Source organism: Benincasa hispida, chromosome 9, assembly GCF_027475165.1.
Source record: "Benincasa hispida cultivar pf3 chromosome 9, pf3_genome.v1.1, whole genome shotgun sequence".
In the NCBI taxonomy this organism is placed as follows: domain Eukaryota; kingdom Viridiplantae; phylum Streptophyta; class Magnoliopsida; order Cucurbitales; family Cucurbitaceae; genus Benincasa; species Benincasa hispida.
In genome coordinates, this window is record NC_143486.1 from 86823472 (window position 1) to 86884419 (window position 60948).

General features: G+C 35.1%; 6 protein-coding genes and 1 pseudogene across 15 annotated transcripts in view; 4 read left to right on the plus strand and 3 right to left on the minus strand.

Annotated features, from left to right (window-relative positions):
* Positions 1–2623, minus strand: part of LOC120086355 (Nitrilase/cyanide hydratase and apolipoprotein N-acyltransferase family protein) — a 4609-nt gene extending 1986 nt beyond the window's left edge. The window contains exons 1-5 of the mRNA XM_039042970.2: positions 2257–2623; positions 2052–2168; positions 1701–1925; positions 1030–1123; positions 820–894 (exon numbers count right to left, since the gene is read on the minus strand). Coding sequence (XP_038898898.1) covers positions 820–894; positions 1030–1123; positions 1701–1925; positions 2052–2168; positions 2257–2514 — 769 coding nt within the window. The 5' untranslated portion in view covers positions 2515–2623. The remainder of the gene's footprint in view (positions 1–819; positions 895–1029; positions 1124–1700; positions 1926–2051; positions 2169–2256) is intronic.
* Positions 2624–22843: 20220 nt separating this feature from the next.
* On the minus strand, positions 22844–29288 carry LOC120085701 (uncharacterized). Of its 4 annotated transcripts, XM_090317634.1 has the most exons (7): positions 27271–28993; positions 25945–25968; positions 25662–25858; positions 23998–24630; positions 23572–23873; positions 23192–23469; positions 22844–23102 (listed from the first exon to the last, which is right to left on the minus strand). In XM_090317634.1, the coding sequence occupies exon 1, from the start codon at positions 28416–28418 to the stop codon at positions 27366–27368; it is 1053 nt and encodes a 350-aa protein (XP_090173760.1). In that variant the 5' UTR covers positions 28419–28993; the 3' UTR covers positions 22844–23102; positions 23192–23469; positions 23572–23873; positions 23998–24630; positions 25662–25858; positions 25945–25968; positions 27271–27365. The 4 variants fall into 4 exon arrangements, with proteins under 4 accessions (XP_090173760.1, XP_090173759.1, XP_038897774.1 ...); XM_090317633.1 differs by having other exon boundaries at positions 22844–23469; positions 23572–24067; positions 24402–24630; positions 27271–28931; XM_039041846.2 differs by having other exon boundaries at positions 23572–24630; positions 25662–25968; positions 27271–29288.
* LOC120084924 (uncharacterized) lies at positions 23110–24768 on the plus strand (annotated as a pseudogene).
* A 1511-nt stretch (positions 29289–30799) lies between the features above and the next one.
* On the plus strand, positions 30800–31656 carry LOC120085703 (17.9 kDa class II heat shock protein-like). The gene has a single exon (XM_039041854.2). It carries the CDS (start codon positions 30881–30883, stop codon positions 31352–31354), a length of 474 nt encoding a protein of 157 aa, XP_038897782.1. The 5' UTR covers positions 30800–30880; the 3' UTR covers positions 31355–31656.
* Positions 31657–32481: 825 nt separating this feature from the next.
* LOC120085929 (17.9 kDa class II heat shock protein-like) lies at positions 32482–33681 on the plus strand. The gene has a single exon (XM_039042254.2). It carries the CDS (start codon positions 32987–32989, stop codon positions 33455–33457), a length of 471 nt encoding a protein of 156 aa, XP_038898182.1. The 5' UTR covers positions 32482–32986; the 3' UTR covers positions 33458–33681.
* Positions 33682–33960: 279 nt separating this feature from the next.
* Positions 33961–38545, minus strand: LOC120085928 (25S rRNA (cytosine-C(5))-methyltransferase NSUN5-like). 3 transcript variants are annotated; one of them, XM_039042253.2, is made up of 13 exons: positions 38184–38545; positions 37769–37827; positions 37549–37599; positions 36843–36978; positions 36667–36752; positions 36294–36392; positions 36131–36184; positions 35841–35985; positions 35531–35592; positions 35082–35169; positions 34894–34974; positions 34408–34569; positions 33961–34303 (listed from the first exon to the last, which is right to left on the minus strand). In XM_039042253.2, exons 1-13 carry the CDS (start codon positions 38428–38430, stop codon positions 34047–34049), a joined length of 1527 nt encoding a protein of 508 aa, XP_038898181.1. In that variant the 5' UTR covers positions 38431–38545; the 3' UTR covers positions 33961–34046. The 3 variants fall into 3 exon arrangements, with proteins under 3 accessions (XP_038898181.1, XP_038898177.1, XP_038898178.1); XM_039042249.2 differs by having other exon boundaries at positions 35531–35586; positions 38184–38534; XM_039042250.2 differs by lacking the exon at positions 37549–37599 and having other exon boundaries at positions 38184–38519.
* A 16376-nt stretch (positions 38546–54921) lies between these two features.
* LOC120085910 ((S)-coclaurine N-methyltransferase-like) lies at positions 54922–59123 on the plus strand. Of its 5 annotated transcripts, none has more exons than XM_090317635.1 (9): positions 54922–55120; positions 55203–55518; positions 55703–55811; positions 56305–56529; positions 56843–56942; positions 57026–57136; positions 57326–57409; positions 58094–58152; positions 58677–59123. In XM_090317635.1, exons 2-9 carry the CDS (start codon positions 55329–55331, stop codon positions 58867–58869), a joined length of 1071 nt encoding a protein of 356 aa, XP_090173761.1. In that variant the 5' UTR covers positions 54922–55120; positions 55203–55328; the 3' UTR covers positions 58870–59123. The 5 variants fall into 5 exon arrangements, with proteins under 5 accessions (XP_090173761.1, XP_038898146.1, XP_090173764.1 ...); XM_039042218.2 differs by having other exon boundaries at positions 54980–55126; XM_090317638.1 differs by having other exon boundaries at positions 54980–55126; positions 58799–59123.
* Positions 59124–60948: the final 1825 nt, after the last annotated feature.

The window sequence follows — 60948 nt, forward strand, 5'->3', positions numbered from 1 at the left end:
TGTAAGGTCAGGCAGAACCGTTGTTGCCAGATGGGAACTTCCCCCATATTGCTATCAACATGTCGCACGACCTCTTAACATTACACACTGAACTAAAGAGCTCCCAAGGCCACCTGATTCGGAGTAGAACACTCCTTTTTACACTTCGGTTTCACCCCGGACAATTCCACAGCGTAGAGCTTCAATCAATAGGCCATTTCAGTCTTCTTTTATCCTCAGCAATGCCCAAAGACTCCCGTGCCTTTCTTGGTTGGACCAACCCAACTGGCGATTTCCGACAAGTTTTTCTTCATTTTTCGAACAAGAAGCGGAACTACAGGGATGAAATGAAAAGTGTCTCTTACGATTACAGCCTACCCCCCATATTTATAGGCGGATAACGATTCGATCGTCAAGCTGAGTAGCTGGGTGTTTAACCCTGCGTTTGAACAATACCTCTTGGTACTTATCCTTTCATTTAAGAAAGGCTCGAGTGATTATGTTAATCAAACCAAAACACACACGCAATTTATTCTTGTTCTAACATAAGAAATCCATACCAAACATAAATACTGAAAAGTTAGAGTCCTCATAATCAACATAGGCTCATATTATAAAACAAAACTCGAGCTTAAAGGAAGGAATTGGTAGAATATATCATTTACTAAATAGGATAAATCATGTCACAAGGAATATACATATATAAATGGAGGGAGAGTCACCACCATTGGCTTCATGTAATAATCTCGTGTTAATGAAGGTGGTCTACGGTACAGAAAAGACAAGATGTACATAGGAGACTGGAAAATTTGGAAAAGAAACAGAATTAAGAGGACAAACCTCTTGCAGCATACATCATTGCTAGTTCTGGAAAACGGATGTCATAGCAGATTCCTATACCAATACGTCCAACTTCTGCATGAGCCAGCAAATAGTTAATTTCCAAACCTCATAGCCTCTAAAAGAATGAATTCCATTGCGGTTAAGCTTATTATAATCAAGTACCAGTTACAACAAACACCCTGGAAAGTAAAGGAACCACAAACCGACCTGTGTCCACAACAGTAGGAGTTTGACCTGCTGCGATGGTCTTAGACTCAATAAAAGTGATCTTTCCAGGGATATCAATATCGAAAAGATGTATCTGGAGATGAAAATGGCACAATAAACTAGTGAGTGATGAATTAAACACGAGAAAACCATCCTCTAAACAAATTAGATTAATCTAAGCAACATTAACATGTTCTCTTGCAAAACACTTGAAGCATTTTTACCATTTTAAATTCATCTCCTAACAACAAAATAAAAACTCAAACAGGAAAATATATCAGAAGGACGAACTGAGGAACATCCTAAAAGTGGAGATTTTATATTTACCACTGAAAAGCCAACTACAGATTCTTTAGTCTTTTCAGAATTATTGAGTTAGAAAAAGATGAATCAGTTTTATGGATAACAAGTCTTAAATCATTGATTAACCCAAAAGCTTTAGACATTTAATATTGTATCATTTAAAAACAAAATAGCAGACTGAGAGGCATATGAGCATCAAATAAGTGAAACTATCAGGAACACATTAAGAGTTCTACACTAAATAACCGAAGACATCCATCAAGGCTTCCCATCATCCACAAGAGAAAAAGGAAATATTTCTCATGCCTCATTGAATGCTAGTATTCCATCACAAGATCTAAAAACCATATATGAACATCATTTTGTACCTTCCTGTGTTTAGCTTTCAGCTTTCCGTCAGTGCCAAAAACACAAGAAGCATTATAAAATTTATCCCCCGAGCGCTCTACAATTGAGCCGCCGATAATTGTGACTTTTAAACGGCGAGAAACTTCAGATAACATGGCTGTTGAAGGGGAGGCATCACCACCAGCTTCAATGTCCTCGGCATAAAGTGGTAAGCTATCATGTGAATAAGGACAATTCCATATTTCCTGTCACAGAAATATGGGAAAAAAGAAAAATCACAGGCAGAACGGAATCCCTAAAGCCACGAAATACCACCAGGAAAGCTTAAAATTCAGCAAACTAACAATAATTTTCAAAATCTAAGAACTCACCGGCAAGACAACAAGCTGAGCGCCCTTTTCCACAGCCTCCTCAATGGCCTTACGAGCATGTTCAATATTCCTTTGCTTATCAGCCGTCACCGCCAATTGACATAGCGCGATTTTAAACTACGTCAAAACAAGCCAGAAATATCGACGTCCACATTAATTAATGAAACAAAACCGAGCTGAGAATGAGTCAAGTTGACAGACTGACCTTAGTGACCGGAGGTATCGGCAACGGAAGTGCAGGTGGCGATCTAGCTTGCTCGGGACTGAAGGATGAAGCCATAATCGGTGAGGACTTGATGGAGTGGAAACGGAACTTGTGGCTAATTAAATTGGCGCCGGTGAATATTACCGGAAAATGAGACGGTAGAAGAAGGGAGGGCTGCCGGAAAATGGAGCGGGAGAGGGAGAACTGGTGGAGATTGAAATTTCTGGAGCTTATCAACGAAGAAATGGCTGCTTTCATTTCAGTCTCTTGAGAAATTTCTTTTATAGCAATCTATACTTTTGAGTTGAAGATGGGTCAGACAGTTTCTTTCGATCGGAGTGGATTGTAATTTGCAATGGTAAATATAAATTCAAGATCAAACGACGTTGTTTCAACGATCAACTAAGATAGCTACTACGACGTCGTTTGAAATTATATCGTTTTTTTTAATAAAAAAATCACTTGGAAATCGTATTAATTGTATTGTATCAAGGTCAAATTTGGTGTCTATAATTTAGATAAAGTTAAAATTTAGTCCATATATAATTTTAAAAGTCTCATAAATACTTTTTATAATTTGATAAAATTCTCATAAAGACTATTTAGAAAAGTTTTATCAAAGAATAGAAAATTATAAACTTACAATTTAACCTTGTATCAATTTGAATGCCAAATTTTCTTAAGGTGTACAATGTACATCAATTTTTAGATTTTGTTCCAAAAGTATAGAATGACACTTATGTTGTTCCAATTCAACTTTAAATTGTTCTAAACAAATTAATCTAAACATTTTATTAATATTTAACTTTGTAAATATCAATGCATCGGTTTTTAGAAACATTTAGACTTCTTCCAATGTCAAATGAACAAATGGAGATTAAAATTAGATTAAAATTGAAGCATGGATTATTTTTTAATTATAAATTTGAATTAATTCACTTATGAGAATATCTAAGTTTAATCGATAAAATTATGAGCAACGCACCTAATACCTATATTCCTTCTCCCTTAGACATAATAATAATAATAATAATAATAATAATAATAATAATAATTTAATTATTGTTTTGATAATTTTTAATCATTTTCCTAAAATTATTCAACCCTACGAAGATCATCACGTTTGGAAGCTACGTTTAAACGTACTCTCCTAGAAAAAATAGTTACCAAAAAATTACTCATAGAACTAGAATGTTTGGAGAAAGGTGCTTTAGAAACACTTTAAAACTACTTTTAAAAAGGGGAAAAAGAATATTAATTATATTAGTAAAACCAATTAAATCAATATTCTTAATTTGAACTACATTGTGTCAGAGAAGAAATTTTGTCCAATTACAAAATGTCACGTGTTGTCCATTTGGTCATTTGATCACAATAATGGGCTTCTCACCTTCAAAGGTGGTAAAATCTAGACCAATAAATTTGGCTGGACAATGACTGATTGGGCTTTGTAGCATAAATTGAATCGGACTGAGTATTTAAAATTGCTCGAGTCCAACTCAATTCAAGCCCATAGTGGAAATTTTGGGCCAAAGAAAAATGATTGGGCCTAAACCCAACTTTGGCTCAGACCGAGAAAGTGGTTGGCCCAGATCCAAAAAGTAGTTAGGCCCAAGCCTAAAATCCTAAAGGGCAAATGGGGCCCAAGCCTACCTAAAACCCACAGAAATTCTCTATAAATAGAGGCCTTACCCTTTCATTTGAAAAGAAAAAATGGGGGAAAGATTAAATGTTTTGAAGATTGAACTTCTGCATAATTGAAGTCTGAAGCTCTCAAGTTTTCAAGCTCCAAAGGACTGAAGCACCAAAGTTCTCAAGCTCGAAAGACCAAAACTCTTAAGCTCACAAGTCTTTGAAGACTAAAGCTCTCAAGCCCTAAAAGTTTTGAAGACTGAAGACTTGGAAGACTAAGGCTCCAAGCCCCTGAAAACTTCAGGATTGAACTTATAAAAAGATTCGGAAGATTTAAACTTATTGTAACGTTTGAGAGAAATAATCAAAGGAATATGTATATATATATATATATGAAATTGTACATTTATATACTATAAATTAATACAAATACAAAGTTCAAATTCAGCAAATTGAATTTCTCTGGAAAACTTGTTAAATAGTTTGGCACGCCCAGTGGACCATCTCTACCTTTCATCTCTTTCTTTACAACACAATCTACCTAAAGAAGTCATGGCCTTCAAAAACAACATTTCCAAAACTTCAAGCGATGTCCACAATAGACCAATTGCTCGCAATCGCTCTAAGGGGATTCAACAATCCAAAGAGTTTCCTCCCTTCGAGATTACAAGGAATATATGGGAATAAATTTCAAAACAATCGTAAGGTGGAATTGTCATTAAAGAAAGCCCTGCATTTAACAAGCATACTCCACCTTCTGAACAATCAAGTGAAGAAGCATCACACCCAAATATAATGTCAGTCATGATGGCCGACGTGGGGACAAGTGAAGAAAGGATGGCTGAACTCGAAAAGAAAGTTAACATGCTGATGAAGGTTGTTGAAGAAAGGGATTATGAAATTACATCCCTCAAGAATCACATCGAGAATCATGATGCTGCTGAATCAAGTCATACACCCGTAGCCAGGACTGATGACAAGGGGAAGACTGTTTTGTAAGAAGGTCAACCACAAAATTCAACGTCAATTGCTTCATTGTCTGTTCAGCAATTGCAGGAGATAATTGCCAACTCCATAAAGGCTTAGTATGGTGGACCTACTCCGACTTCCCTCTTATATTCTCAGCCATATACGAAGAGGATCGATAATTTAAGAATGCCAAGTGAATACCAGCCACCCAAATTCCAACAGTTTGACGGGAAAGGCAACCGAAAAGAACAAGTTGCTCATTTCATCGAAACATGTGAGAATACTGGTATGTGAGGGGATTTGATGGTCAAATAGTTCGTTTGAACTTTGAAGGGAAATGCCTTTGACTGGTACACCGACCGTGAACCTTAAACTATTGATAGCCAGGAGCAGCTTGAAAGAGAATTCCTTAACCGTTTTTACAACACGAGGTGTATCGTCAGCATGATAGAGTTCATAACCACCAAACCACGAAAAGGCGAGCTGGTCATTAACTACATCAACCATTGGAGAGAATTAAGTCTTGATTGCAAAGATAGATTAACTGAACTATCAATAGTGGAAATGTGCACTTAAGGAATACACTAAGGACTTCTGTATATTCTGTAAGGGATAAAACCCCACACCTTTGAAGAGTTGGCGACCCGAGCCCATGATATGGAGCTAAGCATTGCTAATAAAGGAAGCAATGATTTACTGATCCCAGAGGTAAAGAAAGAAAAGAAAGAAGTGAAAAGTATCTAAAAGGTATCGAAGGGTACCACTAAAGAAGCCATGGTCGTCAATACAACCCCTATGAAGTTCATCTCCAAGAAATGTACTAGGGACTTCTGTATATTCTGCAAGGAATAAAACCCCACACCTTTGAAGAGTTGGCGACCCGAGCTCATGATATGGAGCTAAGCATTGCTAATAAAGGAAGCAACGATTTACTGATCCCAGAGATAAAGAAAGAAAAGAAAGAAGTGAAGAGCATCCAAAAGGTATCGAAGGGTGCCACTAAAGAAGCCATGGTCGTCAATACAACCTTTTTGAAGTTCATCTCCAAGGAGAAAAATATTGAAAAATACCAAGATGAGGGTGAGAAAAGATGCCTGACATTGAAAGAGAGACAAGAAAAAGTCTATCCTTTTCCAGACTTCGATCTGCCTGATATGTTAGAGCAACTACTGGAGAATCAACTCATTGAACTTTACGAGTGTAAACGACCTGCAGAAATGGAGAGAGTAGATGATCCCAATTACTGCAATACTGTTGGGAATAGTGTCATAAATCTCCTTGTAATCTCGTAGTTTGTAAACTCTATATAAACATATTGTTATTAATAAAATATATTTTATTTTATAAGCATATACTCAATCCAATAAACTAAGATCCAAGATTATTTTTGTTCGGATTGGTGTCCTAATTCTCCATTGCTTTACTCATATTCAATAAATAAAGCTCCTTGGTTATTTTATGTGAACTTAAGCATGTATATGTGATATACAAGTGGATCATGCCTTAAGTGATAGCCTAAATTGGTCTGTAGTATAAGGATTAAGGTGGGATACCTGATCCTGGTGACACTACGGATACGGCCCACTTTGTAGAGGTTTGCAAGTGTTGTAAACTACTACAGATGGTAGATCCGACCATTCATGTGGAGACGTAGAGCGGGGGTGTCCTATACAAAGAGTTTGTATAAGACTTGGACCACGAGATGACTAGACTCTGTATATAACACCGTTGATACTAGAGACTCGCATCTCACCTAAATGACCATAGGTGACACGACCTCATTCTTGATTGTTTTGTGAACTTCTGCCTTTGAGGGCGGTCCTTTGATTAGTATAGGTGAGAGTGGCCAGATTTCCAACTCAACATACCTACCTTTTTGGGGACTTGTCTGATCTGGGAGCTGGGAACTCAATCCACAATATGGAATTCACTCTTTTCCCGAAGCAGGGATAAGTAGAGAGATTTCTCCCTTAAGGGCTGATTCCGGGGCTTGAACATAGTGGCCACAGCTTCTCTTTGGAAGAGAAGACTCAGCCAACTACGAACATAGTCCAACTGATTCCGGGGCTGATTCTCAAAGTACCACTGATTCCTCTAATGAACAATACAACATAGTTCAACTGCGAAACCCCAAAACGAGTCTGATAAGGAAGCGTAACTCTTCATCGAACGAACCATGTCCAACAAGGTTCTATTTCTCCTTTCCGCTACACCATTCTACTGAGGTGTACCCGGTGCTGAGAGTTGGAAAACAATTCCATGTTCTATAAAATAGTCCTGGAATGACGAGTCAAAAAACTCTCCACCTCGATCCGATCAAAGTGTTTTAATCCATCTATCCAATGCGTTTTCAACTTCAGCCTTGGATCTTTGAACTTTTCAAAGGATTCAGACTTTCATTGCATAAGATAAACATATCTATACCTAGAGTAATCAACAGTAAAACTGATAAAATAATTATAGCCACCTCGGGCTCGCACATTCATAGGACCACAAAGGTCAGAATATACTAACTCAAGAGGCTCTTTGGCTCGATAATCTTTTCCAGTAAAAGGTCTTTTAGTTATTTTACCTTCAAGGCAAGATTTGCACACCGGTAAAGAATTTTCTTCTAACTCACTTAGAAGTCCATTCTTCACCAATCTCTCAATCCGATTGAGATTGATGTGCTCTAATCGAAGGTGCCAAAGTTAGGCATTTCCTTTTGAAGAAATTGGCTGACGTTTAGATTGAGTTACGAAAATTTTAAACAATTATGTGTTATAGAGGGAACTTAAGGCTAACGGTCTTAGCACATACAAGTTACTTTCTAGATAAGTTGTACAAATATTAACACCATATTTATGAATAAACACTTCATCCACATTAAAAGAAAGCGTATATTTACATTGCAACAGGCACTTTACAGAAATAAGGTTCCTCTTAAGTTCAGGAACAATATATACATCCTTCAAAACTAGAAACTCTGTAAAGATAACCGGATCCCTCCCACTACCACAGCTGAGACGATGTGTCTGGTGCCTACTCGCATTGTCATCTCACCAGCTTCTAGCTGTCGCCAGGTTCTAATCCCCTAAAAAGAAGAACAAACGTGATTAGTGATTTCCGAATCAATTATCCAGGCAGAATCATCATTCTCCACTAAATACATTTCAAGTACAAGTAAATCATATTTACCTTTATCAGCCTTGGCGGCCTTCCTTTCCTTTAGCCAGCGAGGATAGTTCCTCTTTGAGTGTTCGTTTTGATTGTAGCGGAAATATTTTTCCTTTTCAACCGGCGGCAAACGCCTTCTTGGGGCGACATGTGGTGGGTTAACAAGCGCCTTCCCTTTTCCTTTACCACCTTTTTTCTTCTTCCCCTTTGCAGAGTTAGAAATAGAAGGTGCATACATTGTTCCTGAGGTCGAACCTCGATGGAACATCCTTGAGGATGAAGCAACATTTTCCTCAGCCCTCTTCCTCTCCTTACTTTTCAGTAAAGATTGATGTGTCTGCAACTTGCTGAGGAGAGTTGTAAGGGTGTATTTCACTTTGTTAAGAACCACATTACTATTAAAATGCAGGAAGCTCTCCGGTAAAGAATGCAGGATTATGCTAACCTGACTGCCCTCATCGATAGTAGACCCATTCAACTCCGCCAAATTGAAGTGGACCATCACGTTAAGCACATGTTCACGAACAGAGGTTTCTTCTTCCATTTTGGAGTTGAATATATACTTAAGAGCCTCGTGCTTGAGCTATTCAGACGGTTGTCCAAACTTGGCTCTAATACCAATTGAAGGAACCTTTAAACAAGAGTATCCATAAGTGGAAGCAGATCTTTTCAATTTCATTGTGACAGAATTACCACACATACATTCTAACATATAGATACATTATAACACTAATTACTGGCATACTTTAACAAATAAAATACAAAAGATCGAAAGACTTACCAGTTGAAGACAATCTTCAATCAAACTCAGTCCAGCAGAAGCGAACTCTTCTTGCTCCTTATTGTCCAGCAAGCAATCGCCTAGCAGCACCATGGTCGTCTACACGATCAACACCGCACGAACAAACAGCAGCCGAGGATAACACCACCACTCGAAGCCCTCGATATTCTCGGAGTGAGAATCCAAAGGGTGGACTTTCATGAAATTGGTAGAGGGGATGAGGAAAAAAAGATCGTGTAGAACGAACAAGCAAGTGGGAGATAGTAGAAGACTATTGTATAGTCGGGTGCTTGTCATTTAGGTCAAGGTACATGATCGTGTAGGTTTAGCTAAGCGATCGTCTAGCAAATGTTAAGCGATTAGGTCTGCTCGGCGCGCTAAGCGATCGTTTAGTAAACGTAAGCAATCGTTTAGAAATCATTAGTGATCGTTTAGTGCACAGGTGTGCGATCGTTTAGGACGATAGACACTATCGTATAGACTCTCAACGTTAAGCGATCGTGAAGTTTTCACACTGTGAGCGAATTTTTTGAACTCTTTACAAAATGAAAACAATTTTTGTTTTATTCTTCAGTTACAATAGCCGAAATTGATCTTCCCACTTTCGCACGATTCAGGAGAAATTCTCAGCCAATTATCACATAACCGCCTAATTAATTAATTAATTAATATAATCATATTATATTCTTAACCTATAGTTTGATATCATATATCTACTATAGTAATTTCTCCACTACTTGATATAAATCATATATATATCTAATTTCCTCCAAAATAATGTATCTCATACATTTAGTCAATTATATCATACATAATTAACCAGTTCAATTGTATTATATATAATCGAACTCCATCTTGTCAATTTTAACATTTCAAACTGACCCAAAATTGATTCTCGACTATATCCAAGCTACCAACGAGACCTTATGGATCTATGGCTCGAAGCTTCAACAGTACATAAATAGCTGACTAAACTCTTTAGCCACGAGATCCATCATCCGTTAATTGTTAGGCATTCCACTAAAGACCAACTGCTGAACTCTTCTTACCACAGATATATTTTTGTGTCCATCATATATAACCACTCTTTGAGTACATCCGTTAATTTACCGTTTTGCCCCTATAGTTACATCTCACTCTTTGAGTACCACTGATTCCTCTAATAAACAATACAACATAGTCCAACTATGTGTAAACACCTCTCGGGTCAAGAGAAAGTATGTGACACTATATCATTCAAACCCTGAAATCAGCCCTTAAGAGAGTTATCTATCTACTTACCCTTGCTTCGGTGAAGGAGTGAATTCCATCTTGTGTAGTTGAGTTCCCAGCTCCCAAATCAGACAAATCCCCAAAGTGGTAGGTTTGAGTCGGCGAACTTGCAAATCAAAGGATCACTTCCCAACTCACTCAAGATTGAGGTCATGTTACCTATGGTCATTCTAGTGAAGTGAAGTCTCTGTCATGAATGATGTTATATAACGAGACGCTAACACTTCGTGGTCAGGTCTTATACAAACTCTCTGTATAGGACGCCCCCACTCGCATGTCCCCTACACGAATGATCAGGATCATACCATCCGTGACAAGTTACAACACTTGCAACTATTCCATAATTATCACTTGTATGTCACCATATACAAGCTTAAGTTACATATAGACAATCAGGGATTTTAGTTTATTGGTTGATCAGGATCATACCATCTGTGACAAGTTACAACACTTGCAACTATTCCATAATTATCACTTGTATGTCACCATATACAAGCTTAAGTTACATATAGACAATCAGGTATTTTAGTTTATTGGTTTGTGGTAAAGCAAATAAAATATTCAACTGAGCAAAAACAAGAAGTGAAGTAAAATATCATATATTATACATCACAAGCATTCGTACAAACTGTTTACAAACTATAGGACACGAGGCTTTAGAGCATCAACCCCAACAATTATCACTCGACCGAAGGAAAATGACTCAGATGATGAAGAGGATGCAACTTGTTGCCATGTCACAATAAAGGAAGCATCAAATTCTAACGTGCTTGAAAAGGATGTAGAAGAAGCTCCTTTATCATTGGAGGATGATGGTTAATCAATGGTTGATGAGCTGAAGGAAGTCAACCTGGGAACGATGGGAGAGTCTCGCCCAACGTTCATAAGTGCACAACTTGCTAGTGATGAAGAAAAGGAATATGTGAGCTTATTCACGACATATAAAGACATATTTGCTTATTCGTATAAAGAAATGCCCTGGCTTAACCCAAAAGTTGTGCTCCATCGTCTGGCAATTAAATCAGGGTATCGGCCAATCAAGCAAGCTCAACAACGCTTTCGACCAAAACTTATTCCTCAAATTGAAGAGGAGATAACAAGCTAATAGAGGTTGGATTTGTACGTGAAATCAAGTACCTAACATGGATAGCCAATATTGTTCCCGTAAGAAAAAAAAAATGGCCAACTACGTGTATGCGTGAATTTTCGTGACCTAAATAATACATGCCCAAAAGATGTCTTTCCCTTGCCTATCACAGATTTATGGCATGAAGCCCTATCTTTCATGGACGGATCATCGAGATATAACCAAATTCGAATGGCTCTAGAAGATGAGAAGAAAATAACGTTTCGAACTCCAAAAGGCATATACTATTATAAGGTGATGCCTTTCAAATTAAAGAATGCAGGTGCCACATACCAGCGTGCTATACAAAAAAAATTCAATGATATGCTACATAAACACGTCGAGTAAGGACCTAAAGCTTATATTCGACCGCCAGAGGAAATATCAATTAAGAATGAACCCTCTTAAATGTGCATTTGGTATGACTTTAGGAAAGCTTCTTAGGTTTGTCGTAAGGCACCACGGAATCAAAATCGATCGATCTAAAATTGATGCTATCCAAAAAATGTCAAATCTAAGATTGACCTATATCAGAAGGTTTATATCGAACCTTGCAGGATGATGTCCATTCAATGAGCATATTACAAACGTAATATCCTGTATCATGTCCACAGCAACATAATTCGTGAAAATACCAGATCACCCACGGTCAATACATCATAGAAGCATAACCAAATCACTCCATAAAATTTTATATAAAGGCACATTTTTAACATAGTCATTTGGTTAGGACTGGTTCAAAGGCAAACCAATCTTAACCCATTACATAATTATCCAATAAATTTAGCAAAAATACATGTAATCAAAGAACCTTAATTAAACTATTGATTTTAGTTTTTGAAACGATACTTTAGAGGTTTAGAGCAACAACCACCAACAGAAGTTCATAGTTAGCTCAGGATTAAGGTCAAGTTACCTAGGTCATCACTTTGAAATAGTCAGTCTAAACAATAAACAGCGTTATATAGTAATAGTGACTAATTTCGTTGTCTGATCTTGTATAAACTCTTTTGCACAAGGACACCCCCACTCCTCATGTTAAGTTAATGATTTCTTGACCAAATCAATGATGGCTAGTCATTATAGGAACAAAAGTTGTTCTGATGTAATGATTGGTTAAGAGTGTCTCAATTCAGATGAGGGATAAATTGACTACTCTTCGGTGGCTTTTATCCTAAACCACTGAAGTGTCATTGCAAAACTAGATGTTGCACGGGGTTCATTTAGATTTTTTTAAACCAAATTGGATTTGTTTTTTAAAGAGTATTTGCTAAAATTTAATGTAGATCAATATGTTTGTTTTTTCAGAAACATGTCATTGTATGATTTTTCGTTAGTTGCCTTTTCTAATTTGACCGATTACATACATTAGAAAGAGTCTATTAAAACATATTTCGTGAAAATGCTTTTCATTTTATCCTTCAGTTATGAAAACTGAACATAACCTCCCACTTTCACGGTTAATGGAAAAAAATAACCAACACAATTATCTCATAATTGTTTAAGATGGACACATAATATATCTGTTGTAAGAAGAGTGCAGCTATCGGTCTTTAGTGGAGTGCCTAGTAGTTAATGGATGGTGGATCCCGTGACTAAGGAAACCATTTCAGAGATTGATGAGGAAGGATACGGTCTTTGAATGGGATCAAACATGCCAAAATGTCTTCGATAGCATAAAGAAGTATTTGCTCAATCCTCTGGCCTTAAGCACACCTACAGCTGAAAAACCATTAATATTATATATTGCCGCTCAAGAAAGATCCTTTGGAGGGCTACTTGCACAAGAAAAGGAAAAGGGCAAGGAATTTGCACTCTATTATCTAAGATAAGCTGAATTATTCTCCAATTGAAAAGATGTGTCTTGCCTTGTTCTTTGCCATAGACAAGTTGAGATACTATATGCAAGTCTTCACTATACACTTGGTAGAAGAGGTCAATCTTATTAAATATATCCTATTCAAGCCATTCATCGCAGGACGCCTCGCTAAATGGGCTATGATATTGTGTATATACCCTAGAAGTGAAAGGTCAAGCATTAGCAAATTTCTTGGCAAACCATCCAATCCCATCAAATTGGAAATTATGCAAAAATTTGCTTGATGAAGAAGTATTCCTTGTCGAAAGTAAGGAATCTCTTGGACTATGTACTTCAATGGCGTGACACAAGAAGTGGAGCAAGTGCCGGTGTTGTCTTCATTTCTCCTGAGATCCAGTATGACGTAAAAAAATGAAGATTTAAAGCCTTATTTCATTTATGTTAGGAGATTAATGGATAAATGGAGGGCATAAACTGGAGAGATCAAAATATCAAATAAAAAATCAAATAAAAAGAATGCAACATCAAATAAAAAGAATGGGTTACTATTGGCCTACCCTGATCCACGACTCAATGCAAATTTTATACATCAACCACCAAAACCTTTCATCATGGCCTTTTTAAGCTTGGAGACTCGACCTGGTTGGACCCATAATGCCTAAGTCATCGGCGGGACACTCTTATATTTGCAAGATTGATAATTTTCGGAGGGCTGAAGCGATGAGACTAAAAAGGAAAACATTGTAAACTTTGTCAGAACACACATCGATACGACATTCCTCAGAACACACATCATTATCGTAACAGATAATAGAAGACAATGCTCATACACCACCTCTCCCACGGGAAGGAAATTCCATCTTTTAAAATGTTTGAGGACGGGTGCCAAATTTAAGAAAAAATGGTAAAAAAAAAGAAAAAAAATAATTAATTAAAAAAAAGGAAAAAAACCAAACAAAAAAGGGTTACGAAAGAAAAAAAATAGTTTTTTTTTTTTTTTTGAAAAAAGGACAGGCAGCCGCCCTCCATTTTCTCTCCCTCCCATCTCTCCGTCTCTGTCAAACCCCCAAATTCCACTTTTCCTCTTCCATTTCTTTTTCTTTTTTCTTCTCTTTTAAACCCCCAAATTTTACTTTCCCTCTTCCATTTTTTTCTTCTCTTTCTTTCTGTTATGCGGCAGCTCATCCGCCGTCTCTCCCATGCCGCTCCCTCCCTCCCCCCATTTTCTCTCTCTATGTTCTATCCATTCCATCTCCCCCTCTGTTAACACAACCCCATAGAATAGATGAACTCCGGTAAAAAAAAAATAAATGAAAGTCGCATCTGACGAGTGAATCGAAAATCCGGATTCGAAAGAGAAAAATGATTCGTTCATGTGAACTCAGATTGCAGTTGCAATCCGACGGCAAAAACAAGTAAAAGGAAGCAGAAAAAGAAGAAGCTTCTACAAAAATATATACATTTATTTGAAATATTCAAACAAGTTGAATGAAAAAAATACCATCAGATGCAATTGGTCAAAAACCAAAAAGAAAAAAAAGGAAAAAACTGGAAAAAAAAAAAACGGATTATTTGAGTTTTGTCCTCAAATCTAAATTGAAATGTTTCCTACTTTCTTTTTCTCTTCTTGAGTGCGATCTATGGAGGCTGGGGACTGTGTGTTTCGAATGATTCCAATTTATAGAGGAAGGGCATGGATTAGTTGAAAAAAATCTCCTAGGAGGTTGGGATTTAAATCCAAGTAGGTTAAGATTTCCAAAGCTAAATACTGGCATTGGAATCTAATTGCCACAAAAAAAAAAAAAAAAAAAAGATATTTGTTTAATGTTCTCTTTTTTTATTGAAAAAAAAAATCTTTTTCGGTTGATTTCAAGATTGGGATTTTAACAAGTTAGTAAGTAGATGGATTTAAGCTTCAAACAAAAAAGAAGTTTAAATTTAACAATCTTGGATTCAATTAAATAAATATTCTAGGATTTTAATCCGGCAAAACAAAAATATTTTATTTGTTTTAAAGCTAAAATTTCTTACTTAGCCAGATTTGAAAAGGAAAATATTGGTTCCATTTTAGACCAAATTGAAAATATAGCCTAAAATTAACCATGTTTTAAGTATTAATTGGTTGAATAAATTTAATTTCCATCTGATTGAAACTCACCTGTCATATCTATTTGTAATTGGACAAAATCAATGCAAAATTAAATTGGGAACCAAATTCATATTTTGATAAGTTAAACTAAAATCAATGCTCAAAGTATAAAATGTTTTCGAAATTCATCCACACATGAATGTGCATAAATTTCGAAAAGGGGCATTTATTGGAGAAGAAATTTCGTCCAATCACAAAATGTCATGTGTCGTCCATTTGGTCATTTAATCACAATAATGGGCTCATCACCTTCAAAATTGGTAAAGCCTAGACCAATAAATTTGGCTGGACAATGATCGATTGGGCTTTGAATCATAAATTGAATCGAACTAAGTATTTAAAATTGTCTGAGTCCAAAATTCGACTCAATTCAAGCCCATAGTAGAAAATTTGGGCCAAAAAGAGTGATTGGGCCCAAACCGACTCAGACCCAGAAAGTGGCTGGGCTCAAAAGCTAGTTCTGCAGAATTAAAGTCTGAAGATTGAAAAAAAGGGAAAGATTGAAAACTTTGAAGATCAAAAGCAAGTTCTGCAGAATTAAAGTCTGAAACTCTCAAGTTCTCAAGCTCCAAAGGACTGAAACTCCAAAGTTCTCAAGCTCGAAAAACCAAAGCTCTTAAGCCCTCAAGCTCTCAAGCCTTTAAAGACTAAAGCTCTCAAGCTCTAAAGATTTGAAGACTGAAGACTTGGAAGACTAAGGCTCCAAGTCCCTGAAGACTTCAAAACTAAACTTGTAAGAAGGTTTGGAAGATTTAAACTTATTGTAACGTTTGAGAGAAAGAATCAAATGAATATATATATTAGAGATTGTAACTTTATATACCACAAATCAATACAAATATAAAGTTCGAATTCAGCAGAAAACTTGTCGAACACATTGTTTTACGATTAAATTAATGGTTTAATTCATGATTTTTTTAATTTATGTTTATTGATTATTAAACTTCAAAAAGTGTTACGTAAATTTATTAATTTTCAATTTTGTATCTAATAAACTATTGAACTTTAAAAATGTTTAATAAATTAGCTCATGAACCTTTAAATTTATGTCTAATTGGTTTTTGTCATATTGAAAAAATTTAAGATTTAATTATATCTTTTGGATATAGAACTGAATTTCATGATAGAACCATAAAACTTTCAATTTTGTGATAAATTCATGAGTTTGCAAAATTGTTAAATAGGTCAATGGTAATTAGCCAAAACTTGAAAATTCGCGACCTTATTGGAACAAAATTGATAGTTTTAACGATATAGTAGACGTTTTTAATGTTGAATGATCATTAGACCCAAAATTAAAAAAAAATAATTAAGAATAATCTAACGGACATGTTTTAAAGTACACAAACCATTTACAAATCTATGAGTATGTAGACTAAACTTATAATTTAATATCATTTTGCACTATGTATCACCATATACGGTTTTATTTACTAATTCCTAAACTTGATTGGGTTGAGAGAGTTTCGTGCAAATGACCTAAAAACTTGTACTAAAATTAAAATTTTCAAAACAAAATTTTATAATCTATTGCTAGCATCATCAAATCATTTTTCTCTTCTATATTAGAGGCATATATAGATTGGGTTGAGTTAGATTGAGGGTGTTTTTAGGCCAACTCAAAAATTAGGGTTGATTGGGTTGACAATTCAAATGACTCAAATAAAGTCTTGAATCCAATCCAACTCAACTCTTAAAATTCGGTTTGGGTTGTGGGGTTATAACTTATATTTTCTTTTTCGTTAAAAATATGTAAATTTATATAATAACTAAAATGTCGTAAAATTCAAATGTTAAATACCATATATCCATGATACTTTTTGCAAACTTTAAATAAAGATAAATATCATAACAATTTAAAAAACTATTAAAAATTCACAAATTAATCAATAAAAAATAATCAAACTTTAAACGAAGGGGAATATATATATTACTAATGTATATAAAATTCGGGTGGGGTTTGATCAATTCAAATTTTTTTAAGATACCCATGACCGAATCCAACTCTAAAAAAATATAAAAAAATTTAATCAAACTAAATCCAAGAATAAAACCAATTCAACCCACCAATTACATTTTGAATTGGATAATCTAAATTGTTCGAGATTCGAGATTCTACTGTCTCGTTCACTTTACTTTTTCTCCCTAGGGTTCGTTGGTTGCTCTCACCCTCTAATTTAGATAAGGTGTGAGAAAACTTAAAAGTGAAATTCCATTTGGGCTCAACCTTTTAGGTCAATAATATATCAAATTATTCATTTGAATTGGTGAAACAATATAGTTATTCTAGAACTGACCTTACCGAATCACCACCTCGCAACCTTTAAAAAAAAAAAAAAAAACCAACCGCCCGCCGCGAGCAACGGTAATAAACTAACTCCCGCGCTTTAACAAATTATTAATTATACCCCTTCACTCAAAATCCTCCTCATCCCCTTCCAATGCAAAATTCCGCCAATGGCAGATTCAGGGGACGGCGAGTTCCCATCATGGAAATTCCATCGGAATTACCCTCTATTTACCGACGACATTCTCAGTTTCATGGCCCAAATCAAACCCACCGCCGCTGAATTAATGGCCAATTCCGCCGCTGCAGACCAAAATTTAATACCGCCCCCTTCCACTTCCGGTGAAGCTCCGGCCCCTGCTGACGTGGATTATTGGAGTTCTACTGTGGGGCCCTCCAGTGGTAATTACTATTTCTTTCCCGGCGAAACTAGTCATCGGGAACGTCAAGAGCAAGAAAATTTTCAAAATCAGGGATACTACGGCGACGTCGGCGGTGACGGTGGCGGTGGTTTCAGTAGGCAACTTTCGATTACGCCTGAAATTAATACGTTTCAACCTATTACTTGTAGTTGCTGCCTAGTTCTTAGAGAAATCATTCATACCAATGGTTAGTTAATCGCCGCTACTATCTTGCATTTAGCCCTTTTCCGTCCTTTACTTATCCAATCATTATCCATTATGTGACAAATTTTATTTAATTTTTTTAAATATATATATATATTTTTTATTTTTTCATTATGTAGTTGAAATGGTATGCAAAACATAGATGAAGGGATTGAGAATAAGTTAAATCCGTCAAACTTAGATATCGGTTAATTAGTTGATCAGTATACACGTATACTTGATGTCTCGCTCAAGAAAGGAATTCAAATCCTAATATACTCAAATAATGATTCAACATGGATCAGTTATAGAATGAAGTTAAAATATCACCCAAATATTGTTTTAACTTTATTAAATTTTGTGCAAATTTTTCTTCGTATACATTTGGAATACACTACACAAATAAAGACTCTTGAAATTTGAGGGAATGTTAGGACAAAATTTAAGATTTGCAATGTTATTATTGCGACTCAATTTCTTTTTTTTAAAAGAAAATAAATGGATTTGAACACCATCATATACATTTTAAGTCTGTTTTGAAACATTTATAAAGGTGAAATTATTTGGGGTTTGTATTTAAATAAATTGTAAATTTTAGTTTTTTTTTCCCCCGTAATTTGACCTAAAATTTTGAATATTACGTTGGTTTATTGGAGATCAGAAAATGAAATAAATTTGTGGGTATTTTGAAAAGCAAAGCTAATATTGAAGTGATATATTATATATTATATATTATGGTAGGTATCAACACGAGAAAGCTGGAGATCCATGGAAGATTCGGAATACTATGGCATGCAGTTCTAGAAGAAAGTTTCCCCACCATTGGTAGCACGAATTCTTCAAGCTTCACACAATACAAAATGTTCGAGTAAGTTAACTTCCAAGTTTGTATCTATTTATTTTCTGTTTAATAGAATTTTTAATTTTTAATTTATTATCAAATAAATTCTTGAACTTTCAAAAGCGGTTAGACATGCATACAAAGATTTTTTAGATATAAAATTGAAAGCTTAAAAATTAATTAAATATTTATAAATTAAATTTATAATTTAATATTTTATTTTTTATTTTTTATTTTTGTTGGTGAGCAATATCTAAAATTTGGTTAATGTATTTCTAATAAATCTTAAAACCAATTATGGTGATAAAAGTTACTTTTTATCAAAATTGATTACAAGAAGGTTTAATTGAGTTTTCTTTTTCTTTTTCCTTTTTTTTTTTTTTTGCAAATTTGATAATAAATTAACTAAAATGTTAATTTAACAAAAAATTGGATGGAAATTCAGTTTGTCAAAGAAAAGTACAGAGGAAGTGAAGCGTTTCATGATGCAGTATTATTTGAATCAAATGGTCGATGAATACTCAACTCTTCCGGAGCCATTATCTGATTTTTATGATGTTTTGTGCATTGGTTTGGATTGGGATGACGACGACACCCCTATGTTATCCTCCCCTCAACCACTTTCCTTCTATCCAGGTTTATCCTTATTTCGACTTTTTACGAATTGTTTGAAATGACTTTTTTAAGTAGTTAAAGAACATATGATTGGTTGTTTTGTGTCTTTGTTTTCACTATTATGATAAGGACTAGTTTGTTGTACAAGATTTTTGTGTATATTTGTTGACATGTGTCTATGTCTTGTTCCCAGAATTCCCTTTGCTTGTGTACTTTATTATCTTCGAGTTTTATAGTTTTGTCAGATTTTATAGACTGTTCTTTTAATGGAACTTGAGTTAATGAACCAAGTCATTACAGACATACTCTTCATTTTCTAGATTGTTATGATCATTATCAAATATGTATCTTTTTATATACCTTATGCCTTAAAGTCAATGATTTGTTTGAAATGACTTTCTAAACGTGAAAGAAAAAATATAGCTTCTATACACTTTAATACTATAATCATATATTTATATTAAAAAATTATTTTAAATAAAAAAAATTACTTGAAATATTTTCAAATATAACAAAATATTACTGTTTATCAGTGATAGACACAAATATGTTGTCCATGTGTATTTATCACTAATATCATATTTGTGTTTATCACTAATAAATAGTAATATTTTGATATATTTATGAATAAATTAATTTATTCTTCTATATCTGAGAACGGTCCAAATCAAAATATTTATAAAACAAGTTTGACACGTGTCAAATTGTTATTTCAAAATTAACTATTAGGTACAGATAAACTGAAAATGTGCTTACTAATTCCATAACTTGAGTTGCAGAGGGAGAAGAAGAATTCGATGTAGAAGAAGAGAGAGAAGATCAAATCCAAATGGAGCAACAACCACATCCGGCGCCTGAGTTCGGAGGTCGCCGGCGAGTTCCTCAAACACCACTTGCAAGACAGGTCCGTAAAAATGAAAAATCCTCCGACAGAAAAAAGAAAAAAAAAGCATATAATGGTGGTTCATAAAAGCAGAGTAAAACAGAGTGACTCTGTTTTTTTTTTTCCTTAAATGTCAATCGGAACAGAGACAAAGAGCCGGAAGAATGACGGTGAACGATTTGAGAGAATATCTTCACCTTCCAATCAGCGAGGCAGCGAAGAAGATGAACCTTTGTCTCACTGTCGTCAAGAAGATCTGCCGCCGAAGTGGGCTCCGCCGCTGGCCTTACAGAAAGGTCCTTTATTTTTTCTCCTTTTTCTAATTTTTCTCCCCAAATGTTTTCATCATTAATGGGGTTTTCTTGGAAAATGAAAATGGGATGTCAGGTGAAGAGTTATCAGAGGAAGATGGAAGCGTTGGGGACGAAATTGAGATCGAGAGATGCAGAGACGAAGGCCAGAGCTGAGGCTGAAATGGAAAGGCTACGCCAAGAATTGGCTCAGTTTTGTGCTGGAATTGTACCTGATTAAAACGCCGTCGTTTCTGTTCTTTTCTCCTTTTCTTTTTTCTTTTTTCTTTTCAAAGATTTTATTTGTAGGATTTTTAAGTGAGTAATTAGAATAAAGAAAGGAAAAAAAAAAACACACAGATGGGAGAAAGGAGAACATTATAATAAAAAGTTTAAAAGTTCATTAAAATAGCACAATTCAAATCAAACTTAAACTTGAATTTAATACATTTTTAAGAAGTCTGGAGGGAAGTGTGAGTCCTATAGTCTTAATGAACTCTAAAATCCGTTTCCTCCTAAATTTAGGGTAACCCTCTCAAAATTTTACTGATTTACTTTTCATTACTTCATCAAGACTATATATATGAATAATGTCGCCGTCTGAGAAAGTTCATTATTTTTAACGGTTAAGAGTAGGTAATTCATTCTCCACATCTTTATTTCTATACATTCTATCCCATCATATCAAAATTTGTACCAAAATGAGGATTTCTAAGTTTTAGGCATGTAGGTTAAAGGACAGACAAACAGACATGTCTAATTCTCCAGGAAAACAACAACAATTTGAAGCACATAATCCTTTTCTTTGTTTTTTTATTTTTTATTTTCTTTTGTGAACCTTGCTTCCACATCAAAGGGGAATCCGCCTTTCAATTTATTATTATTATTATTATTGTATACAAATTAATAGTAATGTCCATTAATATAAATTATAATATGAAGCAGCTCTTCTTTTCTGAAAAAAAAATAAATAAATAAGGTAGTTACTCCTTAGCTAAAAAACATATTATGATTTTATTTTAGAACAAACCAAGTTGTGATATGATTTTTATTCTTCCTTTCTTAAGAGACTCTGACTCCTTTTCAGTACTATTTCACTTATTCAACTTTTAAATATAAGAAATGTGGATTTTTCGATGTTAGTCTTGCTTCTGCTCGCTGATCTCGTGTCTAAGAAAAGACTCTTTATTTAATCCTAACCCTAACCTATTATATTATGCTTTTTCCACGCCTCTTCTAGTCTCTCTCAAAGTTCAACCACTCCCAACTCCTCCATCGATGGCAGTTGTGAGCGCAAAACATTTAGATGTCCAGTTTTCGAAACAGAGAGAGGCTTGATGTTGATTAAGGTAAGCAAATTTACAAACTATACGTCGCCACATGTGAAAAGACAGAGTCAAATCGTGATCGATACCTAACCTAACCCTTGTTCCTACTTAACTTTTTTCACCCATCACCTTTTGTATACTCCACTTGTTCCTTTCGCCTTCGTAAGCAAGCTATCTTTTATCATTGTGAGGCAACTTAATACGGAAGGCTCATTGTGAAACCTTGTTTGTAGGCATGCTTACCAGAGGATTGGTGAAAAGGTTTCGGATTCACCTTCTTGACTTCTAACTTACCTCCAATTCCCAGGTCGATAACAAATTGATGGCATCGTCCTCACTCCATTCAATAGAAATGCTCAAATCAATTTGTGTATTTATTATTACAAGTTACTATCAAATAATAAGAATTAAAATGTTGATCTTGATCTTTGTAATTCATTTTTCTAAGAAGTATTGGGAGTCTAGTTAAAATAATAAAATAAATAAATAAAATGCGCCATTGCAACTTTAATTAAAAAAAATTGAAAATTGGACACATTCTAGGTTTTGCTTTTTTGCAAACATATAAAAAAACTTCCACCTGAAAATTTGATTGCTATCTGATTTCTATGTGATTGCTATGGAATTGTCCCACCTACAATTATAAAAAAGTTGAAGTCATGACTTTGATGTCTTAAAATGTATTGCCATACAATGCAATTTTTCTAAAAGTCAGTAAGCAAGAATTGTTTGTTCGAAATTTATAAGAATGTTGATAAAATTATTAATGAATAATTATATGGACTAAGCATAATTGTGTATAAGACATATTTAACATAAAAGGAAGATCCTTGGTTTAGTCGACTAAGCATATTATTTACTATGTTGGAATCTGTGATTAACTACAAACCAAATCTAATTATAAATTGATACAGATCCCAAGTAGTAATAAAGTAATTGAAATCGCCAAATTCCTAGGCGTAAAGTCCTAAAATCCCACACCATTGAGATGTTCGAAACATATTCAAGAAATAATCAGATCCAATGCCACCACCATTTTCTTGAATTTAAGCTCAAGGACATGCAGTCAATATCACACTGATCTTTCAAAATCCTAAAAAATGAGTAATCTTCAAACAGTCGTTTGTGTCAAAAAAGTGAAGCAAGAAGCCATGGAGGATTGGGATGAGACAATGCCGTTACCTGGAGATGTAATCGAAGGGGTTGCAGAAGGTGATAACGACGAGCTGTTCATATCGGCCAAGGCCAAGGCTGATCTTAGTTCGCATCTGGGCAAGATCAACCAGCAGTTTGAGGTTGTCTGGTTGAAGGTGAAGCGTGGAGATGCCACGCTTAAGCTTCGAGCACGCATCATCCAAGAGAAGGCATCAATTTTGCAAAGAAAATTTACCATTCGAGCGGCAACTGATGATCGCCATGTCGCGATACTCGGCGATCTCACCTTGGACCAGTGCTCTGAACTGCAGGGTGAGCTGGTTTGTAAACAACTTGAATTGAAGGGATTTGAATTGAAAACATAACAAAGTTTGATGTTTGCAGAAATGAGTAGAAGAATATCAAACCTGGATGGCAAAGAATTTAACAGAAGAGGTGTGAAATATGAATGGAGCAAGAAACTCGACCTACATCTTCCTGACCATCGTTCTTCAGTCATAAGCTCCATCCTGTTTATGCCATTGAAAGGTGAGCACTCCATGGAGGCCACGACTAGCCGGTGTATGGCCTGGTTTTGTGCTGCAGTTTCTTCAGGAGCACCTCTGGTGTTTGTCAATATTCAAACAGAACAGATAGTTAATGTAACTCAGGTAATATGCATATCGGCTTGATTGTAGACCTTAATTCAGGTCACTCCTTAACATCCCATCTGCAAATCCGATGTTGATTCTCACTTTGTTAGTTTGGTTTAAAATTTTCTTCATACGAAGAAGAGAAATAGGAACACAGGAAAAGAATCATGGTGGAGCAAGCAACAAAACAACACTCCAAACCTGCGAGTTGTGCATGGAATAAGGCTATGGTTTCTGCCTGGAGTATCAGAAGTTGCACTTGAAATGATTCCTGAACCGGGGGAAGTTCGTTTCGGAATGGATATCCAAAGAACCGAAGAGGTAATTACATACCCAATTTGTAAGTTTTTTTTTTCTGTTTCACATTCTTTGTTTCATAGTTCAGTTATATGAAGAAACAAGAAACTAAAAAGAGTAATAATACAGAAACGGTGAAAAAATACATCTTATTGAGAACGGCAAATGAGTAACAAGAAATAGGAACTATAGAAATTACTAAAAGACAAGGCCTAATTAACTTTTTCAATCCAAAGCATTAAATTTGAGAAAAGAAAACTTGTATTGTTGAAGAAATCAAAATATTCTTCAAGAAAAAACATAGAGACCTGATGCCTGATGGTGTTTTGATGCAGGGTTTCATCTGTGTCAGTTCGGTGACAAAAGGTTCTGCGGCTGACCGTTGTGGACTTGGCAGGCTCTTGGAAGAGGCAAAGGCAACCAACTATCTCCTGTTGATTTCCCGATTAGAAGGAAAGAGCGTAATCCCATCAAACGTAAGCTCTACTGGGCTAATTCACTGCTGCGACCAAGCCGAGATAAGAAGCACTCTTGTTTCTGCCATGGATAGAATGGATAATGTTAGACTCCATATCATGGCTTTGCCCGATGGTTCTGATGCTCAAGCAAATGAAACCTCTAAGCTTCAAACAACCCGAAAATTTCTCCCTTAAAAGAACCTCACAGGAATTTTAACATTCAATATAATGTAAACTCTTCAATGAATGAATATGCAACCAGGTGGTATTTAAGAATGGTGTAAATTTTTTTCCAACTTCTCAAAAACAATTTTTTTTTTTCCATATAGAGAATGGGTTTGAAGGTTTGTTTTAGTAATAACGAGTAAATACTAACTCATGAACAGAGAAAAAAGTTCTTTCTAATGCAGTTTGAGACGAATCATTCCTCAGATAGCATCTCAAACCTACCAATCTCAATCAACAAGTCATCGCACAGACAAGAAAATAGACGAAGCAGAAAGACAACAGGCTGATTTCGACAAAGTCAGACTGAAGCGTAAAGAGACCAAGAAACTAAGAATTATTGCCTTTCTTCAAGAACAGGAGGGAATTCATGTCTCGTAAACGTACCAGCTTGTAACATATAGAATGGGTTTGTTACTAAGGTCCTCCAAGTAGTATGACAAATGAGACTTGGCAGAAAATAATCCTATCGAACAGATATTCAGTGAGCAAACATAAAACAGAAGAGAAACTCATAGCATCAACCAAGTCTTGATTTGACAGATATTTGCCCCATTGGAATAATCACACATATACAACCTAATTTTCTAAATATTTAGCAATAGACTGTGAAAAATCCACCCTCACATGAAAGATCCTCCAAAGAATAAATGGATACGTTCTGACCTCCTTTGTTAAATCCATGTTCTCATGCAAACATTCTCTTTACGATCATTCAACACCCACATTCTATTTTGGCTCGACTGATGTGACATTAACGGAAGTAAGCAAAACCCTCAAATCAAACATAATGATTACAAATTATCTCTCTCATTTAGACTTCAAATTCTCAGAGTAAGTATAAAAGGCCAGGAAGAAATAGAAGACATGAAGATGAAAGTTCACCTGTTGAGAGCTGTGTAGGCCTCCCTCCAACACTACCTTTTAAAGTTATTTCCTGATTGTTGTTACATCCACTTCTTAGTAATGGTATCCTTGAAAACAAAAGTTAGCACAACTTTACAACTGAAGGATCCTAACATTTCTGAACTGGATGAAACCGGTGGCCGTTAGTTACTTATAGGATACTCCTCTGTTGCTTGCTATCATACAAGGAAAACAGACAGAGGATTCAATTCAAACACTTCATTATCTCTCACTGAGCAGACTGAATCATTAAAGCACAGACCTTATTTGTTTGTTTTGTTCTCCCCTGCAAATGAAAGGAGAGAAAAACTAACTAAAAGAAATAACGAGTATCAATTTGTAGCAACAGTGACGAAAATAGATACAGAACATTAAACATAAGTAGCTAAATGTTAACAGTGCGAGACAAGATGCTGGAAGGGAGATCAGTTCATGGAAAACAGAAATTTAGCTTCTTAGATGATGGTGATTAAGCCTCCTCGTTCATCAACACTACTGAGTTATAGGAAACAGAAATTTTAACCATGAAGCATTGGTAGTCACAAACAACGAACAATAAAGAAAAGTTAGAAAACCACAAATCCACTCAAAGATGGTGAAAGGCAAAAAAGCCTGTGTCAAATTATCTGTTACTTTGGATCGTTTTGTGATTGAAAACTTCTGGACTTGGACAGTTTTATAATGTAAATGCACTTCTTTTTCTTCAGAACATTTCTCACAACCATGGTACCAAAAATGTTTCTAATTGGTAAAAAAATGAAAGAAGATTATCTATGGTGAAAGTTCAATTAACAGCAAATTCATAAGGCAGTATGCACCACAATCCTCTTGAGAACAAACAGACATTGAAGAAATAAGTAATCAAGATTCTTCATCCTTGCAACGAAATACAAACCTTAAGGAGATAAATAACAGTGGGATTTTCACTTTAGAAGATGTTAAATTAAAAAAAAACTTATGATTTTTGTTGACTCCACATCTACTAGGGGTGGCCAAAATGTAAGGGCTTGGAATGTTTGAAAATTTCTCCAAGTTCCTGTTGATCTTTCAGAGAAAATTTTTTATGACTTCTAATCATTATTACTCCTGGAACCGACCTTAGAGTGAATGAAGCCTCCCAATGTATTAGTGGGGTAGGCCATGAACACGAGGCGATCATTATCAATAGTAGGATTTCCCGCCCAACAACAAAATTGGAAAAATAAGTCGATACTTTGAAACTATCACTCTGGAACAGGTGTAAAATTCGAAATTTAAAGTTTAATACCAAAAGAACAATTAAAAAAAAAAAAAAAAAAAATCTTCAAATTTGAATGATCAGATCTTCATAGTTGAAAAGCAACAACAGTCAGCAAATAAGATAGGCCTAGTAGAAGATCACATTTCTTGGAAGCATACAATAGAATACAAATCATTGATAACTAGTTTATATTAGCACAAACGTTTGTACAAGGGAAATGAAAGGAACAATGAATTGCCTTATTGATAAGGTGTAAGCATTACAAGTTTTCATGTCATTTTCAGTATGATCTTGAACAAAGTCTACCCAACAACAGCGGAATTACTTAAGTAAAAGAAAAGGGCATACATTATCTGCCTCGAGGAAAATATCCAAACCATTATTGTATATGGTCAGAAAATGGCAATCATGTAACTTGCAATGTTTCCTTTGTATATCTATCATCATCTGCTCGAACAATCTTGGTTCTTAGTAGACAGCCGTTTGAGAAACTCATAGGTTGTGATCATGGTGGTCGCCGACATGGCCATCGAAGCCCACCTCGGTCCAAGCCCTCTGTAACAAGCATTCAGCCCGCCTTCCTTCACCAAGTTCCTTACCGTCTGCAATGCTGTTAGAGGGCGTCTTTGGCCATTTTCTTCTCCATCCAAAACTTGCAATCTAGTCTTGATGGTATCCAGTGGCATTGTTATGATTGCAGAAACTCCACTGGCCAAGGCTGCACTCAACCCCTGAACTGCCACTGTTGCCTTAGAATCTGCTTTAAAGCCATAGCCACCACTAATACAACTCTCATCCTTCTTACTTGTGTAGTAGCCTAGACCACTCCAAATGAGTCTGTGAGCTACAGAGTAAGAAGTCCACCAAACTGCATTTGATGGAGCATATGTCAATATTGAAATCCCAAATCCCCTATATAATCCTCGCAAACCATCAGCATAAATGATCTTTCTAAACGCGTCAATACCATTTTTATAGACGCAAGAATTAAGATTAGAAACACTGGTTTTAGCATTGATATTGCAGCCCTGAACCATTAGTCTTTGGCTTACAACATCTATTGGAGTCCAGACCAATTGAGCAGCCATGGCCGAGCTCAACCCTGCAGCTGCATTGGCTATAGCCATGGCTGTGGTGTCTGAAAAGCCTAGCTTAATCGTTGCACTTCCAACACCACTCTTGGTCACTTCAAGAGCTGCCATGTAAAAGGCTCGAGCTGGGATAGTTCCCATTAAAGAGGTTCCAAACCCTCTGTAGAATCCTCTTAAGCCTTCATGACGCATGATAGAATATGACATTTTAAAGCATGATACCTTGGTAGCTGAAACCTGGAGTCGAGTTTTCAAAACAACAATAGGATAAAGTGCTGTTGATACACCTGAAAATAAAGCAGCCCCCAGAAAAAAGAATTTGGATTTGTCTAACATATCCCAATCAATCTCTGCTGGAATATGAATTTCAGAGGTTGATTCATCCTCAGCTGCATCCAGGCTCATCTTAGCCAGTTCTAACACTAATCACAAACGACCCCAGAAACCAGATACCCGTCTTCCTTCTCCAAACTATGAAATCACAGTTCTTATCTCGTCTAACAGAACTAACTCATAAAAACAAAAACAAAAACACTTCAAAAATGAAATCCAGAAAAGACCCAAATGAAAAGGGTCATAGAAACGAAAAGGGGAGATCAGAAGCTGAACTACAAGACACAATAACGGCAATAAATGGAGTAATAATGCTTTCCTCTTGTAATAGATTCTGAGATTGGACTCATCTCACCACGAAATCCAATACGATCGTGGGGTTCCTTCTCAGAAGTCACAACCCAACGCGGCAAAGGGAAGGGGAAAAAATGAAATCAGGTGATTTCAGCAACAAAATAACACAAACCCAAATACAGAAAAACTCCTTAATTGGAAAGGAGAAAACCCAGAAAACAGAGTGTAAGTCTGAGAGCGAAAATGGAGGCGAAGGAAATGAATAAAGAGCTGTAAGTAGGAAGAAAGGACAAGATTTATGGAGGTTCGCGAGGGTTTTGAGGATCGAGGAGGGTGGACACGTGTCCATCACCATGTCGAGGTCATTTTTAGACATTAGCCTCTTTTAAGGATGAACCCAAAAGCCAAAAAAGCCACAATTCTGTGGGTTATCCATTTGGGTCTTGGTCTCTTCTGTTTCCATTGTCTCTTCCAAGTTGACACTTCCATTAAAAATTCCCCCATTAACAAAACCATACAATTCTTTATAATACTCATCAGAAGTCAGATCCTAAGTATTCATTTTTCTATTGTTTCTCTGCAATTTTGATTGAAATCCCATTTTTGGGGTGGTGAAGAACCAGAGTCTGGCAACAGAACTAAATCAGCACATAGTTTTTGCTCTGACACAATGATAATCACTTCATTTTTCATCACTTCTGTACAGTTCTGTTAAAAAAGGTGACGGCTTCGTTTTTGCTCAATCTATTTGCAAATCCATGGTCGGTTTCAGAGAGATTAAGGGAAACCATTGGCTCTTTGATTTGGTTTGGGTTCACATTTTCGGAACATATTACGGCGAGAACAGAATGCGGAGCGTTTTATGGAGAAATGGAATTCTGTGGGCTACCGACCTACTAATATTGGGCCGGTATTGCCTCAGGCCCATTTTTCGCGATCCATTCTCTAAGCCCGATATGAAGGTGGGCTTTTTGGGCCGAGTATAATGGGTTCGGCTTAACGGGTCCACATGTCGGAGAATTGCTCATCGGCTGCTAATGCCACGTCGTTCTAGGCTCAATTCCACGTGGAGGTTGTCGTTTAAGATGGAAGCCACGTACGTAGCATCGTGTAAGTGATAAAATTCACCGAAAAGTTTTTTGTTGGCTGTGTGGCACATTGAAATCCATCAACCTATTCCTAGCTGTTTCTCTCACTTTCAAATTAACTTCTTTAAAAAATGATTCATTTTATTTTGAACTATATATATTTGAAAATTGGACTTGATTTTTCAAAAAAATTTCTTCTTTAGTTTTCAAAATTTGACGTTCTCAAAACCATAAACAATAAATCTATAAATCGAAAGTATATATAAATGATTACCAGAGACTAAATTATTATTATTAATTTGAATTCAAACTATATGCGTTAACTATGAGTGAATGGTAAAACTAAGAAATTTTTAGATAAAAGTAGTATTAATAAGTTTAAATTATAAAAATCAAATATTATCCAGTGCAGTGTTGACTTTTAATTGTATGAGCAATGAATAGTTAATTTTGAAAGTGTACGATAAACTCTTATAAAAACAAATTATTTTATATCTAATAAATTTCCTAATTTTATAAGTTTAGAAGTCCATTGAAAATTACTAGGCTTAATTGGAAGATTCCAACTTTTAGTTTAAATAATACATGTGAATTATCACCAACTTATATTTGCTTAACCTGAATAAAGACATTAAGAAAAGTCATATTTAAAAAATAGTAAATTTTTAAGAAATACTTAGTGCATTATTGTAAGTTATACTATTTTTATATATTTCATTTAATTATTTAATCATAAATTATCATGAATGTGTTTAGAGTAACTTTCGTAAATTTATTTTAAAAACAAATCAGTTATAAAATACTCCATCGTAAATTTATTTTAAAAAGAAATCATTTATAAAAAATGGAGTAATTCACAACTGTTCAAAATGCTGAAAATAATTTTTGAAACACTTTAATTTTTTTTCCTTTTTTACATGTGTGTGATTATATTGAGTATTACTCATTTTATCTCTCCACATTTTTTTCCTTTTTTTGGTTTTATTATTATTATTATTATTTTGGTTTTTTCTTCCTTCTCTAATTCCAACCGTACCCCCAGTTCTTGTAGGAAAAAAAAGAAGGAAATATCAAATTCCGACCCCTATATATACACGCATGTAAGACATAAACATTAATCCTGAATGCCCCTTTCCACAATAATCACCAAAAATGGACATAGCCAAAATGGGATTCGACCCAATATTCCTGAACGCCCTCCACGACCTTCTGGACTTCACCGACGAGCCAGGGCAGTGCAGCCACCACGCGCCGTCACGCGCCTACGTGAGGGACGCAAAGGCGATGGCGGCAACTCCGGCGGACGTGGTGGAATATCCAAACTCGTACCAATTCACCATCGACATGCCTGGCCTGAAATCCGACCAAATAAAGGTCAAAATAGAGGATAGCCAGTTGGTTGTGAGCGGTGAGAGGAAGAGAGAAAGTGAAAAAGTTAAGGAAGGGAAACTTGTGAGAAAGGAGAGGAGGCTGGGAAAATACTTGAAGAAATTTGGCCTCCCGGAAGCCACCGACACCGACAAAGTGTCGGCGGCGTACCAGGATGGAGTGTTGTCGATCATGGTGGAGAAGAAGCCGCCGCCGGAGCCCAAGGCGGCTAAGAATATTGAGGTTCATGTGGGGTGAGGGCTTGTCTTTGTTTTGTTTTGTTTTGTAATGTAATAGTAATGCGACTCTCGCATTTTGTTTTGTTTTGATTTTTTTTTTTTTTTTGCTTTTGGGAGGTTTGTGTGTGTGTGTGTGTGTTTGGTACTTCTTCTGGGTTCGTTGGGTTGAATGGATGTAAATTTGTCGGAAAGATGGCGATGTGCATAGAATGAATGCTAAAATATCGAGTGTGTTTATCATGTAAGAACTCCAAAAAGAAAAAAAAAAAGTGTTTTATCATGTGATGTCTATAATAAATTTTATTGCCGTTGAAACCTTAATTTTTTTAAGGTTTTTATGAATTTTTATGATCAAATATATTGTGATGTCTATAATAAATTTTATTGCCGTTGAAACCTTAATTTTTTTAAGGTTTTTATGAATTTTTATGATCAAATATATTATTAATAGTGATTATGATTAATAAATTTCGGCTCATTTTCGAGGTTGGAGGTTACAATCCCTCGTCCCATATAAATAAAAATACGGTTAAGAAAAGAATAAAAAGTTCTGGTTCTAATTGTCAAAGTGAAAAAGAAGTTAACTGTATTACTCGGTTACATTTTTTTGGTATATTAAATATGAAACAAGTAGATCTAATCTTACGCCGAAAAGAAAATTTAATGTGAATTATATGAGAGTTGTTAACGTTGTTGAATTCACTCATATTGACAACTTGTATGCAAAATATTGATTAATAATTTGCTGATTAATTAAGGAGATAAAACTTTGTTTACTAGAGTTTCATTTTTTTTTTTCAGTGTAACAATCGGAAGATCGGGAGATTCAACTATGATTTAGAAAGGAGTACATATTAAAATTTACTCGTTCAATTTGACATTGTCAGATATGTAAACTTAAAACTACAATCTTGAGACGGGGTACATCAATTATGATAGACATACATGATCTACTCTAATGATAATTTTGAATCACAACTTTTGAACGATTGTTTGAAAGATTGTGAGGATTATTTCACAAATAGCAAAAGTTCAGTATTATTTATAACTTAACATAGAATTAATAAATTCTAATAAATTTTTAGAACTTTTTTACCATAATAAGACAAGTAGGTGATTAATAGAGATTAAATGCAGGATAAAGATTACAAATTTCTAGTTTATATTAAAGTTTAGATTTCAATGTGAGGAAATTGACAATTAAAGTAAAAATTCACAAAAATTTACTGACTTCAGGTAAAAGTTAAACGTTCACCTGCCCTTGAAAATTTTTTCCTGAAAAAGAGAAATATTGGAAAAACCAATTAAAAGTTTTCTTCTATTTTTTTTTCTCCATAATATTCTCAAACGACAAGGACTTTATTGTCATTTTATCCTCCGTCAACTTCCAGAACTCAAACGAGGAATGCGATAGAAGCTCCTGGAACCTCCTTCTTCCAACTCTTCTCAACACTTCCAGAAAATTCCTCCTCCTTCACTCTCACTCATTCACAGCACACACACCTATAAAACCCAACCGACCATTCTTTGATCGCCACAACGAAAATAGCTACTCCAGAGTCGAGAACATCTTCCATAACCAAAATTTTCCTTCGCACAAGCATTTCTACTGTGTTCTTTTCCCAGAATTTCTCCAACTAACAAGAGGAAAATGGATCTCAGAATCATGGGCTTAGACTCCCCAATCTTCTCCACTCTCCAGCACGTGATGGACCTCGCCGACGAGGCCGACAAGTCGTTCAGCGCCCCGACCCGGACCTACGTTCGGGACGCCAAGGCCATGGCAGCCACTCCGGCTGACGTCAAGGAGTATACGAATTCCTACGTTTTTGTCGTGGACATGCCGGGACTGAAGGTCGGAGACATCAAGGTTCAGGTTGAGGATGACAATGTGCTACTGATAAGTGGTGAGAGGAAGAGGGAGGAGGAGAAAGAAGGGGCTAAGTATGTGAGGATGGAGAGGAGAGTTGGCAAGTTAATGAGAAAATTTGTGTTGCCGGATAATGCCAACACTGATGCAATCTCGGCGGTTTGTCAGGATGGTGTGCTCACTGTGACTGTGCAAAAGTTGCCACCACCTGAACCTAAGAAGCCCAAGATCGTTGAGGTTAAGGTCAATTGATGGGGCGGGGAGTGTCGGTAATTCCTACGTCCAATCTTTGGATCATGAGTTTTCAGAAAATGGCACATGGTGTTTTTTTCTTTTTTCTTTTTCTCTCTTTTTGGTGGTTTTCTGATGTAATGACTGTTAAGTGGGGGTTACTTTACCTCTGTAGTGTGTGTTGAAGGTTTATGTTAATGAGTATTTTAAGGTTTTATCAGAAATATCTACCGTTTGCTGTTCTATTTGAACGATTTTTTTCTCCTTTCCTGGGTTGGTGTCGTATAAATATCCAATAATATCTATGAGCCGCTAAGCAATATTATAAACTTAAAAGATAACAATGAAAAGCTAAGGTCGAATTGTAATGTAAGTTCTACTGACCTGAGCAGAGTTGTTCAAGCTTGAGATATCTTTTCAACTGATTTTGTATCGCCAAGCGTTCCTAATGGTTCCAATAGCGCCTGCGGTGGAACATCTTCCCCAATCTAAAAGCCCTCCGAGAGAAGGTTATGACACATTACTATCAGAAATGACGTCTTTTACTTTAAACTAAAATCCATCGATTGATTCTACTATGCTTTGTTTCGAAAATAATCAAATTATTCTTCTAGTTTTGGATGGAGTGGTTCTTTCTCCATCGTGTTCTTGTCGAAAATGCATACTGATACAACCACAGTTTGGAGATCTTGGTAGGAGGGCATGCTACTGCTCGACTGTTTCTGACATTTCTACCACGATATCTAAAGCTTTTATCTCTATTTGATCTGCGGGGGAATGGCTGCGTTGTGCTCTGCTTCTTCGTAAAAAGAGCTATGAAGAACCCTTCTTTGTCTTCCACAGGATCGGTTCGGAGTAGATGGTTAGCTGCATAATGAGAAGATAATTTGGAATGTTTTATCGTGCAATAAAGTCATAACTAAATTGAAGAGGGGGAGTTGAAGAAACACCAAACAATCTTTGATATTTACCGCCAGCGAACACTGGGAGACCTCGTCGCTGCCACTGTGGGAAGGGAGTATCCAGTTGAAAACCATGCGATTCAGCAAGAGGTAATAGTGACTGGACGACATCTTCGTTTTCAACTTGATGAATGGAACAAGTACTGTAAACAATTCTCTCTACGGCTGGAACTGCAATGAGATGACATTGGTCACGAGCAGCAAACAGAAAAGGTTTGATGGCAAGATGTGAGGTGTGGATCAACTTATTAAGGGTCGTTCAAGGATCAGGCAATGTAATGTTTATTTTGAGCGGTTTGGAGTAAAATATGAATATATTATAGGGAGAGTAAAGGGGTAGTTGAGAGATGAGGAAGGAAAGGACAGGGGAAAGTCTTTAAACCTTTCGAACATTAAGAACGTGTGAAGATTTTCTAATGTTCTTCAATATATTAAATCTACTTTCTTATTGGCTCTATCCCAAGAAGAAAAAAATGTACAACGGGATGAACTCACAGGAAAATGCATGCGCTAGAGCCTTTCTCTGGAAGGCGGCGAGTTTGTTTAGTCGTTCAAGGTCATCCTCAGAGGTTTTTCCTGCAAAATTCATGATGATATGATGGAGGTAGCAATCAATAACCAGAAGAAGATACAACAGATAATAGATTATGAATGTTGCCAATTAAGTCAATGCTTGGAGTTACCTTCAACATGTGATGGGAGCAAGTGATCTAATCTAGCAGCTGCAGTTCCAGATCCAGAGCAGGAAGGATCCAAAAGAATGGCACGGACCTTAGAATATAAAGAGGATGATATCAAGAACATAACATTTTTCAGCTGAACATCAGTAGGTTGTGGCAAAAGATTCGGTTTCGGTCTACACCTACTCGAGCAAATTAGAAATCGTGAAGTATTCTAATCTCTAACTAATGATGGCTACGGCTATTACTTCCATCATTCTGTCAAAAGTCAAAACCTGGGGGGCAATGGGATTTCTCTGTAAAGGCTTAAAGCTATAATGCTTGGCTGATCCAACCACATCTAAGAGGTCAGCATTTGAAAAAGCAAAAAACGAAGGGGGGGTTAACAACTTCAACCACGATTGCAGAAGCTTTAGTTATTCATGAAGAAAAGATGATCACTGTGAACTTACTTTGGATAATGAAGGATCTTTTGGATTAAGATTGAGGAAATCCCCATGCAAAACTTCTATATCTTGCACCAAGGTTAAGGTTAATCGAGGTAACGTACAAGTTACAGGAAAATAGCTAGTAATGGCATAAACGGGAACATAGCTTTACCCTTCAGTCTTCAACCCATTAAAATGGCAGGCTCACAAGTGAGGCAACTAATCCAAATAAAGAAAACAATATAACGCAATATTCAGATAGATAGAGAGCTGCTATCAAGTATCTACAACAGCCGTAGACAACACTGTAGACAAGACAATCGAGAAAGGATACTAGAAGCGCCAGATAGTTTGATAGTATGTTGTAAGCGTTTGACCCTGTTTTCATTCAATTCACATGCGATGATCCTTCCTTTCCCCTTCATGAGAGAGGCAAGGTGGACAGTTTTGTTACCCGGAGCTGAACATGCATCAAGGACCTTCAATAATACAAAATATCAGAATGGAAAGTATTAAAGCTCGAGTAATTATGCTACGGGGAGGATGGACAAAGCTAAAACACGTGGTAAAATCAATCCAAATTCCAAAGTGAACTTGAAGTAAATACAGGTGATATGATCTTACTTCCCATCCTGGTTTGGGATCAAGGGCTACTGCAACCATTGAACTAGCCTTCCCCTACAAACATTCATACCCTCTTGTTGTTATACAACAAAAAGAAGAACAGATACCTTTGACCTTAAATATATGCTTCGTGATAATTGACTCAATAAAACTAGAGACTTACTTGCATGAAGATACTTCCATCTGCAACCAGAGGATGATCATGTAAATCACTGCCTGGAGGAAGTACCAAGAGGTCAGGAACCATGTCATCCTTCTGAACCTATTTGACATAACAAGAGCACTATTAAGGAATTCTTCTCGAGCGTTGTAATGGAGTATAAACCTTACCAACAACAAAACTCAGGACAGATTTTATTCCTACGTTAATTATGCATCTTTTAAAAGGATTGGTTAAAGGGGCTGAAAGGCACTTAGAATAATTAATAATTTATAAAAAGATGAAGTGTGCATTAATGGGAAGATGATCCCGTTGTGGCTATTGAACTCTACTGGTATACACATCTACAATTATTAGGAAAGATTTCGGAACTCACTGCATATTTTTTGCCTAATTCTTTTATTGCTGTGTGAACCTCCATCTTCAGAGTATTCACGCGGATGAAACGAGGCCTTGAAACACCTGAATCAATGATTCTCTTCAGAGCTGAATAAGCTTGATAACTAAGTTAGTAGAAATCAGGCCAGCAACAGATTTATACAGAACTCTCACCAGGATCATCCCCAGGAGCTATTAAATCTTCAATATTGCTTGCTTTTTTCTTTGACAAAAGCTGTCTAACCACAGATTGTAAAGCACTTTGCTGCCGCATGAGAAACTTCTCTGCATCGCCAGCTAAATGAGTTTTCTACGCACAGTTCCCATAAAATAATACCAATCATCACCAAATGTAAAATAAGCGAGCTACAGAAGTCTCAGTAGCAGCAGCTTCTGCATATTCATTAGACACTTAATTGTAACAATACCCTATCAAAGTATTTTCTACTGCAAACTTACTCTAAAGTCTAAGCCTCTCACCAAAGGGGGAAAAATGTTCTGTATTGAACTACATGATTTGGCCTCCAAACTCCTACCCGACCCAGTAGGCAGTAACTCTTGATGGTATAAATACGTCTAAACTCAAAACCACGCCCATATAATCTTTTAGTATAACAATTTGGGAGTAGGGGATTTGAACATTTGAGCTCTTTAAGCTAAGAATATGTCTTATGCCAGATAAGCTATGCTCATGTTGTCAAATCACACCCAATAGACAAAACTGATCTCAAGTAAATAAATTTAAAAATGTCCTGGGAATTTAAACAATAATAAATACTCCTCCAGCTTGTTCAACTATCATAAAACATTTTCAGAGTCGACCTTTTATAATGATAAACTGATATCGTCTTGAGCTATGATATACATGTGAGTAAAATACCTGGCCTAAGAGGATATCATACATGATGACATAAATTAATTCCTTCTGCCTCTGCAACAATATTAGGTTAGTGTTATGGCGTGTTTTGAGTGAATGAGAAAACTATCCGGACAGAACTAGCCAAAACTTGAGAAACAAATGAACTGCAAACGATCATGGTAAGAGAATAACTGTCATCAGACCAGATCTGAGAGCAGCTATAAAGAAGATGCATGAGTACCTTCCATTTGTTGCTCAATAAATCAGCAGCCTCAAGCACATCCTTGATTACGGGGAGGTCTAATAACACAACAAAAAAATTCATAGAGCTACAAAACGAACCTTAGCGGTTATGCTACAACGCTGCAAATATCACCACAGATGAACGAAGGCAAACCTAATTACCTAGCTTGCATAGAATCATTCATATCAAATAAATAGGATTCCAATTATCCATAAAATTCATTGCTCAGCTTTCCATTCAGTTCGAAGTTGCAGAGCTAAAACCGTGGCGTAACAATATTAATAATCTAAAATGCAAACGCAAAGCAAGATGTTCAACTAAAACCAATATTCCTATTTACATCTACACGAGAATCGGTTTGAAAAACATTTTCAGCATTCATTGCGGGAAAAAGTCTTTGTTCAGAACTTACATTTGAGAGTCTTGCAAACAAGAGCGAATGTGCCCTTCTTATTCCGAACAGATGGAGCATAAACGAGTGACTTGATGGAGGCGACGGCTCGACGTTGAGCATCTCCCTCAAGAACACGGCGCAATATCTTCGCCGCCTCTCTCCTCGCGAAGTATGCCGAACGGTCGGCGTTGCTCATCCGCCGATTTTCTGATTTGCCGGCGGTTCCCGACGCCGATGGCTTGGTTCTGTTGGTAACACGCCCCATGGCTTCCCAGAATGCACACTCCGAGCTCCAGTCGATAGTCGATACCTTGCGAAGGTCACTGATCCCGGTTGGGCTGTGAAATGACGTCGTATCATAAGATAAAATTGTCGGCCTTAGCCTAGTGACGGATTGCACTTTTGAAGGTCCAAATGGCCCAATGTTTGAATTTGCACAAAAAAGTAGGGTTGGTAACGGAGTCGGGCCGGGGCAAGGAGCGTCCCCCGGCTCCGGCCCCGTGGAGAAAATTGTCTCCGGTGAGGACGGGGGCGGGGATTCCCCGTCGGGGAAACGGGGTCCTCGCGGGGCCCCATTCCCTGTTTTCCCACGGGAGATTCTTCGTGGCAGACTTCAACGGAGGGGGAGGGATGAGCGAGAGCGAGAGGGGAAGGATGTTTTGTTGCAGATTGCAGAGAGGGAGAGGGGACTAGGGAGGGGATAAAAACATATATATAAATTCGGGGTCGGGGTTGGGGCGGGGATACCCCGAATAAATTTTTCGGTTTGACCCCATCCCCGGTCCAACCGGGGAATCCCCGTCCCGTCGGATTTTTTTGTCAACCCTACAAAAAAGTAGCATTCTACTTACGTAGTTGTATAAAACTATCGGCTACACTCGAAAAGATTGGACACAACCACGAACTCTGACCATCTCTCTCACTTCTTTCTTCCGTACAAACTCAGACATAGATCCATTTGATTGTACACTCGCTCCTTCCTCACATGTGTATAAAACATTTAAAATGATTAATTTGTCTATGAGGATGCATGGGAGGAAGGAGTCTAAGACGAGAGGAGTGAGCAATAATTTGTGGTGGCATTCGATCTTTGTATACGTTTAGGAGATAAATAGATACTTTCACGCGTAGTTGGGTAGGAATTTCATTTTTCGAGCAAATTTAAATCTTAGGTCATTTTTCATTTGGTTCCTCAAAATGGGTTCTCCCTACAATTTTTCCAATCCAGATGTGGTAAGTCCCAACTAAATCCTTCTGACTTGAGTTATGTTTTATACTCTCAATATTTAGATGGATTTCAAATCAAATTTTGATTTGCTTTTATTTTTTAAAAAATTGGACTATAAATTCAAATGTTTTTTTTAACAAAGGTAAATTTATAATTGGAAATTAAGGACAATACAAATATAAAATTTAAAGACATTATTAAAAAGATAGTCAAACAAATTGGACATGATTATTTAAAATCTTGTTTTTTTGTTAAAAGGAAGAAAAAAAAAACTAAGATGGTTCGATTTTGTTGGATTTTATAGAATTTTATAGATTAATCATTTAGGGTCCATTTGATAACGTTCAATATGTACATTTAAATATATATATATTTCTTTGATTTTCAAATTTTAAATGTTCAATTAAAATTTATAGCGGATATGTTTATTGTAACAATCCAACTTTATAGGACCTATACTCTATTGTTACTATATGCATGCATACAATTTAAAGTGACATTTTTTGTGAATTGCTAAAACCAAACAAAGTTTATTAAATCTAAATAACTGAAAATTTTTCATTAGTACAAAAACGAAACGTTTATAAAAACATGAGTGGAAACATCTGATTAGTCTTCGTGGCAGGGTCACAAATTCCTCCGGTAACTCACTGATGTGTCCTTACCCTTACCTGGAAAACATAACATAATAAATAATTAATATAAAATATTCAGTAAGTAACCCCTCCACCGGGGTGAGGATATGCATACATATTTGCAATACATGCATACTGGTTGGACAAGCATACTGAAATTCATTATCATAAACACTTGAAAAAATGAAAACACTGATGGTCAGTAGTGAGCAATTAAACTCATTCTAACACGTATCCGGTGGCTTGAAAGCACACAAACATGGTAGGAAACCCATCGGTCATGAAGCTAAAGATAGTGAGGCCTAAGGATCACGATGGTGGACATGGTAGTGAACACGAAGGATCATGGTAATGTGATAGGAAACCCATCGGCTCCCTATAACATAGTAGCATACGTGAAGGTTCACAGAAACTGGCTAGTGGTAGGAGAACAATTGTCATTAGAGATGTCCACAGGGCAAGGCAGGGAAGGGGAAGCCTTCCCCGTCCCCATCCCCACCCCTATTTCATTCCCCATACCCACGAAATTCCTCGTAGGGATCAGGGTAGGGATTTCCCGCAAAGATTTTGTGGGGATCGGGTTCCCGCGGGAAAAAGATCCCTTTTTTTTTTAATTTATTCATTTTTTTAACTTTTAATTTTATTCTCAACCTTGATAAAATTTTATATATTAAATTCGTCATTTCCCATACTTTTTTTTAAACATTATAAAATTTTCTAATAAAAAAAATAATATTTCATATGCAAAAATATAATTTGAATATTCAATCTCATAATTTATACAAATGAAAATTTAAATATTAAAAGTCTAACCCTTCAACTTAAATATTATAACACCCATGATCTTAAAAATAACGAAGTCTTAAATATTAAAAAATAAATGCATTGAAATATAAAGACAACAATATAAAAGAGACTATTAAAGTATTATAAATAAGTGAATATATATATATATATATATATATATATATATATATAGGGGGCAGGGCGGGGAATTAGGCAGGATCGGGGTCAAGAAATGTAACCCCCATCCCTGTATCCATTTAGTCAATGGGGAGAAACTTTCCCACTCCTTCTCCCATTTTCCGTCTAATTGGATTCCCCGCCTCTTTTGGACGAGTCTCTGCGGGATAAATGAACATCTCTAATTATCACCACTAAATATGAATAATATAACATTTATCTAAGGTCCCACATCATAATGAATAGAACATTCTCATGTTCTAACATGCATATAACTGAAAATCATTCAACATACATCATATTCCTGAGATCTAATACATGCTTCTAGATTTCTTATTTCCAACTGAAATTGAGGAACTAAAATGCCCTATATGAAGGTGTTCCGATAGTAAAGTCACTTACCTCAATAACAAGCTAAAATAACAATTTTGCAAGAAATCAACCATCACAACTTTTTAATTAAATCCCAAGACATGAGCCAAAAATCAAATTAAACTTTTAAGATTAAATTCCCAAATCACAAATTATCTCAAATGCATTTACTGAACTTGCCCAAACTCGAGGCTTGATCTCAAAACTACTTCCAAACTTTCCCACCACACAACTCTAACTTAAACAACAAAATTTAAGGATAGGAATCCAAAATTACATCATCATAAATTAATCTAAAAGAATTCTAAATGTTAATACTTACCTAAAAAAACACCCGATAATGGATGTCCTTCGAATCTCCCAATAATCATGAGCCAACGTTTGATGGCCAAGATAATTCAAGAAACAAAAAAAAAAAAAAAAAAAAAAAAAAAATCTCACCAAACCCAACTCCAGCAAAGACAACCGACGATGACGCGACTGTTGGCGTTCGAACACTAGTTGATAAACGACTGCGCTTGAGACGAAAAGCGGGGTTGGTCGTTCAAAAGGGGTTGACGGCATCGATTTCTTCGAGGCGACAAGGCTAAAGCTTCAGTTGAGAGGGAGAGCCCACCGGCAGAAGACCCAAACGGACGAAGCAATGGGATCTGAGGTTTCCAGCAATGACGGACAGACGAGAGGCAGCGTGATGGACTGTTAGAGAAAATGTCACATCAACAACTAAGGAGGAGTCAAGACACATCAGCTGAAGGTTGTCATGTCACTGTGGAGAGTCATGAAGAATTATTCCATTTAGTGCTCCAAAATTTCTGTTAGAATTGGTGATAACAAACAAATATTCCTTTATCGTATATTGGATCATGTGTCCTCATTTTATTAGTTGTTTAGTATATAATTTTTTCAATTATTTGAATCTCTAAAATAAAGAACAGTGTATAAATCAGGCATGCTACCCTTTTTCAATAAAATACAGAATACGAAGAGGCAAAGACCAACATCACTATGTCTATCGCTTAATGAATTGATTTCATCGTGTACAACGATCAGTTAAACGATTGAATACATCATTCATCGTTTAGCGCCTAGAGTCCATCGTGTACAACGAAAGGGTAGATGACAGCCTTCATCGTGTAGCGCCAGTGTCCTATCATTTAGTATGACAAAGGTAAACGATGAGGTGAACGATACTACTATCGCTTAGCTTCTGCGGCTCCATCGCTTAGCAAGACAAGGTAGACGATAAGGTAAGCGATATCACTATCACTTAGTTCCCGAGGCTCCATCGTTTAGTACGATAAGGTAGGTGATACCACTATCGCTTAGTATCCAAGACTTCGTCACTTAGTACGATAAGGTAAACGACAAGATTGTCTTGCATCGTTTAACCGCATGACTTGATCGTACACAAAGAAAAGGTAAACAATTTAGTTTCCATCTCTTTATATTTTCTAACTTGGTATCAGACCTACCATGGCAGACGCCACTATCACAGGACTCAATGCGATCGGTGAATCGTCGAAGTTTAGCACACCTCCTCTTAATCGACTGCTGAATCAGATAATCAGCACCAAGTTGGAGAGAGGTAATTTTATGTTGAAGAAGACATTAGCTCTTCCCATCCTAAAGGGATACAGATTTAAAGGTCATCTGTCAGGAATAAAGGTATGTCCTTTTATGTTCATTGTGTCTACTTCGTTAGCAGCCGAACCTGGAGAAGCAGACTCTCAAGCCTCAGAAGGAGCTTCGAGCTCCACTTGTGTGAAGTACTTGAACCCACAGTATGAAGCGTGGTTACATCAAATCAACTACTATTAGGGTGGTTATACAACTTCATGACTCTTGAAGTCGCCATACAGCTGATGGGGTATGAGAGCACAAAGAGTCTATGGGATGCCATACACTCATTATTTGAAGTTCAGTCGAGGGCAGAATATGACTATCTTCGCCAAGTTTTTCAACAGATACGCAAAGGTAATAAGTCGATGTCTGAGTATTTGAAACTTATAAAGCTTTACTCTGATAATCTGGCTCAGGCTGGGAGCCCAGTATCTACACACAACCTAGTGTCTCAGGTACTACTTGGACTGGATGAGAAGTTTAATCTAGTGGTTGTCGTTGTTCAAAGCAAACCAGAGGTATCTTGGTTGGATATGCAATCTGAACTACTGTCGTTCGAGAAGAAGTTGGAACATCAGAACACTTCAAAAGCCACCACAACGTTTTTTCACAATGCCTTTACCAATGTTGCTTACAATCAAAACAACTCTTCATACAAGGACCCTAGACAAAACAACACACAATGAGGTAACAAACAACAGTTTAATGGATCTAGAGGTTACAACAACAGTGGAGGAAATAGAGGAAGAGGTCGAGGCAGAGGAAATAGGCCTACATGTCAGGTTTGTTCCAAGTATGGACATGTTGCAGATGTGTGCTACTAGAGGTATAACAAAGAGTTTGTCCCAAATCAAAACAGTGGTAAAGGAAATACTCAGACTCAAAATCAAGGTAACCATGGAGCAAATCCCTCAGCATTTGTCACCTCACAGAACCTCAATTCGTTTCTTCAAATTGAATCAGCAGGGGACTTCAATTGGTATGCAGATAGTGGAGTAACCAATCATGTGACAACAGATCCCAACAATATAGCAAACCCCTCTGAGTACACAAGTAACGAACAAATTACAGTAGGAAATGGATAGCAGTTAGATATATCTTCAATAAGAAATGCATGTTTAAGTTTCTCTAGTTGCAATCTGAATCTGAAAAACATACTATGTGTGCCAAATATTGCGAAGAATCTGGTTAGCATATCAAAATTGGTTTAAGATAATGATGTTTCTGTTGAGTTCTATAATGATTGTTGTGTTGTTAAGGAAAAATGTTCGGGATAATTACTGGTGAAAGAAACTCTTAAAGACGGATTGTATCAGCTAAATGAAGCAGAGGTGATTCCAGTTGATGTAAATATCAAAGAGGTAAGCTGTTTTCTCTACCCAATGAACAAAAATAACAATTATACAGCCTTTGTTTTGTCCAAAAGTTGAGCAAACTTAGTAGAATCTAAAGGGTTGTGGCATAGGAGACTACGTCATCCTTCTCTTCGAATTTTGGAGAATATATTGAAAACTTGTAATCTTCCTACTGATCTGAATGAAAATATCAAGTTTTGTGAATCTTGTTGTCTTGGTAAAGCCTATTCCCTACCATTCCCTAATTCTTTGACTTATGCACAACACAAATTTGATTTAATACACTCAGATGTATGGGGTCTAACCTTTATAAACTCCACTGAAGGATATAGATATTACATATTGTTTATTGATGATTACAATAGATATCTCTGGGTATATCCACTTAAACAGAAGTCTGATACACTACAGGCCTTTAAACATTTCCTCAAAGTTGTTCAAACACAATTTAAAACAAACATAAAAGCATTGCAGTCCGACAATGATGGTGAATATGTCAAATTGCATCAGTTGTGTAGCTCACAAGGCATTGCCTCTCGGTTCTCTTGTCCCTATACATCTCCATAAAATGGAAGAGTTGAAAGAAAACATAGACACCTAGTAGAGATGAGGCTGACTTTGCTAGCATAAGCATCAATGCCTCTTTAGTTTTGGTGGGATGCATTTCTCAATGCATGTCATCTAATAAATGGTCTTCCCACACCGATACTAAATAACCAGTCACCTATACAACTGATGTATGGTAAACTACTTGAGATCACAAAACTAAAAGTGTTTGGTTACGCCTGTTTCCCATGTCTTCAAGCATAACAGCCAAACAAGTTTCAGTTTCACTCTAATAAATGTGTTTACTTGGGTCCAAGCATGGTTCACAAAGGACATCAATGTCTCGACAGAGATGGTAAAGTATTCATCTCCAGGAATGTTATCTTTAATGAATCTGATTTCCCTTTCTCCTATGGTTTTTAGGACTTGGTCCTTCAACTGACAAAAGTACAGTGAACAGTGGCCCTCAAGTCCTCTCTCCTTACATAACTCCACTATTGAAAAGTGCCTCATTTCACTCATCACAATTTGTCCCAAACTTCTATAACAGTATCTCACCATCAAACACTTCCATACCAAATGTCAATCCAGCTTCTCCCTCCTTCCCTATACCTACTGAACCTGTCTCCTTTCCTCAAACTTCAGATGCCTTGCCAAGCAATTGTCTAAAACATACAGCCACCCAAACTCCCATGGCCAGCTCTTCCAATCAATCACCTAGCAACACCCTTCCGCATACATCACATACAACCCCTGTTCCTAACACCTCTCATACTTTGCAACCTATTCATCCAATGATTACGAGAGACAAAGTTGACATTTTCAAACCAAAAGCTTGGCTAAGCACTACTCAATGTGACGGGTCCTTAACTGAACCAACGCGGGTGTCTGATGCACTTGTTATTGGATTTTATGTCCTAAAACTCGTAGTTTGTAAATTAATAAACATATTCTGTTTTGTTTTTCAATAAAGTTGTTATTGAAATTGTAATCTTGAATTCAATAAACTAAGGTATTGAGGCTATTTTATGTAGTTTGAACTTTATGTAGTGACATAAATGTGGATCAAGTTCAAATATATAGCCAAAATGGTCTATAGTCTATGAATAAGTTTGGGTGTCTTATTCTGGGGACACTATGGATACAACCCACTTTGTAGTTAGTACAAACGATGTGATCCTGAATCGTTCATATAGAGATATGTGAGTAGGGGCATCCTATGCAATGAGTTTGCATAAGACTGAATCATGAAATAGTCACATTTTACGTTCTAAATGTCGTTTTATGTATAAAATTGACTATTTCGTTAATTGATAGCTTAGGTAACTTAATCTTAATCCTGAGCTAACTATGAACTCCTGTTCACTCGGAATTATCCTTAGATCTACATAGGTGAGGGCAGCTCATCATCGCTGGCCCAATAAGCCTCCCATTTCAGGGGTAAGATCAGGTGGATAGCTGGGAACATAGGGTGCAAGATGAAATTCACTCATACCCGTTATAGGGATAGTAGATAGGTTGTTCCCTTTAGTACTAAATCCAGGTCTTGAACAAGGGGCCCCACCCTCTTCTTGGCCCGAGAGGGGTTCGGTTTATAGGTTAGACCTTAAACCAATTGTTCATTAGAGAATAAGTGGAACTTAAGGAATAAGATGTAGTCTTGGGGGTAAAACGGTTTTTATGACCCAGCCGAGATTACGAACAACCTGTGAAGGATTAACTTACTAATCATAGTTATATCAAATGGACATAAATATATCTATAGTGAGGGGAGTGCAACTACGGGACTATAGTGGAATGACCTGTTAGTTAACGAATGTTGATTAGCTCCGTATAAAGAGTTTAGCCAGCTAATCTCGGATCGTTGGAGCCCATGATCTATAGGTTCATTAGGTTCCCCTACTAGCTTATATGGAATAAACTTAGAACAGTATGATAGAATAATTCGAATTGTTCGAATTAGGTGAAGAGAGAGAAACCGACAAGTATATGTGAAATAGTGGTCGGTTCTTCAGTTTAGAGACACAGCTTTAATATTTAAATGTGATTTAAATATCAAGAATATGAATACATTCATATTCAGAAGCTGGGAAATAGTGGAAATGGTCAAAGATGTAAAAAGTCAAAGAGTTGACTTTTGACTTTGAAAAGTCAAACTTTGACCGATCTTATATTCAAATGTGATTTGAATTTTGAGAAAATGAATGCGGATTCATGCTCGGGAGGTCAAAATTAGTCAACACGGAAAAAATCATCAAAAGTCAAAATGTTGATTTTTTTTGTCAAAGTTTGACTTTGACAAAAGGACTATTTTGCCCTTTGACTATAGTTAGTGGGAAAATCCAAACTTTTGTTGGATAATTCCACTAACAAAATAATGGGCTAGGTGTTGGCTTATAGTGGAGACATTAAGCCCACTTAGATAGTGGATTCTAGGTGTTGGGTTTTTATGGATTTATTTCATGCAAATGGTGCATGGTTTTTTTTCTCTATAAAATGGGCTTTTGAATTTGGATTAAAAACTTTTGCCATTTTTGCAAAAATTAGTTTTCATAATTGGGCTGAAAAATTAAAAACCCAAACCCAAATTCATTCTTATTTTTCCATCTCTTTCTCTCTCTCGATTTTCTTCATCCATCAGGTCCCACAATCTAGTTCTGAGTCCAGAGGATAGTAGGTCAACTCTAGTGATGGTCCGAAAAAGTTAAGGTCGAGATACAGTAAGGAAAAGCGTTGTTCGGGAGCTACAAATGTTGTTTCCTATTCACTTTTTTTACTGTTTTTTCCTCCATTTGCATGCTTATTTCCTTTAAATTAAAAGCAATTAGAGTGTAATTAGGTCATTTTTCCGCTGCGTATGTCTCGTGTTCCATCACTTGTTACACCTCAATAGAAGCAAGCTATGGACACTGAATTTCAAGCACTCATCAACAATCAGACGTGGCAGTTAGTTCCTTCATTGCCATCCTTCAATGTGTTGAGCAACAAATGGACTTTCGGACTAAAGAAAAATATGAATGGGTCAATACAGAGATACAAAGCATGTCTAGTAGCCAAAGGATTTCATCAACATCCTGGAATTGATTTATTTGAAATGTTCAGCCCAGTGGTCAAAGCAACAACAATCAGAGTTGTCTTAAGCATTGTTGTCTCCAAAAGATGGGTCATTCGTCAACTTGACTTCAACAATGCCTTTCTAAATGGCATATTAACAGAAGATGTCTACATGCATCAGCCACCCGGGTATGTCAACTCTATGTTCCCTAATCATGTATGCAAATTGAACAAGGCAATATATGGACTGAAACAAGCCCCCCAAGCTTGGAATGATCTACTCACCACTACTCTAATTAGTTGGGGATTCACCAACTCGAAGGCAGATACATCATTGTTTATGCTTAACTCAAAAGGTTCAATTATATTGCTCCATGTCTATGTGGATGATGTCATAATTACAGGAAACAACAACCACTTGATCTCTCGATTAGTAGCTACTTTAGATAAAATGTTTGCTCTCAAAGACTTAGGAAAGCTGAATTACTTCTTAGGTATCCAAGTCTGGAGCATGGGTTTATATTGAATCAGTCAAAATATATTGATGATTTGTTACAAAGGATTGACCTTTCAGATTTGAAACCTGCAGCCTCACCGAGCAACCTAGGCAAGCATTTATCTACCAATGATGGAGTTCCTCTCACCGATCCATTTCTATATAGAAGCACAATTAGAGCACTCCAGTACTTAACCAAAACTTGTCCGGACATCACTTACATGGTGAATCACCTCAGTCAATTCCTCAAAGCTCCCACAGATGCTCACTGACAAGCAACAAAAAGAGTTCTTCGATACATTAGTGGTACCAAGAACTATGGCCTGCTGTTTCAACCTAGTCATTCACTTGAAGTATCAGCTTATTCAGATGCAAATTGGGCAGCAAACATTGATGATAGGAAGTCAGTAGTTGCATACTGTGTATTTGTTGGTGGAAATCTTGTCTCTTGATCCTCAAAGAAGCAAACAACAGTAACTCGATCAAGTACTGAGTCAGAGTATCAAGCCCTTGCCCATACGACCTTAAAAATCGTTTGGCTTCAACAACTACTAAGTGAAATCCAACAGTCCCATTCAGCCAAACCAATAATTTGGTGTGACAATGTGAGTGCAGGGGCCTTAGCCAACAACCCGGTCTTCCATGCTCGGATCAAACACATTGATATCGATGTTCACTTTGTCAGAGATCTAGTCTTCAAAGGGAAACTTGAAATTCGATATGTTCCTTCATCGGATCAGCTAGTTGACTGCCTCACAAAACCATTAATACACTCTCAGTTCTTCAACTTAAGGTCCAACCTTCGGATAGTTGAACTTCCTCACAAGTTTGAGGGGGGGATGTTAGAGAAAATGTCACATCAGCAACCAAGGAGGAGTCAAGAAGACACATCAACTAAAGATTGCCATGTCATTGTGGAGAGTCATGAAGAATTATTCCATTTAGTACTCCAAAATTTCTGTTAGGATTGGTGATAACAAACAAATATTCATTTCTCATGTATTAGACCACGTGTCCTCATTTTATTAGTTGTTTAGTATATAATTTTTTTCAATTCTTTGAATCCTTAAAATAGGGAATAGTGTATAAACCGGGCATGCTGCCCCTTTTCAACGAAATACATAATACGAAGAGGCAAAGGCCAACATCACTCTGTCTATTGAATACATCATTCATTGTTTAGCACCTAGAGTCCATCGTGTACAATGAAAGGGTAGACGACAGCCTCCATCGTGTAATGCCAACGTCTTATCGTTTAGTACAACAAAGGTAAACGATAAGTTGAACGATACTACTATCGCTTAGCTTCCACGACTCCATCGCTTAGCAAGACAAGGTAGACGATAAGGTAAGCGATGTCACTATCGTTTACTTTTCGAGGCTCCATCGTTTAGTACGATAAGGTAGGTGATACCATTATCGCTTAGTATTCAAGACTCTGTCGCTTAGTACGATAAAGGAAACGACAAGGTTGTCTTGCATTGTTTAACCGCGTGACTCGATCGTACACAAAGAAGAGGTAAACGATTCAGTTTCTGTCTCTTTATATTTTCTAACTCGGACGAGACCTGGGCGGCTGACTCACGGTGAAGAGGAAGATGAAGATGAATCTCTTCTTTTACACTTTTTTGCACACTTCACGAAAAAATATATATATATACCTTTTCTTCCACCACATCAACTCAAATCACTCATTTGTTTACATCTTTACAGAATAATTGTATTACTTCCCAAATCTTCAATTTTAGCCTTAATTTAACAAAATAACGTCCAAATAATTCAAGATAATTTGATGAAAATTATCTAAAAATTTTGAGAGGTTGCATTTATATATTATTTTAATTTTTTTATTTTTATTACATTTGAAAGTAGCTATAATTTTAAAATTTATGAATTTTGTTTACTAAGACATTTATTTAGTTCACTTTAATGTATTGCATCTACGATATTTACATACTAATCTAATTAAGTTGGATTTGAGTCAACAACATTTAACACGAATGACTTGAATGAGTTATTGCAAATTAAATTTTAACAACATATAGATGATAGAAACAATTATATTATCGTTATTAATTTTACATCAAGACTTATATGTATTTGATAATATAAATTATGCTTTATACTTTATAATTTTTTTTATATTTTAGTAGATGTTATATATTTTTTTATTTGACATAATTAAAGTATATTTAAACTATTAAATAGGAGAAAATGTAAGGAGAAAAATATGATAAACAATAAATGATTATCAAATAAGTTTTTGTATTTATTTTTTTTTCAAGGAAGAAAAAATAGAAATAGTTACCAAACATATTTCTATTTTTAGTTCTTACAAAATAATAAACAAGAAATAAAAAACAAGAACCAAAAAATAGAAAACGAGAAATGGAAACGTTATTAAACGGAAATGTTATCAATTAATAATTAAAAATAAAAGTATATATTTTAAAATGTATCTCTTCTTTCCTTTATTGATTGCCATCGAAATACAAAAAAATCGAATACATTTGTTTGTACAACGTTTCGGGAAGAAGATGCTTAAGGAGATAGAGTATGCTAATATTCTTGTACTTAAGGTCTCGAGATAATATTATTTTAATCTTCAAAAGACTTTGTTCTTCAAAAAGTATTCGAAGTCGATAGTATAAGTACTACGCTAGTTGAGCTACGCTCATATTGGCATAATAGTCATAGAATTCTCCTTAGGCTCTCTTTAAGCTTTAAATCCTTCAAACACTTTTAAATTCTCATTGTAGAATAAAATAAATTTGACGAGTCATTTCCAACCATTTATTTAACTCTGTTATTAATATAAGCAATAACTAAATTTATATCACAATAAATGATATGTTTAATTCGTTTGACTTTGTTGTTCAAAATGGTTATCGATATTAGCATACATTGAAGATTCCAAGTTAATTTAGGACCGCTTTGATTTATGTTTTTTTTTTTTTTTTTTTTTGAAAATCATACATATAAACACTATTTATTCTTTTATTATCTACATTTTATCGTTTGTTAAAAAAAAAAGTCAAAATTTGAAAATTTAAAAATATAATTTTTAAAGTCTTGTTTTCCGTTAAAATTTGGATAAGAATTTAATCATTTTACTTAAGTCATGTCCACGTAATTGTAAGAAATGGTGGATGGGAAATAGACTTCATTAAAAGTAAAAAATGAAATAGTTACCAAACGGATACTGAAGTATTTACATAAAAAGATAAAAATTAAAAGTGAATCATGTTCGTGAAAATGTAGTTTTTTTATCCAAAAAATTTAGTCATGTTTAAATTAGAATTTTGATTTCTATACTCTAGGATAGGTTTTATTTTAGTCTATGCAGTTGTTAGTAGTTTAAATGTAGTTATCGTAATTTCAACCATCAATCAAAATTAGTTTTGATTAAATAGTAATGATATTTTTCATGTAAATAAAAATATTGTGGGTATATTTTTTAAAAATTACCAAGGGAGTGCTTGTAAAAATCTAATTTAGAAAAAACAACTAAGCAAGAGCATCAACTATTTTTAAAATCTATCTAAAGCATGTATTTAAAAGTATAAGAACTAAAATTTACATTTTTAACCAAATTTTTAAGAACATGTTTAAAAAGTCATTGAAGTACTTACTTTGTTATTTTAAATAACTATATGACCTTTCGAATTAGAAGAAATGAGTTTAAAACAATTTTAGAGAGAATATATAATTTTTTAAAATTATTTTTCAATTCAAAATAAAATAATTAGGTGCATGTGGGGCTGTAGTCATTTTCGTGTGTTTCATCAAGGTGCTCAATTATAAGTCATCACGTGGTATTTTTTTTCCTTTGTGATCGAAGAAGATGCATAGACATTTATAAACGTAGTCTAGGCTGCACCTAGGCATTAAAATAAACCGCATCAATTATTGAACATATTTTTTAAAAATAAAAGATCAAAAAAGTAAATTTTGAAAACTCAGGATCTATTTGATAATGTTTTTGTTTCCCGTTTCTCTTTTTCTGTTTCTAGTTTCTAGTTTTTTTATTTTCTAAGAACAAGAAATAGGAATATATTTAGCAACTATTTATGTTTCTTGTTTCTAGAAACAAAGAAACAGAAACAGAATCTTGTTTGACAATCGTTTATTGTTTCTTGTTTCTTATATTTTTTTCAATTACATTTTTTCTTATTTTATAGTTTAAATATTAGTTAAGTAAGTAAAATAAAAGATATATAACATGTATTAAAATATAAAAAAAAAATTATTAAATATGTACATTATAAAATATACACAAATCACGATGCAAAATTAATAATAATATTACAACTCTTTCTACAATTCATATGTTGCTAAAATTTAAGTTGCAATGTTATTTGTTACTCAAGTCATTTTTTAAAATGATGTCGACTCAAATCCAACTAAATTATATTCTTATATAACTGTCATAATTGTAAAATATTAAAGTGAACCTAAATGATTTTTTTACTTAACAAAATTTATATATTGTAAAATTTTAAACGGTTTTATATGTACTAAAAATAAAGAGTTTAAATTTAAAATAATATATAAACAAACATATTGCAAAATTTAAAATTGAAAATTAAAAAGTATTTAAATATGCATATTGAACCTTTGAATTTTGAAAATTGAAATAGTATATAAATCCAAATATTGGAAAATTCAAAATCAAATTAACATATAAATATACAAAAATTAATAAAGAAAAGAAATAAAAATAAAAGAAATAAATAAAGAAGAAAATATAGTAAAATTAATATAGATAATAAAGAAATATAAAAATTCGAAAAAGAAAAAGAAAAAGAAAAAGAAAAAAGAGTAAGATCGTTCAACCTGGGATTTTAACCCAAGATAGTGCTGTCATTCGACACTTGGGCGTGTCTACTTACCATCTTACCAAGGCTAGTTTTTGAATCATATGAGGTAATAAAATAGAAATAAAACAAGGTTGTAGTTTTTCAAATATTGTCTAATATATTTATAAACGTTTTTTAAATTTTAGAAATAAGAAACGAGAACCGTTATCAAGCAAGTCAATATCTTAAAAAATGATAAACATAAATAAGAAACGATATCATTATCAAACGGACTCTCAAAGACTAAAGTACAAATTCTTAACAACTAAAAAAGTTAAATCTTGAAAACTCATGACCAAATGCACATATTCACGAAAACTTGGGACTAAAAGATAATTTCTCCATCTTTTTTATTTGCTATTTTTTCCTAACAAGTAACAAATACACATGTATAGTTTTGATTTTGACAGACTGAAGAAAATGGGGAAAATTATAAGGCCTAGTTGCAACCATGTCAAAAAAGGTTACTAAAATTAGGTCCATAGTCTCAATCATATGGATTTTCCAAAAATGACAAAATACATAACTCCAACACAATTTCACTAATGGATTAATAATCAAAAGTCGAAAATATCCCCATGATTGAAAATCTCTTTGCGCCTAACTTCCTTCGCCTTCACAAAACATTAGGGTTTGCTGCAACCGATTCCTTCTTCTTCAACAGATTCTTCTTCGATTTCTTTTTCGTTCTCCTATGATTGCTTCTTCATTTGCCTCCGGTTTCTTCCTCTTCCAATTTTCTTGCTTAGGGTCGTTGTTCTTGCTTCAAGTTGCAAAGAAAAATGAGGTGCGATTTTAAATTGTATTAGCTGGAACTGAAATTAAGTTAAGATATATATATTTTTTCCAAATAGTTATTCGATTTCCTGCATGCATTGTCTATTGAATTGTTTTTCTTCCTTTGTAGTTATCTTACTTGTAATTGAGTTAATTTGAGATATATATTTGTATTAAATTTGAATGAAGTCGGATGTGATTATGGTGATTGAGTTAATTTAAGATATATATTTGTTAGGATGTGTGTGTGATAATTTGATCACAATGAAATAGGAAAGATTCGAATGCGTTCATGGATGCTCTTGTATAAGAGTTCCTTCATAAAGTTGAAGTTCCTTCCGTATGAAGTTAACAAAAGACTAAAAAGGCATCGCTCCCTCAACCAAAACACCAGTTTTGCAACCTACATATCATTGTCGATCATCCCCTTGGCCACTATGGAAAACAACTATTGAAAATTTAACCATAATTACAAAATTGGTAATTTGGTAGAAATAAGACATCATCCCATTGTATTATTTGATTGCCATCCGAAAAGTAATCATATGAAAATCAAATAGAAACTATATAACAAACACAATGATATAACTTACATTGATATATTAGTAAATAATACGAAAGATGGCAATTAGTAAATAGAAATTAGATAAAAAAACACAGATGCTAATCCGATAAAAAACGCAAACTATGTATTATCAAATAGAAATTAGATGATAATTAGATAGCAATTATAAAATAAGATACAATTTATTTTTTTTTAAAAAAAACCATCCACAAATTCGAATTTCTCATATTTGTTTTCGAAAAAAAACCCTCCACAAATCGGCTGAAAAATTAAAAATCAAAACCTCACAATTTTAAAAACAAACTTGAGAAATTCAAAATCAAAACGAGGATTGACTGAGATTCATAATTGAAACCAATTGTAAACGTGGGAGGGAAAGAAATCGAGATTCAATCGAAATATTGAGTGTGATTCTAGGGCTGGTTGTTGCAGAAAGTTGAATGCTGAGAGAATTCCACACGCCGAAGATTTCTAAAATACATATTGTGAGGGTAATTTTAGAATTTCAAAAAAATTGCTAAGAAATACTATATACATATTTATTTATTTTATCATATATGATTGCAGGTATATATTAAAAAAAAAGTTACCTGATGCAATTTCTCAAATTATAAATACAAAATGGACAAAATGTTATTTGTTTACCGCCATAATCCGCAGAAGAAGAACCTTGTATTTTGATCAGTGAGGAAGATGATGGCAGAGATATTGGGGATGCCCTACAACACCGCCGTGCGGATGGCAATGGCTTCGCTCGAGCGAAATTTGTTGCCGGACGCCGTCATTCGAAGGTTCATCCGCTTGTTAATCGCCAATCGTCTTCGCTCCGGCTACAAGCCTTCCTCTCAACTCCAACTCTCCGATTTGCTCCACTTTGTACTATGTAACGCCTCATATTTTTCTCTTTCTCTGTATTACAGTCGTTTGACGAGGATAAATTATTAAATGAGGGCGTTCGTTCGGAAAATGATCGAGGGACCGTAAATAGCTATGTTCTACTTCAAGTCTCAAAGATTATTGAACTGATCGAGTAAGATAGGAGGAAATAATTGTGCTTTTTTCTGCAGCTTTAAGGGAAATGCCCATAGCTATTAAGACTGATCGGCCAAATGCTCAACATTACGAACTACCAACATCCTTCTTCAAGTTGGTTTTAGGGAAGCATCTCAAATACAGGTAGTGAAATTCTTAGGAATTCTTACCAAGTGATTGTGATACCAAGAAATTACTCTCTTTCTTCACGCCACTGATAATTGTATACACGTTTTCATCCAATGGATGTGAATTTACACAGATATGCACACATGATATTTTGATTACTTGTTTCTGCGAGACTGATAAATTTTAGTACATATTAAAGATGTTTTAAGTTCCTCAATGTGAATGTTCTTTCATAGATTGATACAATAGACGAGCTTGTAGTTATGTAAATAAGCTGGATAAATCAGTGTAATTGTGATTTGTGAAGTCAATCCCCATATACAAGTAACAGATAACAAAACAATAGTAGCATCTAGAGTGTATTGTAGATATTTCTAGGTAAATCCCCACGAGTATTAGGACAAAAGACAAGAAAAAGAGCCCCAAATATGTCTTACGTGATATACCAAGCTTCAAGTTTCCTGAACTTGATCACTTTAATAACCTTTCAAATGATATGTTGTTGCAGCTGTTGCTATTTCAATGACAAGTCAAGTACCTTGGAAGATGCCGAAGAGGCAATGCTACAAATGTATTGCGATAGATCACAACTGAAGGATGGTCACACTGTTCTTGATATTGGATGTGGCTGGGGATCACTCTTATTGTACGTTGCTCAAAATTATACGAACTGTAGGGTAACAGGAATTTGCAATTCAACCACGCAGAGAGGTTACATTGAGGAGCAGTGCAGGTAATTTAGAGGATTTAATATTAAATTACTTTATCAACTTAAGTTTTTGGGCCAATCGGTGATTAATATGGTACCGGAGTCTAGGAGGTTCTTTGTGCAAACATTGTGTTGGGTCTTCTACATATTTCAAGTCCATAAGTGAGGAGATGATATAATATTAAAGTTATCGTCACCCATCAACTTAGTTTTGAGTTACTCGATAATTTAAATTTGCTTTTAAGATTTGTTAATTATTTGACATGATCATTGGGTTTGACATCTTTTGAGTGAGTTATTTTCCATTAACAATCGAAAATTCGAAATGTGGTTTTAGGGATCTTCAACTGCATAATGTCAACATCATAGTTGCAGATATCAGCACATTTGAAATGGAAGCTCAATATGATAGGATATTTTCCGTTGAGATGTTTGAGGTGACTGATTTCCCGATATAGTTCCATTTTTCTCATACACATTGTAACGTGGTAAAGAACTTTGTTTATTTTTACCCCAGCAGCATATGAAGAACTACAAGGACCTTCTCAAAAAAATATCAGGATGGATGAAAAAGGATGGTCTCCTCTTTGTTCATTATTTTTGCCATAAAGTTTTTGCCTATCACTTGGAGGTACGTGTTGATTTGGATTTTTATGTGGAAAATTCCATCCTGTTATCACTTCATGGCACGGGCCATTGCTTGATTTTCGGTTGATCCAATGCCTTTCATTCTCAAGTTTATGAGGTAGATTTCTTGATAAACCGATGATATACTGTATATATTGTATTACGGACAATTTTATGGCCCCGTGTTATTTAGGATATAAATGAAGAGGATTGGATTGCTAAATACTTCTTCACGGGCGGTACGATGCTTTCTGCAAATCTACTTCTCTATTTTCAGGTGATAACTGCGATGTGCTTCCCTCTCTGGATTTTTTTAAGGCAAAAAGCCAGTTGTTTTTTGCCTTTTTCGTTTTAAATTTTTGAAATTTAGGTTTATAGGTCTCATTCCCATTTCCATCTATGATTTTTTTTGTTTCATTAGAATTTTAATGTTGTCTTAAAAAGACGAAGACAAATTAAAAATAGAGTGAAAATAAACATAAGGTTAAAAAAAAAGAGGCATTAGTAAAATAATGTCATTTAAAAACTTATTAGAAAAATATAATTGTTCTCAATATATACAAAAGTATGAGATGTTATGTTCAAGAAGTTGTATATCTCAAATAGGTATGTCTAACCTAAGTCAATGTCCCATATAAGAAAACAGGGTATGTTTTGTTACTTTGGCCAAACATGTTTCATACCAACCAAATAATTTCAACGTTTCCACTAAATGTATCATACTAACCAAATAATTTCATTGTAAGTCTAAAAACATCCAATATGATCGTGTATAAGAGTTTTAAAACGGATTATTTTTGGTATTCATGTAGACTATTATTCTCTTTGCCAAATACTCCTCAGACAGTGAATCAGTGATTATCAATAATGACTTATTTATTTCCATTTGATTTTAAATCTGAGGATTTTATAGTTATGCCACAAGAATATTAAATTCGAGGCTCTTGCTTTTTCAATATAGGATGATGTGACTGTCATTGATCATTGGCTCTTGAATGGCAAGCACTGTACTCGGACAAGGTAACAGTGAAACTATTGTATTAAAGCTCTCAGTTATGCTAACATTTCACTCTAGAGAACAAAATCTTTCCTAAATTAGGTTAAATTATAAGGAGTATTCCCTTCATCTTTGTCATTTGTTTTAAAAATATCACTGTATTTAAAAAAAATTACAATGATTTCCTTGATCTTCTATAACAATTCAAAATTATGAAATTATTAGAACTTTAGATGAAAATTAATATAGTGTGACCGTAATCTAGAACGAAAATTTGGATCACCGTCACATCTTTTAAGGTCCCAATTTTTATCTAATCGATTTCTTTTCTATTCCTAGGTAGAAGTTTTGAAATGTTTATAGAGATTCAAGGGTAATATTACTACTTTTGAAAGTTTAGAGGTACATATGAACCCAACGACGAAGACCAAGTGTAATTTCAATAATTTAGCACCTAAATTAAATGTCAAAGGCTCAATGCTAGATTTGCTTTTAGTTTCTTTGGAAAGTGTGATAGACATATGCATTGAATACATCATGTGCGCAGTGAGGAGTGGCTCAAAAGAATGGACAATAATATAGTTTCAATAAAGCCAATAATGGAGACTACTTATGGGAAGGATTCAGCTATGAAGTGGACTGTTTATTGGAGAACATTCTTTATTGCAGTTGCTGAATTATTTGGTTACAACCATGGAGAAGAATGGATGGTTAGCCATTTCCTATTCAAGAAGAAATGAAGCAAGCAAAGCTCTAATCATCGAGGCAACAAATTAATAGGTTTAAGCTGCAACTTTTCTTCCTAAATATTAAATAAAATCCGTCAATAAATAATAAAATCCAAATATACATACTAAAAAATATATGGGTTTGGCTGTTAAAAGAATTAGGCACAGTTAGACCCAGGAAACATACTTTCATTATGCTATCATAAATATACCAAATTTAAATATTAAATGTTATTAAATATTTGAAATATCGATGTTGATGAAAATATCAAGGCCTTAATTTTACAGAAATTTTGATGGAAATATCGATAAACTATTGATTTCAATGGACATTTTTAGAAAAATTATAAAAACTAAAAAATTAAAGAATAAATCTAAATTAGTCAATAAACAATATATTATTTTCAAATAAGTAAACATGTTTATTATTTATAGGGTAATTGTTTTAAATAGTAAAATTGCTAAAAATATTTTTAAGTATAACAAAATATCATTGTCTATCAGTGATAGAATGTCATAGATATTTATAAGTGGGCGACAAATTGCGATAGACATCTATTAGACACAGATGTATATGGCGGTCTATCACTAAAAGATAGTGATATTTTATATTATTCGTAAATAAGTTGGTTCGTTTTCTTTTATTTAAAAACAACTCTTATTTATACTTTATTTATATTAGTGACATTTTGTTTTATATATATATATATATATATTGTGAATTTTTCTACGACATAATAGAAATGTCGATTCACCCCTCATGTCGATATTGAATCCATGAAAACTTGAAAATATCGACATATCGATTGAAACTTAATATTATGGTTATTACTAATAATAAGAGTTATTAGGTGCATTCCGGCATCTCTATTAAATTGACAATTCGTGTGGCCCATATGTATGCATTTACATGTTAGGTTTGTATTAAATTGAACAACTACATCAAGAAATCTTGTTTTCTTATTTATGTTTTTCAAATTTTTTTTAAAACATAAATTAATGTTCTAAAATGTATGTTCACACGAGATTTCAAATGAAATTTAATTCGTAGAATTGAAATTTGTATTTGTATTAGTTTCAGTAAAGTGAGTACAATCTCTAATACATAATCCTTTGATGCTTTCTCTCGAAAAGTAAACTCTGATGTTAAGCTTGGATGGTCGCTCTTTGAGCTAGATGATTTTCTTGGAGCAGTCTTTGACCTTGTTGATCAGTTCGAATTGGCTTGTGGCTTGTTGATCAGCTTGAATCGGTTTGTGGCTTGTTGATCCCATCGTCTACACGACCCGATACTCAGCGATCGCTTACCCATCGTCTACACGATGCGATCAACCCTTGATTGTCTCATTCCTTGAAGAACTTCATCCCTTGCTCCGATCTTCTTCACGAACGACTCAAAACTCAAATAGACTTTGAATTACAGACTCGATAACGATTATTAATGGTAAAAAACGCAGGAGCCTTTACAAACAACCACAAATGTAAAAGAATTAAATCAAATTGAGGCTAACATCCACGAAAACATCCATTAATCCGCACATCCACAACAATTTAACGATTAAACAGAGCAAACATGCACCCACAAAGAATGTATATGTAATTCATTGCAACAATGAAATTGGAATATCAGAACCTGGCTCTGATACCAATTGAAGGAACTCTTAACGAAGAACATCCATGAGCGTGTTCAGATCTTTTCGATTTCATTGTGACCAAAATACAACACATACATTCTAACAGACAGTTATGCAATTTACACTAATTAACGGCATGCTTCGAACAATAAAAATACAAAGAAAAGAGTTCTCATACCAGTTGAAGACCCTCTTCAAGCTTTGGAACTCAGATGCAGCGGAAGACCTCTACGCGAACTCTATCGCCCAACAAATAAGTCGGCTGCAACACGATTGTCTACACGAACGGCAACAACACGAACAGTCACAACAAGAAAGCAGTGGGGATGACATCATCAAATGGAGCCCTTGGTATTCTCGGAGTGAGAATCCAAAGTGTGGTCTTTGGTAAATTTGGTAGAGGTTGGAGAAAGAACAAATCGTATAGACGATAAGCAAGTGGGAGAGAAAATGAGCT

Coding starts and splice junctions, on each gene's coding strand:
- LOC120085701 (XM_039041846.2), bottom strand. CDS start 28,418: ATGAGCCTGGATGCAGCTGAGGATGAATCAACCTCTGAAATTCATATT.
- LOC120085703 (XM_039041854.2), top strand. CDS start 30,881: ATGGACATAGCCAAAATGGGATTCGACCCAATATTCCTGAACGCCCTC.
- LOC120085929 (XM_039042254.2), top strand. CDS start 32,987: ATGGATCTCAGAATCATGGGCTTAGACTCCCCAATCTTCTCCACTCTC.
- LOC120085928 (XM_039042253.2), bottom strand. CDS start 38,430: ATGGGGCGTGTTACCAACAGAACCAAGCCATCGGCGTCGGGAACCGCC. Junction 37,600..37,768: donor TATTGAGCAACAAATGGAAG/GTACTCATGCAT, acceptor ATATTGTTGCAG/AGGCAGAAGGAATTAATTTA. Junction 34,975..35,081: donor GCTCCCATCACATGTTGAAG/GTAACTCCAAGC, acceptor TGAATTTTGCAG/GAAAAACCTCTGAGGATGAC.
- LOC120085910 (XM_090317635.1), top strand. CDS start 55,329: ATGATGGCAGAGATATTGGGGATGCCCTACAACACCGCCGTGCGGATG. Junction 56,530..56,842: donor TACATTGAGGAGCAGTGCAG/GTAATTTAGAGG, acceptor ATGTGGTTTTAG/GGATCTTCAACTGCATAATG. Junction 56,943..57,025: donor TTTCCGTTGAGATGTTTGAG/GTGACTGATTTC, acceptor TTACCCCAGCAG/CATATGAAGAACTACAAGGA.